Source organism: Phoenix dactylifera, chromosome 3, assembly GCF_051530095.1.
Source record: "Phoenix dactylifera cultivar Ajwa chromosome 3, Ajwa_hap1_PhDact_Kaust_v1.1, whole genome shotgun sequence".
Taxonomy (NCBI): domain Eukaryota; kingdom Viridiplantae; phylum Streptophyta; class Magnoliopsida; order Arecales; family Arecaceae; genus Phoenix; species Phoenix dactylifera.
The window spans coordinates 41,362,007-41,431,221 of record NC_143192.1 but is presented as its reverse complement, the minus strand read 5'-3'; the positions used below and the strand labels follow the sequence as shown (position 1 = coordinate 41,431,221).

General features: G+C 50.6%; 4 protein-coding genes and 1 long non-coding RNA gene across 9 annotated transcripts in view; 3 read left to right on the top strand and 2 right to left on the bottom strand.

Annotated features, from left to right (window-relative positions):
* Positions 1 to 5,395, top strand: part of LOC149768106 (uncharacterized) — a 5,779-nt gene extending 384 nt beyond the window's left edge. The window contains exons 1-3 of the mRNA XM_089929940.1: positions 1 to 2,359; positions 2,442 to 3,104; positions 5,369 to 5,395. The exon at positions 1 to 2,359 is cut by the window's left edge and continues 384 nt beyond it. Of these exons, the coding sequence (XP_089786066.1) occupies positions 1,766 to 2,359; positions 2,442 to 3,104; positions 5,369 to 5,395 (1,284 nt within the window). The 5' untranslated portion in view covers positions 1 to 1,765. The remainder of the gene's footprint in view (positions 2,360 to 2,441; positions 3,105 to 5,368) is intronic.
* Positions 5,396 to 21,652: 16,257 nt separating this feature from the next.
* LOC149768105 (uncharacterized) lies at positions 21,653 to 24,555 on the top strand. The gene is made up of 2 exons (XM_089929677.1): positions 21,653 to 23,472; positions 23,555 to 24,555. Exons 1-2 carry the CDS (start codon positions 22,879 to 22,881, stop codon positions 24,458 to 24,460), a joined length of 1,500 nt encoding a protein of 499 aa, XP_089785803.1. The 5' UTR covers positions 21,653 to 22,878; the 3' UTR covers positions 24,461 to 24,555.
* Positions 24,556 to 38,506: 13,951 nt separating this feature from the next.
* LOC149768104 (uncharacterized) lies at positions 38,507 to 39,627 on the bottom strand. Its single transcript, XR_016399898.1, has 2 exons — positions 38,921 to 39,627; positions 38,507 to 38,803 (listed from the first exon to the last, which is right to left on the bottom strand). It is a non-coding gene; the product is annotated as an uncharacterized LOC149768104 (long non-coding RNA).
* Positions 39,628 to 41,799: 2,172 nt separating this feature from the next.
* On the top strand, positions 41,800 to 45,740 carry LOC103702685 (BTB/POZ domain-containing protein At1g63850-like). Its single transcript, XM_008785219.6, has 3 exons — positions 41,800 to 42,873; positions 42,980 to 43,982; positions 45,258 to 45,740. The coding sequence occupies exons 1-2, from the start codon at positions 41,938 to 41,940 to the stop codon at positions 43,958 to 43,960; spliced, it is 1,917 nt and encodes a 638-aa protein (XP_008783441.3). The 5' UTR covers positions 41,800 to 41,937; the 3' UTR covers positions 43,961 to 43,982; positions 45,258 to 45,740.
* Positions 45,741 to 54,061: 8,321 nt separating this feature from the next.
* LOC120107063 (homeobox protein BEL1 homolog) lies at positions 54,062 to 58,796 on the bottom strand. Of its 5 annotated transcripts, none has more exons than XM_039120205.3 (6): positions 58,234 to 58,796; positions 57,923 to 58,140; positions 56,891 to 57,679; positions 55,786 to 56,168; positions 55,156 to 55,216; positions 54,062 to 54,948 (listed from the first exon to the last, which is right to left on the bottom strand). In XM_039120205.3, exons 3-6 carry the CDS (start codon positions 57,638 to 57,640, stop codon positions 54,319 to 54,321), a joined length of 1,824 nt encoding a protein of 607 aa, XP_038976133.3. In that variant the 5' UTR covers positions 57,641 to 57,679; positions 57,923 to 58,140; positions 58,234 to 58,796; the 3' UTR covers positions 54,062 to 54,318. The 5 variants fall into 5 exon arrangements, with proteins under 5 accessions (XP_038976133.3, XP_038976135.3, XP_038976136.3 ...); XM_039120207.3 differs by having other exon boundaries at positions 58,238 to 58,796; XM_039120208.3 differs by having other exon boundaries at positions 57,923 to 58,020; positions 58,234 to 58,793.
* Between the last annotated feature and the right edge of the window lie 10,419 nt (positions 58,797 to 69,215).

Below are 69,215 nucleotides of genomic sequence, written 5' to 3'. Positions count from 1 at the left end.
CGGCCGTTGCAGGGAGTAGTGGAGCAGGAGGCCGCGGCGTGCCTCTGGGGAATAGCCTGTCGTTATCAAGAGATCTCCGACTCGGGGTCGGAGCGCTGGATCAAGGGGCAGCTGACTCGGGGTCGGGCTGCGGAGCCGAGGATATCCGACTCGGGGTCGGATTGCTGGATCAAAGGGCAGCCGACTCGGGGTCAGGCTGCGGAGCCGAGGATATCCGACTCGGGGTCGGATTGCTGGATCAAAGGGCAGCCGACTCGGGGTCGGGCTGCGGAGCCGAGGATATCCGACTCGGGGTCGGATTGCTGGATCAAAGGGCAGCCGACTCGGGGTCGGGCTGCGGAGCCGAGGATGTCTGACTTGGGGTCGGAGCGCTGGATCAAAGGGCAGCCGTAGTCTTCCTGGGCGCGCGTGCCGGTCACGTGGGGCATGGCGGCTTATTTCCCCCGTAACAGTAGCCCCCCACTTCCGAGCCTGGAACCAGAAGGGGAACAGGTGAAGGGAGTGATGTTTCGGGATTGCCGCCGTTCCTCGGAGAGGCGCGCGCGCTTCGAGCTCCCCGCCCTTTTTATGGCGTATGGCGGTTATTGCTGACCCGGCAGTCTGAGGATTTCGGCGGACATCCTTCCTTAATGGTGTCGATTCGCCTTTGGGGCGCGAGCGACCCTTCGGCAGCCAGGCGTCCTCTGGCGTCATTGAGGCGTCACTTGCCTTTCCGCCTATTTAATCGGGGGCCTTTCCCCGTCCGTCTTCTTCTTTACAGATATTTTCAAGTTTCCCCTTTGCGCTGCTGTTGCTGCCGTCGGACTGTTCGCTCGTTTCTCCTTTGGCGCTCTCGGAGCCGCTCTTACCTCTTTTCCGGTGAGTTTTCCCCATTCTTCAGCTTAGGGCTCTCCATACTTTCCCCTCTTATACTAGTGTACTCCAGTCGCTCCGGTCTTTCCCCCCTTCCTGTCTCCGTCTTGACCGTAGGTTTATTGGCCATTAGGAATGGGCGAAGTGAGGGCAGACCAAATTAAGTCGGAGCTGGTCGCCACAGACTTAGACAGACTCGTGGCTCGGTACCACCTTCCCGAGGCCTGCAACGCCACGCTCCCGGGGCCTGAGGAGAGGATGTCCCATCCTCCTCCAGGGAAGATCGCCATCAATGAGGGCATTCTCCAGGCCGGGTTCCGCTTTCCCCCTTCGGACTTGGTCATGCAGGTGCTACGGGGTTTAAGAGTGGCACCGACGCAACTGGTGCCGAACTCGTGGCGGGCCCTGACGGTCTTCCAGGTTCTCTGCCGTATGCACGAGATCCCCGCCACCCTGAATGTTTTTTGGGAGTTCTACAGCCTGAGCGGCCACCCCCAGGACAAAGGGTGGTGGTGCTTCGCAGCGCGGCGAGGATGCGGCCTTGTCAAGGAGGCTCCTACCTCCATTCACAAATGGAAGGAGCGCTTCTTTTTTGTTGATGCAGATCCCTCTTGGGAAATCAGGGCGACCTGGGAGACCCCGATGAAGTCTCCGATCGGCCTATCGAGACTGTCAAGGGAGGAGTCCGATGGCTTGGCCGCCTTGAAGGGGTTGGTTGCCGAGGGCCAGCTCCCCCCGGTGGCCCGCCTTATTTCCGAGGATACTTTGGTGAATGTCGGTCTGAGCTCGGTTCCCACCGACCGTGAGTCCGCCACCGATTCTTTCTTGACTTTTTCCCTTCTTTCGTCCCGTTCTTTTCTTTGGTTTCTCCGTCTCCGACTATCCCGTCCTTTTTGCAGAGATCGACGACGTCATGCGGTCGGTGAAGACAAAGGCTGTTGGTAGGGCGTCCCTGCTGGAAGCAGCCCAGAGGAGGAAACGAGCTCTTCCGAGCGGGGCCCCGCCGGCGAAGAGGTCCCGTAAGGAGGTGCCTCCGACGCCGACCGACGAGTCCGGGCCCACCGATCAGGGAGACGTCGTGGGCACGGACCGGCAGCTGACGCTGTATCAGCCCTCCGGCGGTAAGATTGCCGCTACTCCGGAGGTATCATCCGAGCCTGCCCGAGACGGACGGGTCGGACGTGATCGGTCCCCGACCCGGCCTCCGACTCGGTCGGCTCCTGACGACTCGAGGAGGGACGCGCCGAGGCCCCGACCGAGCGAGACCCTATCAATTCCTGGGGTGACCCCCGCCCCGAGCGCGATCGGCCGGACTCTTCCCCAGGCGATGGATAGGGGTAAGGCTGCAGAACCACCGTCCGGCTCTGGGGAGAAATCGGGGTCTGCCTTCACTACCGATGGCGCCCGAAATCTCATCGAAACAGTGCTGCTGGAGAAGGACCGTCGGCGGGTCCGGGAGTTGGAGGTCTCTGACGTTGGGGCTGCCAGCTGTGTCTGTCTTATGTCGGTGAGTGTTCTTCTGGCCGCTTTTCACCATTTATTGGCTCTGTTGTTCTCCGCCTGACTCCCTTATTTTTCCTATTTCTTAGCTCGCCCAGTACATGATCCGTCTGGAGGAGTGCTACAAGGAACAGGCGGGGCTTCTGGCGAAGGCCGAGGACCGGCTGAAAGCAGTGGAAAAGGGAGGCCAGGCTGTGGCAGGCAGGACAACCGGGGACTTCGAGGCGAGGCTCCGGGAGGCCGAAGAGCGGGCACTCGGCTTTGCTGCCCTCGAGAGGCAGCTGTTGGAGGCTCAGGAGCTTGCCTCGGGTCTCGAGGGCGAGGTCAAGAAGGCGGATGAGCGGGCCGAGAAGCAGTCCCGGAAGGCTGCCGACTACCGGGAGAGGTGGGAGAAGGCCCAGCGGTCAGCCGACAACGCCCGCGACCGAATTCGGTCTCTTGAAGCTAAGCTGGGCGAATTGGAGTCGGCCTTGGAGAAGTCCCGTGCGAGCGATCAGGAGCTTCATTCGCGCCTGACGGAGGCTGAGGCTGCTCGCATTGCTGCCGAAGCGAAGCACAAGGAGGCTCGGGCTGAGCTGCTGAGGGTCTCCACCGAGGCGGAAGGCCGGATTGTGGCGAAGGTCTTGGAGGCGAAAGCCCAGATTATGGAGCGGGCAGAGGCGGCACTGGCCGAGAGGAGTGCGGAAATCAGGCGTCAGGCGGTAGAGGCTTATCGCCAGTCCGCCGAGTTCGCTCATGATATGTCGGAGGCAGTACAGACCTATCGTCAGTCCGACGAGTTTGTCCGTGACGCGTCGGACGCGGGGGCCGAAGCCTTTATCTTAGGCTTCGAGGAGGGCCTGGCAAGGGTGTCGGCTAAGTACCCCGAAGTTGACCTGAGCGAGATTTCCCTTCTCGACTCCTCTCCGGCGCCATTGCCTGCTGGTTCTCCTGCTGCTTCCCTACCTCCTGCGGACGAGCCCGACGTTCCCGACCCGGGAGTTCCTCCAAGCTGACCTCTTGTACCTTTCGTTGTCTTCTCTTTTTTTTGTATACCGGGGTTTTGCCAAATTGTATGGGCCTCGGCCTTGAAACAATGAAAATTAATGCAAGTTGAATGTTTCTTCATCTCGCCTTCGTCCTTCTTTTTCTTTTAACTCTCGGTAGCGTCTTGCTGACTCCTGGCTCCCGAAATTCTTCCGGCGCTAGGCCAGGCATCCGAGGGTTAGGCCTCAGAAAACTCTTCCGGCGCTAAGCCAGGCATCCGAGGGTTGGGCCTCGGAAAATTCTTCCGGCGCTAAGCCAGGCATCCGAGGGTTAGGCCTCGGGAAATTCTTCCGGCGCTAAGCCAGGCATCCGAGGGTTAGGCCTCAGGAAACTCTTCCGGCGCTAAGCCAGGCATCCGAGGGTTAGGCCTCGGGAAATTCTTCCGGCGCTAAGCCAGACATCCGAGGGTTAGGCCTCGGGAAATTCTTCCGGCGCTAAGCCAGGCATCCGAGGGTTAGGCCTCAGGAAACTCTCCCGGCGCTAAGCCAGGCATCCGAGGGTTAGGCCTCAGGAAATTCTTCCGGCGCTAAGCCAGGCATCCGAGGGTTAGGCCTCAGGAAACTCTTCCGGCGCTAAGCCAGGCATCCGAGGGTTAGGCCTCGGGAAATTCTTCCGGCGCTAAGCCAGACATCCGAGGGTTAGGCCTCGGGAAATTCTTCCGGCGCTAAGCCAGGCATCCGAGGGTTAGGCCTCAGGAAATTCTTCCGGCGCTAAGCCAGGCATCCGAGGGTTAGGCCTCAGGAAATTCTTCCGGCGCTAAGCCAGGCATCCGAGGGTTAGGCCTCAGGAAACTCTTCCGGCGCTAAGCCAGGCATTCGAGGGTTAGGCCTCAGGAAATTCTTCCGGCGCTAAGCCAGGCATCCGAGGGTTAGGCCTCAGGAAATTCTTCCGGCGCTAAGCCAGGCATCCGAGGGTTAGGCCTCAGGAAATCCTTCCGGCGCCAAGCCAGGCATCCGAGGGTTAGGCCTCAGGAAATTCCACTCGTTGGTCGACCAAGGCTGGCGCATGCCGAGGCAACTGGTCGGGGCTTCAGGCTAGTCTGCTCCCGGGATGGTCATCGGGTTAGCCTGGCATCCGAGGGCCGAGCCTCGGGACCTTCCACTCGTTGGTCGGCCAAGGCTGGCGCAAGCCGAGGCGACCGGTCGGGGCTTCCGGCTAGTCTGCTCCCGGGATGATCATCGGGCTAGCCAGGCATCCGAGGGCCGTCAAGCCTCAGGAAATTCCGCTCGTTGGTCGGCCAAGGCTGGCGCAAGCCGAGGCGACCGGTCGGGGCTTCAGGCTAGTCTGCTCTCGGGATGATCATCGGGTTAGCCTGGCATCCGAGGGCCGAGCCTCGGGGCATTCCGCTCGTTGGTCGGCCAAGGCTGGCGCAAGCCGAGGCGACCGGTCGGGGCTTCAGGCTAGTCTGCTCCCGGGATGATCATCGGGTTAGCCTGGCATCCGAGGGTTGTCAATCCTCAGGAAATTCCGCTCGTTGGTCGGCCAAGGCTGGCGCAAGCCGAGGCGACCGGTCGGGGCTTCAGGCTAGTCTGCTCCCGGGATGATCGTCGGGTTAGCCTGGCATCCGAGGGTTGTCAAGCCTCAGGAAATTCCGCTCGTTGGTCGGCCAAGGCTGGCGCAAGCCGAGGCGACCGGTCGGGGCTTCAGGCTAGTCTGCTCCCGGGATGATCGTCGGGTTAGCCTGGCATCCGAGGGCCGAGCCTCAGGGCATTCCACTCGTTGGTCGGCCAAGGCTGGCGCAAGCCGAGGCGACCGGTCGGGGCTTCCGGCTAGTCTGCTCCCGGGATGATCATCGGGCTAGCCAGGCATCCGAGGGCCGTGCCTCGGAAAATTCCGCTCGCTGGTCGTGCGCTTGTCGCTCGCTGCCCGACGGGGTTTCTCCGTGGCCAGCCGCGATCATGTTTCTCCTTTTCTCTAAGCGTTGCCTGGGGGAACACGAGAAGGGCATTAAACGCTAATTAATGCGTTACCTGGGAAATCGGATCACCAGCTGCAGCTTGCGAGGAGTGTTAGTTGAGCGGCCGCGATACGCGGGTTCTTCGAGGAGGATACGGCCTGGGCGCGAGCGGAGATATGTGGACCTAGGGGTACATGACACCCGGATTGTCCTGCACAAAGAATGCGGTTTAAGGAGAATGACGCTTAGGAAATCGCGGGGAGATACGCCTCGGGAGTCGGAACGGCTCCGGTTTCAATGCGCCTGCATTTATTGGAGCCACCCGCATCGGAACGACCAGGGGGCCGCAGTTTGGCTATAAATACAGGTGCAGGTACGATGGAGTTTGCCAAGCCGGAGCTGTTCAGGTTGCCATGGATCGCGGACCTCCTCCTTGGCATATGACTGAGAGACTCCTGTTGAAGGAAAGGGGAGACGCTCCCCTTGCGACTTCAGCCAACTAGCCGTTTCATCTGGGATCAACAAGGAGGGTCTTCCCGGCGGAGCTCCGCTCTAGGCGTTTCATCCGGGATCACATCTCCCCTCCTTGAAGTTCAGCCTCCCGATTGAGCTCTGCACCAGACGCTCAGTCTGGGACCGCGCCTCCATATGCTCTTCCCCCTCGTATTCCTTCTCTTTCCTACCACTGGGGAGGATGGGAATATCCTTTGGAGGCGGCGTTCCCCTGGGGGCAGCGGGAGCTTCTTCTGCGGCGGCTCCTCGTCTTTTTGGTGAGGTGCTGGATGGCGCCTCCGGTTAGAAGCACCCACTTCCGGTGGGATTGCAGCTGCTTTGGGTTGAGGGTTTGGGATCCTCGATCCTCAGCTCCACAGATTCTCCACCTCTTCTTTGCTTTCTTTACTCCCTAATTCCCCTCTGGAAATTCCTTGTAATCACACGAGCACGCCATTGTAACCAGAAATTATTAAAATGAAAAAGTGTTGCACCTTTTCAAATTGTCTTTCTGGCCTTGTTGTTCTACTGGTAATACATCCGCAGGTTAGCGGAATTCCAGCCCCTTGGGATTTTTCGGCCGTCTAGGGCTTCCAACTGGTAGGAGCCAGGTCGGTTTACCCAACGAACTTTATACGGGCCTTCCCAATTCGGCGCTAGCTTCCCTCCTTCCGTAGGTTGAGATGCCTTAGCTCGCCTCAGCACCAGATCTCCAATTCTGAAAAGCTTCGGTCGGACTTTGGAGTTGTAATATCGGGCCACCCTCCGCTGATACATTGCCATCCGAACCTGCGCCATTTCCCTTGCTTCTTCCAAGAGATCCAGGTTCCCTCGGAGTTGCTCCGAGTTGGCCTCGGGTCGGTGTGCGGCTACCCGAGGTGAGGGAAGTCCGAGCTCTACGGGGACAACGGCTTCCGTGCCATAGGTTAGGCTGAAAGGCGTCTCCCCGGTAGGAGTCCGATGCGTGGTCCGATACGCCCAAAGGACATTCTCGAGTTCCTCGACCCAAGCTTGCCCCGTCCGTCCGACCCGCGCTTTGATACCTTGGAGGATTGTCCGATTTGTGACCTCGGCCTCGCCGTTGGTTTGGGGATGCGACACGGACGTGAACCGATGTTCGATCCCGAACTCCTCGCAGAAGTCTCGGAAATGCTTGTTATCAAACTGTCGACCGTTATCCGAGATGAGGACCCGAGGTACCCCAAATCGGACGATGATGTTCTTCTTTACGAACTTCCGGACTTGCGCCTCCGTGATGGTGGCCAGTGGCTCTGCCTCCACCCACTTGGTGAAGTAGTCGATGGCGACAATCAAAAATTTCCGCTGGGCCGAAGCGATGGGGAATGGTCCGAGGATATCCATTCCCCACTGTGCAAAGGGCCAGGGGGCGGTGATTGGCGCCAAGGGAACAGAGGGGACTCTCTGGATGTTGGCGTGGCGCTGGCAGGCGTTGCATTTCCGTACGTGATCCTTTGAGTCTTCCAATAAGGTCGGCCAATAGTAGCCTTGCCTCATGATCTTATGTGCCAGGGACCTAGCCCCCAGGTGCGATCCGCAGATGCCTTCGTGGACTTCGCTGAGGGCGTAAGCCGCTTCCGAAGGGCGGAGGCACCTTAAGAGGGGGGCGGTGAACGAGGTCCGATACAGCCTCCCTTCATAGAGTACGTAGTGGGCGGACTTCATAACAAGTCGCCGAGCTTGATCTTCATCTTCGGGGAGGATCCCTTCGGCGAGGTAAGCTACAAGCGGGTCCATCCAAGATGGTTCCGGATCAATTGCCATTACCGCTTCAGCCTCGCCGATGCTCGGGGCATCTAGGGTCTTCAGGTATATCGCCCTTGACAAGTTGTGTGCCTCAGCGCCCACCAAGCGGGACAACCTGTCGGCCCTAGCATTTTCGCTCCTTGGGACCTGCTGAATGTCAATACTGCCGAGGTCGGAAATGAGTGCTTGCACCTTCCGGACGTAGCTCTGCATGGTCGGGCTCCGTGCCTCGAACTCCCCTCGAACCTGCCCGACCACCAGCTGGGAGTCGGTGAAGACCTTCAGACGCCGGATGCCGAGCTCCTTGGCGAGTTTGAGTCCCGTGACTAGGGCCTCGTACTCCGCCTCATTGTTGGTCACTGGAAATCCGAACCTCAAGGCATACTCGGCTATCACTCCATCGGGATTGGTAAGGACCAGCCCAGCCCCTCCACCTTCAGGGTTCGACGACCCGTCAATGTGGAGCGTCCAGATCGGGAGATCGAGGCTGGGTGTTTCTGGCGGCCTAGGTTCCGTCTCCTGCACAGTGCACTCAGCGAGAAAGTCCGCGAGCACCTGGGCCTTGATGGCGAGCCGGGGCTGGTAGCGGATGTCAAACTCACCAAGTTCTACTGCCCACTTCACCAGCCGTCCCGCATTCTCAGGATTGCTGAGGATCTGCCGCAGTGGTTGATCGGTCAAAAGGGTGACAGAATGAGCCTGGAAATAGGGGCGAAGCCTCCTGGTCGCAGTCAGCAGCGCGAAGGCGATCTTTTCAGCCTTCGTGTACCGCGTCTCGGCATCCCGGAGGACTCGGCTGGTATAGTACACGGGCTTCTGAAGTTTTGCCTCTTCCCGAACCAGTACTGCGCTGACTGCGGTTGGGGAGACCGCCAGGTAAAGGTAGAGCATCTCCCCCTCTTGCGGCTTGGACAGCAGGGGAGGAGACGCCATGTACTCCTTGAGCTGGTCGAACGCCACTTGACATTCAGCCGTCCAGAGGAAGTCTTTCGGGCGCTTCAACACCTTGAAGAACGGTTGGCAGCGTTCGGCCGATTTTGCCACAAATCGTCCGAGCGCGGCGACCCTCCCAGCGAGCTCCTGAACCTCCTTCACTTTGGTCGGAGGGGACATATCTTGGATGGCCTTGATTTTGTCCGGGTTGGCCTCGATCCCCCGCTGGTTGACAATGAAGCCGAGGAACCTCCCGGCCGAAGCACCAAAGGCGCACTTCGCTGGGTTTAGCTTCATACGAAACTTCCGCAAGGTGGCGAAGGTCTCCTCCAGATCCGCAATGTGCTGATCCGCATGGCGGCTCTTTACCAGCATATCGTCCACGTACACCTCCATGTTCCGGCCGATCTGCTCCTTGAAGATTTTATTGACGAGGCGCTGGTAAGTAGCGCCAGCGTTCTTCAGACCGAAGGGCATTACCTTGTAACAGTACAGCCCCCTGTCTGTTATGAAGGCCGTTTTCTCCTCGTCCTGTGGAGCCATCATTATTTGGTTGTAGTCGGAGAAGGCGTCCATGAAAGACAGCAGCTGATATCCGGAAGTCGCGTCGACCAGTTGGTCTATTCGCGGGAGCGGAAAGCTATCCTTGGGGCACGCCTTGTTCAGGTCGGTGTAGTCGACGCACATCCTCCACTTCCCGCTCGCCTTCCGGACAAGTACGACGTTTGCCAGCCACTCGGGGTAGCTCACTTCCCTTATGAAACCTGCCTCCAAGAGTTTGTCTACCTCCTGGTCGACCACCCGGATCCGATCCGGGGCACAGTGTCTCTTCTTTTGCTTTACTGGTCGGTGGGTCGGGTCGACGTTGAGGGCGTGAGAAATGACCTCCGGGTCGATCCCAGGTACATCGGCCGCCGACCAGGCAAACACATCAACATTGGCTCGGAGGAATTCCACTAACCGGAGCCGAGCTTCCAAGTCGAGGTTGGCACCGACCCGGACCGTGCGGTCCGGGCGGCCTTCTTCGAGGGGAACTTCGATTACGCCCTCGGCCGGCTCCCCGTGCCGCAAGGCCACTTCGTCTCTGGCGTCAAGGGACTCGACGCTTAGGGCCTCCATGGGCTTCTTCCCTTTGAGAGTTGCTAGGAAACACTGCCGTGCGGTTGGTTGGTCACCTCGGACCTCTCCAATCCCGGCCGCCGTGGGGAACCGCATGAGCAAATGGTAGGTAGAAACCACCGCGCGAAGGGCGTTCAGTCCGGATCGTCCGAGGATAGCGTTGTAGACCGAGGGGACACGGACGACCAAGAACCCGAGTCGCACCGTGGCTTCTGCGGGTGCAACGCCCGCAGTCACAGGCAGCTCAATGACACCTTCGGCCGAGATAGCGTCTCCAGTGAATCCTATGAGGGGGGTGGATGTTTTGTGCAACAATTGTCGGGACAAGCTCATCTTTTGGAAGGCCTCGTAATACAAAATATCAGCTGAGCTTCTACTATCCACAAGAACACGCCTTACATCATAGTTCGCCATAGTGAGAGAGATCACCATGGCGTCATCGTGGGGAGTCTGAACCCCCTTTACATCTTCATCGCAAAAAGTGATTACATTTCCGACCCGCTGCCTCTTCGCGACGGCCACTCCTGATGCTTCCGCCGAGCCCCCTGCGTTCCTCACGGGCCGAGAGCAGCCCCCAGTGATGGTGTGGATCACTCCCGCAACGGGTCGATTCTGCTCCCGAGGCTCCTGAGGGGCCGGGTCGACCGGACGCGGGCCTGCCGGGGGACGTCGGTCGTTTACATATCGACCGAGACGCCCTCGGCGAATGAGAGCCTCGATCTCGTCCCGAAGCTGGAAGCAGTCTTCGGTATCGTGGCCGTGGTCTCGGTGGTACTCACAGTACGCCCGAGAAGGCCTCCTCCCAGGGATCTTCTTCATCTGCCTCGGGACCGGGAGGTCCTCCCGCCCCTTGACCTCCATGAGGATCTGGGCCCGGGGGGCCAGGAGTGGGGTGTACCGGTTGAAGCGTCGGTGCGGAGAACGAGGGCGTGTGGCGCCGTGGTTCCTTGCTGGTGACGGGCTTCTGCGCCGGCGTTGAGGCGTCGGGCTCCTCCTCTGGGGTGCCTCTTTTCGCCTTTTCTTTCCGGGCTTTAGAGGGGCCTCGGCGGCCTCCTTGTTCCGGTGGGATGCTGCCTCTTCGGCGTCTGCATACTGGTTTGCCGAGATAACAGCTCCGGGAAGCTCCGCGGCAGGCGTTTGTCCAGGGAGAAGGTGAGTCTGCCCTTCCGGAAGCCACGCTTCAGGGCTGAGAGAGCCACTTCCTGGCTCAGGTTCCGGACCTCCAGTGTAGCCTTGTTGAAGCGGGTGAGATAATCCCGCAGGCTTTCTCCCTCGTTTTGCCGGACATCAAAGAGGGAGTCGGAGACCAGTCGCCGCCTGCTACTAACGGCGAAATGGCTGATGAAGAAGCGGGTGAACTGGTCGAAGGACTGGATGGAGTTAGCCTCCAGGCCGGCGAACCATGCCCTTGCCGGGCCACGGAGGGTCGCCGGGAAGGCCTTGCAGAGGAGCGGATCCGATGCTCCATGGAGGAGCATAAGAGTCCTGAAACTCTCCACGTGGTCCCGCGGGTCCGCCGCCCCGTCGTAGGGTTCGATCGCCGGCATTTTGAACCTCGGCGGGTTCGGGGTCCGCAGGATCCTCGAGGCAAGCGCCGGCTGGGAGGAGATCTCCAAGTCAGCGAAGGGATCTTTGGAGTGGCCCTTCAGGACCTGGAGTTGTCTGTGGAGATCGTCCACCCGCCGGTCCAGAGAGCGCGACCGGTGGGTGGGGGACAAGGAGCGGCGCGAAGGGGACCGACTGGAGTGCGGGCCCCTCGAGGACTGGGGTGTCTGAGAACGCGCCCGGGTCCGCCTCTCGTACCCCGCACAGCTCCGATGAGAAGGTCCTGGCAGAATGGACCGTACTCGAGAATCCTCCTCGCGCCGGCGCTCCTCTCCATGGGAGAGGAAGGAGCGCGGGTTGTGAGGAAGAGGCGAGTGCTCGGGGGGCAGCGGCTCCTGAGCCCGTTGCGGCACCCGAGAGATCACACCCTGCAGATTCTGCACTGCCTCCGCGAGGGTGCGAACCTGCTGGGCTAGCTGGTCGAACTGAGCAGCTTCGACCGTCTGAATGGGAGAAGGGGCGGTGGAGTGCTGGTGAGAGTGCGTTGGGGACGCAGCAGCCTCTCGGCCGGAGGCGCGAGAGGCTCCGCGACCGGAAGCATTGGAAGCTCCACGACCACCTCGCCGTGCCATTACGATCGTTCTAAGATTCGGTGCCCTTTCTCTAGCGCCAACTGTTGCTGGTGGTCCAAACCGTGAACGATTGGCACTGCGGTGTGAACGGGGTTCCGTCTGAGTTGTCTTGGTTGGCGTTGGCTGCGCTCCACCTTCCGCCAAGAAACCTGCAAACAAGCCTTGCACCACCACCAGGGTGGTGATGGCCCTCCGACGGTCAAGTCAGAGGAGATTGGAGGAGGAGGAGAGGTGATAATCGCAAGTAAGAGAGTGCTCTGGGAGATATTGCTCACCTCCCCCCTTTCTCCCCCCAGCCGCATATATACCTGGCTGGGGGGGTCTCTCAGGGGGGTTCGTTATCGTGGGGCACGATGGTGTGGCCACTGACATGGCCGTTACAGGGCGTCGTGGAGCAGCACCGGGTACGGCCACGTCAGGGCATAGTGGGGCTCCGCTTTGTACGGCTGATGCAGGAGATCGTGGAGCAGCATCGGATACGGCCGTTGCAGGGAGTAGTGGAGCAGGAGGCCGCGGCGTGCCTCTGGGGAATAGCCTGTCGTTATCAAGAGATCTCCGACTCGGGGTCGGAGCGCTGGATCAAGGGGCAGCTGACTCGGGGTCGGGCTGCGGAGCCGAGGATATCCGACTCGGGGTCGGATTGCTGGATCAAAGGGCAGCCGACTCGGGGTCAGGCTGCGGAGCCGAGGATATCCGACTCGGGGTCGGATTGCTGGATCAAAGGGCAGCCGACTCGGGGTCGGGCTGCGGAGCCGAGGATATCCGACTCGGGGTCGGATTGCTGGATCAAAGGGCAGCCGACTCGGGGTCGGGCTGCGGAGCCGAGGATGTCTGACTTGGGGTCGGAGCGCTGGATCAAAGGGCAGCCGTAGTCTTCCTGGGCGCGCGTGCCGGTCACGTGGGGCATGGCGGCTTATTTCCCCCGTAACAGTTTCAATAAAACTTAGAAAATTTCCGTTATTGCTTTGATAGATCTTTTCATTCTTTCCTCGAAATGCTAAATTATTTTTTGCAAGATTTTTTACGACAGCAATAATTCTAAATAGAACTTTTTTCCAATGATCCTTCTCTTGGTTTATTTGTTCTTGGAGATTTTTATCAATTGTATTATTTTTTAGCATTCTCACTTCTAACTCAATCCACCTATTCATGCTAATGATATGTTCATTAGTTGTTTCATGACTTTTAAGCTTGATACCTAGATTTTTCCAATCCCTACTTCCTTCATTGACTAATTGACTCGTGCTAGACTTTGAATCAAATAATTTACAGCAAAAACAATATACTCTATCCAAATCTTTCGAATACACTAACCATTTTCTATCATGTTTTTCACCATTAGGTAACTTACGAATATAATATATCGTAGAAAAGTGTCTATTGTTTTCATCCTTAGGAAAATGAAAATCATAATCCCTAATTGGACCTCTTTCCACTATTAGATCTCTAAATTTTGTATCAATTATTTTCCATTGACCAGGATCATATAAATTTGTAGGAATAGAACTAGTTTCACAATCTTTTTCCTTGTTTATCCTATCTCTATCTGATTCTCCATTGTGTTCTTCACTAGATATTGTTTCACTGGCAATCTCATTTTTTAACTCTATTTCGGGTGCCTGTTCTATTGCTAATTCTTGAGTTGAATTTGATGTAGTGTTATGTTTGTTTGTAACAACAAATCTATCTAGAGCTCCTTTTTGAGATTGAATGATGTTGCCCAGATAGACAACCCAAGAGGGGGGGGGGGGGGGTGAATTGGGTTTTAAAATTAATTTAGATATTTAAGACGTTATGGATGATTAATTAAAAACTATTGCAAGTTATTTAATTAATCCTAAGTGCTGTGAGTGATGTGAGAGTAAGAAGAAAAGAGCCAATCAATCACAAACACAAGGTTTTATAGTAGTTCGGAGCTAACCCTTGCTCCTACGTCCACTCTCCAAGTCTCACTTAGGAATTTCACTATAACCCCCTTGGATTACAGCCGGTTGTTTTGCAAGCTCACAACCAAACTTGTTGTTTTACGAGCTCACAACGAACTCGGTCGGTTTTCCCAGGCTCACCGACTAGAACCAACCCCGATTGTTTTTCCGGGCTCACAATCAAACCCTTACACACGTTGGTTTTTAACTTGGCTCACCAACCAACCTTAGTCCCCTTGATTCAATCCCCCGATTGAACCAAGTAAATACAAGTTATAGAAAGAAAGGAAAATAAGCTTCTCAAAAGCAGATGTAAAACAATATAATCAAAAGAGGAGTTTAGAAGCCCTCAAACGCTTTTAAGCTGAAGTAGAGAAATGGCTTCTTGAACTCCGATCTCCTCTCGAATGAGTAGTCGACTTGAATGCAGGAGGAGGAGGCTTTAATTGCTGGGAAGATGTAGTTGGTTGCAGTAAATGCTGATCTTCCCCTTTTTTTCGTTGAAGAGCACGTTGCAGAGCTTGAAAGCTTGAATGCTTGGAGTGGAATGGTTGTTCTCTGCCTTGCTACAGTCTTCTGTGGCTATTTAAGCCAACCCCCACGGAAACTAGCCGTTACACTGCTTTTTCTGTCCGTTCTGCACACTCTGCACAGCCTGACAATATGACCGTTGGTGGGTTGGAGTCGACTCGCGCGATCAGGAGTCGACTCGGCTGTAGCGGGAGTCGACTCAAGCTTTTCCGGAGTCGACTTGGCAACTGTTCCAAATTTGAATTAAAGTTGCCGTCACGACTGGGAGTCGACTCGTCTTGACCCGGAGTCGACTCGCCAACTTCTGGAGCTGACCTGGCAATTTTGGAGTCGGCTCATCCACAGAAGTCCGTGGATCCAATTTTGAATTTTGTCCACTCGAGTCGACTCGACTGTCCTTGGAGTCGACTCGAATCTCAGAGCCCGAACTTCCGATCCTCTGTCTTTTGGCTCATCCAGTCTTGGAGTCGACTCGAACTTCCTTGGAGTCGACTCGACTCTCAGTTACCGAAAGTTGGTCTTCTGCCTTTTGACGTGAAGCTTGTCTTGGAGTCGACTCGAGCTGTCTGGGAGTCGACTCGAATCTCAGAGGCAGTAACATGGTTTTCTGTCTGTCGATGGTCGCGGAGTCTCGGAGTCGACTCGTGCAATGCGGGAGTCGACTCGAATCTCAGAGTCCCAAAAATGCTCTCTGACTTTTTTCTTGTGTTCCGCTGAGAGTCGACTCATGCTTTCTTTGGAGTCGACCTGCCAACCATCGGAGTCGACTCGCGTTCCACTGGAGTCGACTCGAATCTCAGACCCGAAAAACTGCTCTCTGACTTTTCTTTGTGTACCTCTTGGAGTCGACTCTTACTACCCTGGAGTCGACTCGTTGAACATTGGAGTCGACTCGCGCACTTCAGGAGTCGACTCGTTGACAGGTTCTGAGATGAGGCTTTCTGTTCTTCTTTCTGTTCTCAGTCGGAGTCGACTCGTACTAGTCTGGAGTCGACTCGAGCTCGTGCCAGTGAACTTGATACGCTTGGAGTCGACTCGTGATACTCGGGAGTCGACTCGAGTCTCAGACTTTGGTTCAGCAGACTTCTTAACTTATCCAAAATACTATGAACCAAATCTAGAGACACTTGGACAGGATTTTCACTGAAACACTCAATTGAATTCATTAGTAATCACAAGATATACTCAAATGCTTTGAGCTCATCAAAATCAAATGGGGTTTTAATCAATCACTCCACAATCTCCCCCTTTTTGATGATGACAAAACTTTGAGTATATGTAAAAGGACTTGCTCAATAAATAATGAAATAAAATCCATAAATGAATTCAAATGTCTGATAATTTAATTTATCCAAGTTTGAAAGGAGTGAAATAACAAATTTCGGAGTTAAAGCTCCCCCTTTCATTTGGAATTATATAAGCCTTCATATTATGCAATCAATTGTTTGGCTTATATGTCATTAATGATTTAGTTTGATTAAAATTCAGATTCTCCCCCTCAACATATGCATTCAACTATGTTTTGATTCTCTGAATTTCCTTTTAATGCTTTGAAGTTTTTGAACTGAATTTTTTGTTTTTAGAGGGAAAATCTGTCAATTTGTTCTTGAGTAGGATTCAGCTAATCTCCGAATATCCCTTGAATAGATTCTGGAGATTACTCCATTAGGAGCCCCAAAAGAGAGATAATGAGCCTCGAGGTACCGAATCCACTTAGAATAAATTTGTGTGTGTTTTTAAGAGTTTATCTTTTTATTTATTTCCATTGATTTCTTTTACATATTTTTTTCATATTTCTCCCCTTTTACACATTTTATACATATTTCTCCCCCTTTTTGTCATCATACCAAAAAGGAGGAAATCAACCACAATCAATGGCACAACCAATCATCAAATGGCACATAATTGAAAATAAGATGTCTACTCATTGTATTGATATGAATTGAAGTAGATTTGAGCATACAATAAGTAAAGTAAAACAATACAAAACAAAACTCAAACACATCTATGTCCTCCTCGAGGATGAAGCTCCCCCTCTCGAGGATGCATCTCCTCCTCTGGAGGATGTGGCTCCTCCTCTCGAGGATGTGGCTCCTCCTCTCAATCGGCTCTGCTCCATGAGGAGGGTGACTGCATCTGTGACATGGCCAAGCTGTGTGATGATAGACGTGGTGGCTCTGCTATGTGTAGTGGAGAGCTCTGTCACCGACGCCTGAAGCCCAGTCACCGATGTCTGAAGTGCGTCCAGCTTGTCGATGAGTACATTCGACAAGCGCTCGGCCCCCTCGGTGGTGGTGTGCATGTCACGACCTATCTCCTCTCGCATCTGTCGAGTGGAGCTCGTGACCTCACTCATGCTGTGGAACTGGGCCTGGACCAAACTCCGGACATTGTAGATCTCTTTCCGTACATGAGCCGTCATGTCAGTCACGGCTGTCAAGGAAGGGACCAACTGAGAAGATACGGGTGCAAGAGTGGGAGCAAGCACCGCACCTCGGAGCTCTCGAAGCAGCTCATCCCTCACCTCTCTGACTATCTCCTGTCGCAGCTCCCGGAGCTGCTCAGGATCAATCCGGACCGCCATAGAGGGTGGTGCCGAGGAGGAAGGTCCGGCGGAGGTGGTAGGAGCAGGAGGAGTGGATGGAAGGTCTGGATGGTCTGGAAGGTCTGGGTAGTCTGAATCGGGCTCAGGACTGGGTGAAGGTCTGGTGGTCTGAGCGGTGAAGATAGACTTCCTAACCCATACCCCCTCTCTCTTCCGAAACCCCATCCTGTGCATGGTCCCCGTACACAAGCGATCTGTCCATCGCAATGCACGAGAGGGTTCCCTCTCAGGAATGGGAATCTCGTACTCCCTAAAGAGAAGAGTAAAAATCATGCCGTATGGGAGGTTGAGCCTAGGTCTATCTAGGGGCTCACACATATACCTATAGATGAGTTTGGGGAAGTTGACCGGGGTGTCCTGAAGAATGTAAGACATAATAGCTAGGTCCCTCTCATTTACAAAATCAAATCTTCCTGTCTTAGGGAAGATGGACCTGGACAGAATACTCAAAAGGATTCTCACTTCAATAGGAAGTGAGCTAGCAGATACCTCGTCTAGGGGGGACTGAGGTGGATGCCCTAAGACGACCGTAAGGGCCTCAACTCTATCCTCAGGGTGTGCGGGAGCCACCCCTACTAATGGAAGGTGGAGGATGTGGGCAATGAGATCCTCCGTGGCACGCACAGGGACACCTACTACTGTGCCCTCGATACCTCCATCTCCCCGATGGACGGTACTATAAAACTCTTGAACAAGGCCAGGGTAAGTGGGAAGGTCCAAAGTGAGGAAGTACTCTAGGCCCTGGGCTCTAAGCCTATCACCTATGGTGAACCCTTCCCGGGAGAGATAGTCAAAGTCGACATACCTCCCGGTGGTGACGGCCTTCCCGGCCAACGGCCTTGCGGGAACCGCCCTAGGCGGGGAACGAGCCGGAGGTGGTTCCCTCGCGGGATCGTGCCGCGCCTTGGAGCGCCGCTCGGGACCGGCCTCGGGACGGGACCTCTTCCTAACCACGGTCTTACGAGGCATCTTGACCTAAACGGGAAGAAACACCTAAAGGATGGAGAAAGGTCGACGGAGGAGACTCGGGACGGACAGGAGACGACCTAGAAACGGACGAAAATCCTAAGAACCGGTGAAAAATCGACCGAACAGAGGTTGGAGACGATCGGGGACGACCTAGGAGTCGACTCTAGGGCTTTTTGAACAGTGGCGGCTTGAAAGAAAAGTGTTTGCGAAACGACAAACCTAGGGTTAAAAAGTCGGATCCCGACTGCGAGTCGACTCCCCTGAGTCGCGAGTCGACTCGACCTCGAGTCGACTCCAGAATATGCGCGAGTCGACTCTCCTTATGCGCCTGTAGACTTCGAGTCGACTCCCGACAATGTGCGAGTCGACTCCCCCTCAGCTGCCATCTTTGCGAGTCGACTCCCGCAAATGCGCGAGTCGACTCCCCCTTAGGAGCCGGCTCTGAAACTTACTCGAGTCGTCTCTAACTTTGGCACGCACCTAAAACTCATGCTATAATCGTGCCAAATGAGGAAAAATCACCTAATTATGATCTGATTTGATGATCATTGAAAAGAAACTCTATTTTAACCACATTGTAATCATCAAAATCAATTATTCTAGTGAAAACCACCACTAGGATGGATCAATCACTCCTAATCCCCTCCTAAGCACACTAAACCTCTCTTCACTTAGGGGTTTTGTAAAAATATCTGCTAATTGATTATCAGTACAAACAAATTGGAGTGTCACATCACCATTCAATACATGATCTCTTATGAAGTGATGTCTTATCTCAATGTGTTTAGTTCTTGAATGTTGAATTGGATTTTTAGTTAGATTTATGGCACTTGTATTATCACAATTAATGGGAATTTTATCTTGTTTAATGCCATAATCTTCTAATTGTTGTTTAATCCACAAGATTTGAGCACAACAACTCCCGGCTGCCACATATTCAGCTTCAGCCGTGGATAATGCAACCGAGTTTTGTTTCTTGCTAAACCATGAGATAAGGTTTTCTCCTAGAAATTGACAAGACCCGCTGGTACTTTTTCTATCAAGCTTACATCCAGCGAAGTCTGAATCTGTGTATCCTATTAAGTTTAGGCTAGATTCTTTAGAGTACCATAGCCCTATGTTCTTAGTTCCTATTAAGTATTTAAAAATTCTCTTAACTGCAGCTAGGTGTGATTCTTTAGGATTAGCCTGATATCTAGCACACATGCACACACTAAACATAATATCAGGTCTACTTGCAGTAAGATACAGTAAAGATCCTATCATACCTCTATAAAGTTTTTGATCTACAGATTTACCTGATTCATCTTGATCTAATTTGCATGATGAGCTCATGGGGGTGCTGATTGACTTGTTTCCCTCCATACCAAACTTCTTGAGCATCTCCTTGATATATTTTGCTTGATTGATGAAGATTCCTCCTTCAGATTGTTTGATTTGTAGCCCTAGGAAGTAGTTCAGCTCTCCCATCATGCTTATCTCAAACTCACTCTGCATCAAATCAGCAAACTCTTCGCAGAGGCGATTGTTAGTAGCACCGAAAATGATATCATCAACATAAATCTGTACTAATAACATATCTTTGTTTTGCTTTTTCAGAAATAATGTTGTGTCTACATTTCCCCTAGAGAATTCATGTTCTAATAGGAATTTACTAAGTCTCTCATACCATGCTCTAGGTGCTTGTTTTAATCCATAAAGTGCTTTGTTCAGTTTATACACATGATTAGGGTATTGATGATTTTCAAAACCAGGAGGTTGTTCTACATACACTTCCTCATTAATATACCCATTTAAAAATGCACTTTTACATCCATTTGAAATAGTTTGAAATCCTTAGAGCATGCATATGCTAATAATAGTCTAATAGCCTCAAGTCTAGCTACGGGAGCAAAGGTTTCATCAAAATCTATGCCTTCTTCTTGATTATAACCCTTTGCCACTAGTCTAGCCTTATTCCTTATAACAATTCCATTTTCACCTAGCTTATTTTTATATATCCATTTTGTACCTATAATTGGATATTCAGAAGGCCTCTCTACTAGATCCCACACTTTGTTTCTAGTAAATTGGTTTAGTTCTTCTTGCATTGCATTTATCCAATTTACATCATTTTCAGCTTCTTCTATATGTTTGGGCTCAAAGTGTGAAACAAAAGCTAGATGGTTATTCAAATTTCTAAGTGAAGCTCTAGTCCTAACCGGTTGAGATGGATCATCTAGAATGAGTTCCTTAGGATGCCCGTGAGCATACCTCCAAGCTTTTGTTAGCCCATGATCCACAATAGGCTCTTGGCTTGATGATGCTTCTTCAATCAATTTTTGATTATCATCTTGTAATCCCATCTCATCTATCTTTTCTTCAAGTATTTCAACATCATCATCAAAATTAACCTTCTTACTAGATGAGATGTTACTAGAGTCATCAAAAACAACATGTATAGATTCTTCTATAACTAGGGTTCTTTTATTAAAGACTCTATAGGCTTTACTAGTTGTAGAATAACCTAAGAATATTCCTTCATCAGATTTAGGATCAAATTTTCCTAGATTATCTTTCCCATTATTATGTACAAAACACCTACATCCAAAGGCATGAAAGTAATTAACTTTTGGTTTTCTGTTTTTCCAAAGTTCATAAGGTGTTTTCTTTATAATGGGTCTTAATAAAACTCTATTTAATATGTGACAAGAGGTATTAATGGCTTCTCCCCAAAAGTATTTAGGGAGGTTACTTTCACATAACATAGTCCTAGCCATTTCCTCTAGTGTTCTATTCTTCCTTTCCACAACTCCATTTTGTTGTGGTGTCCTAGGTGCAGAAAAATTATGGGTTATCCCCTTTTTACTACAAAATTCGTTAAATAATTGATTTTCGAATTCGGTACTGTTGCTGGTGGTCCAAACCGTGAACGATTGGCACTGCGGTGTGAACGGGGTTCCGTCTGAGTTGTCTTGGTTGGCGTTGGCTGCGCTCCACCTTCCGCCAAGAAACCTGCAAACAAGCCTTGCACCACTACCAGGGTGGTGATGGCCCTCCGACGGTCAAGTCAGAGGAGATTGGAGGAGGAGGAGAGGTGATAATCGCAAGTAAGAGAGTGCTCTGGGAGATATTGCTCACCTCCCCCCTTTCTCCCCCCAGCCGCATATATACCTGGCTGGGGGGTCTCTCAGGGGGGTTCGTTATCGTGGGGCACGATGGTGTGGCCACTGACATGGCCGTTACAGGGCGTCGTGGAGCAGCACCGGGTACGGCCACGTCAGGGCATAGTGGGGCTCCGCTTTGTACGGCTGATGCAGGAGATCGTGGAGCAGCATCGGATACGGCCGTTGCAGGGAGTAGTGGAGCAGGAGGCCGCGGCGTGCCTCTGGGGAATAGCCTGTCGTTATCAAGAGATCTCCGACTCGGGGTCGGAGCGCTGGATCAAGGGGCAGCTGACTCGGGGTCGGGCTGCGGAGCCGAGGATATCCGACACGGGGTCGGATTGCTGGATCAAAGGGCAGCCGACTCGGGGTCAGGCTGCGGAGCCGAGGATATCCGACTCGGGGTCGGATTGCTGGATCAAAGGGCAGCCGACTCGGGGTCGGGCTGCGGAGCCGAGGATATCCGACTCGGGGTCGGATTACTGGATCAAAGGGCAGCCGACTCGGGGTCGGGCTGCGGAGCCGAGGATGTCTGACTTGGGGTCGGAGCGCTGGATCAAAGGGCAGCCGTAGTCTTCCTGGGCGCGCGTGCCGGTCACGTGGGGCATGGCGGCTTATTTCCCCCGTAACAGTAGCCCCCCACTTCCGAGCCTGGAACCAGAAGGGGAACAGGTGAAGGGAGTGATGTTTCGGGATTGCCGCCGTTCCTCAGAGAGGCGCGCGCGCTTCGAGCTCCCCGCCCTTTTTATGGCGTATGGCGGTTATTGCTGACCCGGCAGTCTGAGGATTTCGGCGGACATCCTTCCTTAATGGTGTCGATTCGCCTTTGGGGCGCGAGCGACCCTTCGGCAGCCAGGCGTCCTCTGGCGTCATTGAGGCGTCACTTGCCTTTCCGCCTATTTAATCGGGGGCCTTTCCCCGTCCGTCTTCTTCTTTACAGATATTTTCAAGTTTCCCCTTTGCGCTGCTGTTGCTGCCGTCGGACTGTTCGCTCGTTTCTCCTTTGGCGCTCTCGAAGCCGCTCTTACCTCTTTTCCGGTGAGTTTTCCCCATTCTTCAGCTTAGGGCTCTCCATACTTTCCCCTCTTATACTAGTGTACTCCAGTCGCTCCGGTCTTTCCCCCCTTCCTGTCCCCGTCCTGACCGTAGGTTTATTGGCCATTAGGAATGGGCGAAGTGAGGGCAGACCAAATTAAGTCGGAGCTGGTCGCCACAGACTTAGACAGACTCGTGGCTCGGTACCACCTTCCCGAGGCCTGCAACGCCACGCTCCCGGGGCCTGAGGAGAGGATGTCCCATCCTCCTCCAGGGAAGATCGCCATCAATGAGGGCATTCTCCAGGCCGGGTTCCGCTTTCCCCCTTCGGACTTGGTCATGCAGGTGCTACAGGGTTTAAGAGTGGCACCGACGCAACTGGTGCCGAACTCGTGGCGGGCCCTGACGGTCTTCCAGGTTCTCTGTCGTATGCACGAGATCCCCGCCACCCTGAATGTTTTTTGGGAGTTCTACAGCCTGAGCGGCCACCCCCAGGACAAAGGGTGGTGGTGCTTCGCAGCGCGGCGAGGATGCGGCCTTGTCAAGGAGGCTCCTACCTCCATTCACAAATGGAAGGAGCGCTTCTTTTTTGTTGATGCAGATCCCTCTTGGGAAATCAGGACGACCTGGGAGACCCCGATGAAGTCTCCGATCGGCCTATCGAGACTGTCAAGGGAGGAGTCCGATGGCTTGGCCGCCTTGAAGGGGTTGGTTGCCGAGGGCCAGCTCCCCCCGGTGGCCCGCCTTATTTCCGAGGATACTTTGGTGAATGTCGGTCTGAGCTCGGTTCCCACCGACCGTGAGTCCGCCACCGATTCTTTCTTGACTTTTTCCCTTCTTTCGTCCCGTTCTTTTCTTTGGTTTCTCCGTCTCCGACTATCCCGTCCTTTTTGCAGAGATCGACGACGTCATGCGGTCGGTGAAGACAAAGGCTGTTGGTAGGGCGTCCCTGCTGGAAGCAGCCCAGAGGAGGAAACGAGCTCTTCCGAGCGGGGCCCCGCCGGCGAAGAGGTCCCGTAAGGAGGTGCCTCCGACGCCGACCGACGAGTCCGGGCCCACCGATCAGGGAGACGTCGTGGGCACGGACCGGCAGCTGACGCTGTATCAGCCCTCCGGCGGTAAGATTGCCGCTACTCCGGAGGTATCATCCGAGCCTGCCCGAGACGGACGGGTCGGACGTGATCGGTCCCCGACCCGGCCTCCGACTCGGTCGGCTCCTGACGACTCGAGGAGGGACGCGCCGAGGCCCCGACCGAGCGAGACCCTATCGATTCCTGGGGTGACCCCCGCCCCGAGCGCGATCGGCCGGACTCTTCCCCAGGCGATGGATAGGGGTAAGGCTGCAGAACCACCGTCCGGCTCTGGGGAGAAATCGGGGTCTGCCTTCACTACCGATGGCGCCCGAAATCTCATCGAAACAGTGCTGCTGGAGAAGGACCGTCGGCGGGTCCGGGAGTTGGAGGTCTCTGACGTTGGGGCTGCCAGCTGTGTCTGTCTTATGTCGGTGAGTGTTCTTCTGGCCGCTTTTCACCATTTATTGGCTCTGTTGTTCTCCGCCTGACTCCCTTATTTTTCCTATTTCTTAGCTCGCCCAGTACATGATCCGTCTGGAGGAGTGCTACAAGGAACAGGCGGGGCTTCTGGCGAAGGCCGAGGACCGGCTGAAAGCAGTGGAAAAGGGAGGCCAGGCTGTGGCAGGCAGGACAACCGGGGACTTCGAGGCGAGGCTCCGGGAGGCCGAAGAGCGGGCACTCGGCTTTGCTGCCCTCGAGAGGCAGCTGTTGGAGGCTCAGGAGCTTGCCTCGGGTCTCGAGGGCGAGGTCAAGAAGGCGGATGAGCGGGCCGAGAAGCAGTCCCGAAAGGCTGCCGACTACCGGGAGAGGTGGGAGAAGGCCCAGCGGTCAGCCGACAACGCCCGCGACCGAATTCGGTCTCTTGAAGCTAAGCTGGGCGAATTGGAGTCGGCCTTGGAGAAGTCCCGTGCGAGCGATCAGGAGCTTCATTCGCGCCTGACGGAGGCTGAGGCTGCTCGCATTGCTGCCGAAGCGAAGCACAAGGAGGCTCGGGCTGAGCTGCTGAGGGTCTCCACCGAGGCGGAAGGCCGGATTGTGGCGAAGGTCTTGAAGGCGAAAGCCCAGATTATGGAGCGGGCAGAGGCGGCACTGGCCGAGAGGAGTGCGGAAATCGGGCGTCAGGCGGTAGAGGCTTATCGCCAGTCCGCCGAGTTCGCTCATGATATGTCGGAGGCAGTACAGACCTATCGTCAGTCCGACGAGTTTGTCCGTGACGCGTCGGACGCGGGGGCCGAAGCCTTTATCTTAGGCTTCGAGGAGGGCCTGGCAAGGGTGTCGGCTAAGTACCCCGAAGTTGACCTGAGCGAGATTTCCCTTCTCGACTCCTCTCCGGCGCCATTGCCTGCTGGTTCTCCTGCTGCTTCCCTACCTCCTGCGGACGAGCCCGACGTTCCCGACCCGGGAGTTCCTCCAAGCTGACCTCTTGTACCTTTCGTTGTCTTCTCTTTTTTTTGTATACCGGGGTTTTGCCAAATTGTATGGGCCTCGGCCTTGAAACAATGAAAATTAATGCAAGTTGAATTTTTCTTCATCTCGCCTTCGTCCTTCTTTTTCTTTTAACTCTCGGTAGCGTCTTGCTGACTCCTGGCTCCCGAAATTCTTCCGGCGCTAGGCCAGGCATCCGAGGGTTAGGCCTCAGGAAACTCTTCCGGCGCTAAGCCAGGCATCCGAGGGTTGGGCCTCGGGAAATTCTTCCGGCGCTAAGCCAGGCATCCGAGGGTTAGGCCTCGGGAAATTCTTCCGGCGCTAAGCCAGGCATCCGAGGGTTAGGCCTCAGGAAACTCTTCCGGCGCTAAGCCAGGCATCCGAGGGTTAGGCCTCGGGAAATTCTTCCGGCGCTAAGCCAGACATCCGAGGGTTAGGCCTCGGAAAATTCTTCCGGCGCTAAGCCAGGCATCCGAGGGTTAGGCCTCAGGAAACTCTCCCGGCGCTAAGCCAGGCATCCGAGGGTTAGGCCTCAGGAAATTCTTCCGGCGCTAAGCCAGGCATCCGAGGGTTAGGCCTCAGGAAACTCTTCCGGCGCTTAGCCAGGCATCCGAGGGTTAGGCCTCGGAAAATTCTTCCGGCGCTAAGCCAGACATCCGAGGGTTAGGCCTCGGGAAATTCTTCCGGCGCTAAGCCAGGCATCCGAGGGTTAGGCCTCAGGAAACTCTCCCGGCGCTAAGCCAGGCATCCGAGGGTTAGGCCTCAGGAAATTCTTCCGGCGCTAAGCCAGGCATCCGAGGGTTAGGCCTCAGGAAATTCTTCCGGCGCTAAGCCAGGCATCCGAGGGTTAGGCCTCAGGAAACTCTTCCGGCGCTAAGCCAGGCATCCGAGGGTTAGGCCTCAGGAAATTCTTCCGGCGCTAAGCCAGGCATCCGAGGGTTAGGCCTCAGGAAATTCTTCCGGCGCTAAGCCAGGCATCCGAGGGTTAGGCCTCAGGAAATCCTTCCGGCGCCAAGCCAGGCATCCGAGGGTTAGGCCTCAGGAAATTCCACTCGTTGGTCGACCAAGGCTGGCGCATGCCGAGGCAACTGGTCGGGGCTTCAGGCTAGTCTGCTCCCGGGATGGTCATCGGGTTAGCCTGGCATCCGAGGGCCGAGCCTCGGGACCTTCCACTCGTTGGTCGGCCAAGGCTGGCGCAAGCCGAGGCGACCGGTCGGGGCTTCCGGCTAGTCTGCTCCCGGGATGATCATCGGGCTAGCCAGGCATCCGAGGGCCGTCAAGCCTCAGGAAATTCCGCTCGTTGGTCGGCCAAGGCTGGCGCAAGCCGAGGCGACCGGTCGGGGCTTCAGGCTAGTCTGCTCCCGGGATGATCATCGGGTTAGCCTGGCATCCGAGGGCCGAGCCTCGGGGCATTCCGCTCGTTGGTCGGCCAAGGCTGGCGCAAGCCGAGGCGACCGGTCGGGGCTTCAGGCTAGTCTGCTCCCGGGATGATCATCGGGTTAGCCTGGCATCCGAGGGTTGTCAATCCTCAGGAAATTCCGCTCGTTGGTCGGCCAAGGCTGGCGCAAGCCGAGGCGACCGGTCGGGGCTTCAGGCTAGTCTGCTCCCGGGATGATCGTCGGGTTAGCCTGGCATCCGAGGGTTGTCAAGCCTCAGGAAATTCCGCTCGTTGGTCGGCCAAGGCTGGCGCAAGCCGAGGCGACCGGTCGGGGCTTCAGGCTAGTCTGCTCCCGGGATGATCGTCGGGTTAGCCTGGCATCCGAGGGCCGAGCCTCAGGGCATTCCACTCGTTGGTCGGCCAAGGCTGGCGCAAGCCGAGGCGACCGGTCGGGGCTTCCGGCTAGTCTGCTCCCGGGATGATCATCGGGCTAGCCAGGCATCCGAGGGTCGTGCCTCGGGAAATTCCGCTCGCTGGTCGTGCGCTTGTCGCTCGCTGCCCGACGGGGTTTCTCCGTGGCCAGCCGCGATCATGTTTCTCCTTTTCTCTAAGCGTTGCCTGGGGGAACACGAGAAGGGCATTAAACGCTAATTAATGCGTTACCTGGGAAATCGGATCACCAGCTGCAGCTTGCGAGGAGTGTTAGTTGAGCGGCCGCGATACGCGGGTTCTTCGAGGAGGATACGGCCTGGGCGCGAGCGGAGATATGTGGACCTAGGGGTACATGACACCCGGATTGTCTTGCACAAAGAATGCGGTTTAAGGAGAATGACGCTTAGGAAATCGCGGGGAGATACGCCTCGGGAGTCGGAACGGCTCCGGTTTCAATGCGCCTGCATTTATTGGAGCCACCCGCATCGGAACGACCAGGGGGCCGCAGTTTGGCTATAAATACAGGTGCAGGTACGATGGAGTTTGCCAAGCCGGAGCTGTTCAGGTTGCCATGGATCGCGGACCTCCTCCTTGGCATATGACTGAGAGACTCCTGTTGAAGGAAAGGGGGGACGCTCCCCTTGCGACTTCAGCCAACTAGCCGTTTCATCTGGGATCAACAAGGAGGGTCTTCCCGGCGGAGCTCCGCTCTAGGCGTTTCATCCGGGATCACATCTCCCCTCCTTGAAGTTCAGCCTCCCGATTGAGCTCTGCACCAGACGCTCAGTCCGGGACCGCGCCTCCATATGCTCTTCCCCCTCGTATTCCTTCTCTTTCCTACCACTGGGGAGGATGGGAATATCCTTTGGAGGCGGCGTTCCCCTGGGGGCAGCGGGAGCTTCTTCTGCGGCGGCTCCTCGTCTTTTTGGTGAGGTGCTGGATGGCGCCTCCGGTTAGAAGCACCCACTTCCGGTGGGATTGCAGCTGCTTTGGGTTGAGGGTTTGGGATCCTCGGTCCTCAGCTCCACAGATTCTCCACCTCTTCTTTGCTTTCTTTACTCCCTAATTCCCCTCTGGGAATTCCTTGTAATCACACGAGCACGCCATTGTAACCAGAAATTATTAAAATGAAAAAGTGTTGCACCTTTTCAAATTGTCTTTCTGGCCTTGTTGTTCTACTGGTAATACATCCGCAGGTTAGCGGAATTCCAGCCCCTTGGGATTTTTCGGCCGTCTAGGGCTTCCAACTGGTAGGAGCCAGGTCGGTTTACCCAACGAACTTTATACGGGCCTTCCCAATTCGGCGCTAGCTTCCCTCCTTCCGTAGGTTGAGATGCCTTAGCTCGCCTCAGCACCAGATCTCCAATTCTGAAAAGCTTCGGTCGGACTTTGGAGTTGTAATATCGGGCCACCCTCCGCTGATACATTGCCATCCGAACCTGCGCCATTTCCCTTGCTTCTTCCAAGAGATCCAGGTTCCCTCGGAGTTGCTCCGAGTTGGCCTCGGGTCGGTGTGCGGCTACCCGAGGTGAGGGAAGTCCGAGCTCTACGGGGACAACGGCTTCCGTGCCATAGGTTAGGCTGAAAGGCGTCTCCCCGGTAGGAGTCCGATGCGTGGTCCGATACGCCCAAAGGACATTCTCGAGTTCCTCGACCCAAGCTTGCCCCGTCCGTCCGACCCGCGCTTTGATACCTTGGAGGATTGTCCGATTTGTGACCTCGGCCTCGCCGTTGGTTTGGGGATGCGACACGGACGTGAACCGATGTTCGATCCCGAACTCCTCGCAGAAGTCTCGGAAATGCTTGTTATCAAACTGTCGACCGTTATCCGAGATGAGGACCCGAGGTACCCCAAATCGGACGATGATGTTCTTCTTTACGAACTTCCGGACTTGCGCCTCCGTGATGGTGGCCAGTGGCTCTGCCTCCACCCACTTGGTGAAGTAGTCGATGGCGACAATCAAAAATTTCCGCTGGGCCGAAGCGATGGGGAATGGTCCGAGGATATCCATTCCCCACTGTGCAAAGGGCCAGGGGGCGGTGATTGGCGCCAAGGGAACAGAGGGGACTCTCTGGATGTTGGCGTGGCGCTGGCAGGCGTCGCATTTCCGTACGTGATCCTTTGAGTCTTCCAATAAGGTCGGCCAATAGTAGCCTTGCCTCATGATCTTATGTGCCAGGGACCTAGCCCCCAGGTGCGATCCGCAGATGCCTTCGTGGACTTCGCTGAGGGCGTAAGCCGCTTCCGAAGGGCGGAGGCACCTTAAGAGGGGGGCGGTGAACGAGGTCCGATACAGCCTCCCTTCGTAGAGTACGTAGTGGGCGGACTTCATAACAAGTCGCCGAGCTTGATCTTCATCTTCGGGGAGGATCCCTTCGGCGAGGTAAGCTACAAGCGGGTCCATCCAAGATGGTTCCGGATCAATTGCCATTACCGCTTCAGCCTCGCCGATGCTCGGGGCATCTAGGGTCTTCAGGTATATCGCCCTTGACAAGTTGTGTGCCTCAGCGCCCACCAAGCGGGACAACCTGTCGGCCCTAGCATTTTCGCTCCTTGGGACCTGCTGAATGTCAATACTGCCGAGGTCGGGAATGAGTGCTTGCACCTTCCGGACGTAGCTCTGCATGGTCGGGCTCCGTGCCTCGAACTCCCCTCGAACCTGCCCGACCACCAGCTGGGAGTCGGTGAAGACCTTCAGACGCCGGATGCCGAGCTCCTTGGCGAGTTTGAGTCCCGTGACTAGGGCCTCGTACTCCGCCTCATTGTTGGTCACTGGAAATCCGAACCTCAAGGCATACTCGGCTATCACTCCATCGGAATTGGTAAGGACCAGCCCAGCCCCTCCACCTTCAGGGTTCGACAACCCGTCAATGTGGAGCGTCCAGATCGGGAGATCGAGGCTGGGTGTTTCTGGCGGCCTAGGTTCCGTCTCCTGCACAGTGCACTCAGCGAGAAAGTCCGCGAGCACCTGGGCCTTGATGGCGGGCCGGGGCTGGTAGCGGATGTCAAACTCACCAAGTTCTACTGCCCACTTCACCAGCCGTCCCGCATTCTCAGAATTGCTGAGGATCTGCCGCAGTGGTTGATCGGTCAAAAGGGTGACAGAATGAGCCTGGAAATAGGGGCGAAGCCTCCTGGTCGCAGTCAGCAGCGCGAAGGCGATCTTTTCAGCCTTCGTGTACCGCGTCTCGGCATCCCGGAGGACTCGGCTGGTGTAGTACACGGGCTTCTGAAGTTTTGCCTCTTCCCGAACCAGTACTGCGCTGACTGCGGTTGGGGAGACCGCCAGGTAAAGGTAGAGCATCTCCCCCTCTTGCGGCTTGGACAGCTGGGGAGGAGACGCCATGTACTCCTTGAGCTGGTCGAACGCCACTTGACATTCAGCCGTCCAGAGGAAGTCTTTCGGGCGCTTCAACACCTTGAAGAACGGTTGGCAGCGTTCGGCCGATTTTGCCACAAATCGTCCGAGCGCGGCGACCCTCCCAGCGAGCTCCTGAACCTCCTTCACTTTGGTCGGAGGGGACATATCTTGGATGGCCTTGATTTTGTTCGGGTTGGCCTCGATCCCCCGCTGGTTGACAATGAAGCCGAGGAACCTCCCGGCCGAAGCACCAAAGGCGCACTTCGCTGGGTTTAGCTTCATACGAAACTTCCGCAAGGTGGCGAAGGTCTCCTCCAGATCCGCAATGTGCTGATCCGCATGGCGGCTCTTTACCAGCATATCGTCCACGTACACCTCCATGTTCCGGCCGATCTGCTCCTTGAAGATTTTATTGACGAGGCGCTGGTAAGTAGCGCCAGCGTTCTTCAGACCGAAGGGCATTACCTTATAACAGTACAGCCCCCTGTCTGTTATGAAGGCCGTTTTCTCCTCGTCCTGTGGAGCCATCATTATTTGGTTGTAGCCGGAGAAGGCGTCCATGAAAGACAGCAGCTGATATCCGGAAGTCGCGTCGACCAGTTGGTCTATTCGCGGGAGCGGAAAGCTATCCTTGGGGCACGCCTTGTTCAGGTCGGTGTAGTCGACGCACATCCTCCACTTCCCGCTCGCCTTCCGGACAAGTACGACGTTTGCCAGCCACTCGGGGTAGCTCACTTCCCTTATGAAACCTGCCTCCAAGAGTTTGTCTACCTCCTGGTCGACCACCCGGATCCGATCCGGGGCACAGTGTCTCTTCTTTTGCTTTACTGGTCGGTGGGTCGGGTCGACGTTGAGGGCGTGAGAAATGACCTCCGGGTCGATCCCAGGTACATCGGCCGCCGACCAGGCAAACACATCAACATTGGCTCGGAGGAATTCCACTAACCGGAGCCGAGCTTCCAAGTCGAGGTTGGCACCGACCCGGACCGTGCGGTCCGGGCGGCCTTCTTCGAGGGGAACTTCGATTACGCCCTCGGCCGGCTCCCCGTGCCGCAAGGCCACTTCGTCTCTGGCGTCAAGGGACTCGACGCTTAGGGCCTCCATGGGCTTCTTCCCTTTGAGAGTTGCTAGGAAACACTGCCGTGCGGTTGGTTGGTCACCTCGGACCTCTCCAATCCCGGCCGCCGTGGGGAACCGCATGAGCAAATGGTAGGTAGAAACCACCGCGCGAAGGGCGTTCAGTCCGGGTCGTCCGAGGATAGCGTTGTAGGCCGAGGGGACACGGACGACCAAGAACCCGAGTCGCACCGTGGCTTCTGCGGGTGCAACGCCCGCAGTCACAGGCAGCTCAATGACACCTTCGGCCGAGATAGCGTCTCCAGTGAATCCTATGAGGGGGGTGGATGTTTTGTGCAACAATTGTCGGGACAAGCTCATCTTTTGGAAGGCCTCGTAATACAAAATATCAGCTGAGCTTCCACTATCCACAAGAACACGCCTTACATCATAGTTCGCCATAGTGAGAGAGATCACCATGGCGTCATCGTGGGGAGTCTGAACCCCCTTTACATCTTCATCGCAAAAAGTGATTACATTTCCGACCCGCTGCCTCTTCGCGACGGCCACTCCTGATGCTTCCGCCGAGCCCCCTGCGTTCCTCACGGGCCGAGAGCAGCCCCCAGTGATGGTGTGGATCACTCCCGCAACGGGTCGATTCTGCTCCCGAGGCTCCTGAGGGGCCGGGTCGACCGGACGCGGGCCTGCCGGGGGACGTCGGTCGTTTACATATCGACCGAGACTTCCTCGGCGAATGAGAGCCTCGATCTCGTCCCGAAGCTGGAAGCAGTCTTCGGTATCGTGGCCGTGGTCTCGGTGGTACTCACAGTACGCCCGAGAAGGCCTCCTCCCAGGGATCTTCTTCATCTGCCTCGGGACCGGGAGGTCCTCCCGCCCCTTGACCTCCATGAGGATCTGGGCCCGGGGGGCCAGGAGTGGGGTGTACCGGTTGAAGCGTCGGTGCGGAGAACGAGGGCGTGTGGCGCCGTGGTTCCTTGCTGGTGACGGGCTTCTGCGCCGGCGTTGAGGCGTCGGGCTCCTCCTCTGGGGTGCCTCTTTTCGCCTTTTCTTCCCGGGCTTTAGAGGGGCCTCGGCGGCCTCCTTGTTCCGGTGGGATGCTGCCTCCTCGGCGTCTGCATACTGGTTTGCCCGAGATAACAGCTCCGGGAAGCTCCGCGGCAGGCGTTTGTCCAGGGAGAAGGTGAGTCTGCCCTTCCGGAAGCCACGCTTCAGGGCTGAGAGAGCCACTTCCTGGCTCAGGTTCCGGACCTCCAGTGTAGCCTTGTTGAAGCGGGTGAGATAATCCCGCAGGCTTTCTCCCTCGTTTTGCCGGACATCAAAGAGGGAGTCGGAGACCAGTCGCCGCCTGCTACTAACGGCGAAATGGCTGATGAAGAAGCGGGTGAACTGGTCGAAGGACTGGATGGAGTTAGCCTCCAGGCCGGCGAACCATGCCCTTGCCGGGCCACGGAGGGTCGCCGGGAAGGCCTTGCAGAGGAGCGGATCCGATGCTCCATGGAGGAGCATAAGAGTCCTGAAACTCTCCACGTGGTCCCGCGGGTCCGCCGCCCCGTCGTAGGGTTCGATCGCCGGCATTTTGAACCCCGGCGGGTTCGGGGTCCGCAGGATCCTCGAGGCAAGCGCCGGCTGGGAGGAGATCTCCAAGTCAGCGAAGGGATCTTTGGAGTGGCCCTTCAGGACCTGGAGTTGTCTGTGGAGATCGTCCACCCGCCGGTCCAGAGAGCGCGACCGGTGGGTGGGGGACAAGGAGCGGCGCGAAGGGGACCGACTGGAGTGCGGGCCCCTCGAGGACTGGGGTGTCTGAGAACGCGCCCGGGTCCGCCTCTCGTACCCCGCACAGCTCCGATGAGAAGGTCCTGGCAGAATGGACCGTACTCGAGAATCCTCCTCGCGCCGGCGCTCCTCTCCATGGGAGAGGAAGGAGCGCGGGTTGTGAGGAAGAGGCGAGTGCTCGGGGGGCAGCGGCTCCTGAGCCCGTTGCGGCACCCGAGAGATTACACCCTGCAGATTCTGCACTGCCTCCGCGAGGGTGCGAACCTGCTGGGCTAGCTGGTCGAACTGAGCAGCTTCGACCGTCTGAATGGGAGAAGGGGCGGTGGAGTGCTGCTGAGAGTGCGTTGGGGACGCAGCAGCCTCTCGGCCGGAGGCGCGAGAGGCTCCGCGACCGGAAGCATTGGAAGCTCCACGACCACCTCGCCGTGCCATTACGATCGTTCTAAGATTCGGTGCCCTTCCTCTAGCGCCAACTGTTGCTGGTGGTCCAAACCGTGAACGATTGGCACTGCGGTGTGAACGGGGTTCCGTCTGAGTTGTCTTGGTTGGCGTTGGCTGCGCTCCACCTTCCGCCAAGAAACCTGCAAACAAGCCTTGCACCACCACCAGGGTGGTGATGGCCCTCCGACGGTCAAGTCAGAGGAGATTGGAGGAGGAGGAGAGGTGATAATCGCAAGTAAGAGAGTGCTCTGGGAGATATTGCTCACCTCCCCCCTTTCTCCCCCCAGCCGCATATATACCTGGCTGGGGGGTCTCTCAGGGGGGTTCGTTATCGTGGGGCACGATGGTGTGGCCACTGACATGGCCGTTACAGGGCGTCGTGGAGCAGCACCGGGTACGGCCACGTCAGGGCATAGTGGGGCTCCGCTTTGTACGGCTGATGCAGGAGATCGTGGAGCAGCATCGGATACGGCCGTTGCAGGGAGTAGTGGAGCAGGAGGCCGCGACGTGCCTCTGGGGAATAGCCTGTCGTTATCAAGAGATCTCCGACTCGGGGTCGGAGCGCTGGATCAAGGGGCAGCTGACTCGGGGTCGGGCTGCGGAGCCGAGGATATCCGACTCGGGGTCGGATTGCTGGATCAAAGGGCAGCCGACTCGGGGTCAGGCTGCGGAGCCGAGGATATCCGACTCGGGGTCGGATTGCTGGATCAAAGGGCAGCCGACTCGGGGTCGGGCTGCGGAGCCGAGGATATCCGACTCGGGGTCGGATTGCTGGATCAAAGGGCAGCCGACTCGGGGTCGGGCTGCGGAGCCGAGGATGTCTGACTTGGGGTCGGAGCGCTGGATCAAAGGGCAGCCGTAGTCTTCCTGGGCGCGCGTGCCGGTCACGTGGGGCATGGCGGCTTATTTCCCCCGTAACAGGTACCATGGTCACTTCTAATGGCTATGACTGAAGACTCTCTAGCATTTGTTACTTCCTTATGGAACTTCTTAAACATAGAAAATGCTTGATCCTTATGCGCTAGAAACATGACCCATGTGTACCTAGAGTAATCATCTACTATAACTAGACCATATTTATTTCCACCTAGGCTTGTTGTTCTAGTTGGACCAAATAGGTCCATGTGTAGTAATTCTAGAGGCCTAGAGGTAGAGACACATTTTATGGATTTAAAAGAGTTCCTAGATTGTTTGCCAAATTGACATGCTTCACATATTTTGTTCTTTTCAAATTTTAATTTTGGCAAACCTATCACGGAGTCTCTTTTAACTAGTTTAGTTATTGTGTCCATGCTTGCATGACCTAACTTACGGTGCCATAACCAACTAGCATCATTATCTTTAGTTTCATTTACAACTAGACATTGGTTATGTTTTGCAAGATCTTCTAGGTCTACAACATATACATTTCCACGTCTAATTCCTTTAAAAACTAAACTATTATCATTAGGATTTGTTATAATGCATAGTGATGGTTTAAACATAACATCATATCCTTTATCACATAATTGACTAATGCTTAACAAGTTATGCTTAAGACCATCAACATATCTAACATTATCTATAAAAGTAGAAGGGGTGATTTGAACTTTACCAATACCAATGATGTGACCTTGGTTGTTGTCTCCAAACGTCACAGCACCTTCCTTCTTAGCTTCAAGGGTGAAAAATTGATCTTTATCACCCGTCATGTGCCTTGAGCAGCCACTATCCAAATACCAGCAGTTTTTGTTGACTTTGGCTGCAAGACACTCCTACACAAGCAAATCATGTCATCTTAGGTACCCAAGTTTTCTTGGGTCCTTCATGGTTAGTCAAGTTGGTTCCTTTTGGAACCCATACCCTTTTAACTTTTCTTTTAGTTATACTTTTCCTAAAATTACACACATTTGCTTTATGACCTACTGTGCCACAGCAAAAACAAGTTATTTTCTTAGTTTTAGTTTCTCCAGCTTTAACAAAGAAGTTACTAAGAAGTTTTTGTTTATTTCTTGGTTTATACCCTAAACCCGCTTTATTAAATACGGCTCGTTGACTATTTAGTATCATGTTTAATTTTTCAGAGCTATATGTAAATTTTTCAACTAAGGGTTTGTATTTGTTAAGTTCTTTAGTTAGTGTTTGATTTTCAGCTTTTAGATCATTAAGTTCTTTTGTAAGATCCTTATCTAAGGTTTGTTTATATTTTTTAAGTTCTGAAAATTCCTTAGTTAGTTTTTCATTATCTTTAGTTAAGGTGTTAGTCTTTTGAGTTAAAAGTTGGTTGCTTGTTTTAAGTTCTATATTTTCTTTGGTGATTAAATCCTTATCCTTAACTAATTTATCGTATTTATGTAGGTGTGATTGATTAGCTATTTTTAGTTCTTTATTCTTAAGATTTATAGCCTTATATTCTACCATTAATTCATTAAAAGCATCATAAAGTTCATCAAAAGAAAAATCAAGATGCGTATCGGAAGTTACCTCGTTTTCGTTGGCCATGAAGCAGAAATTGGCCTTCTCTTCTTGTTCATCATCTGATGAGGAGGATGATGAGTCGGAGTCGGATAGTGTAGTGACAAGAGCCTTCTTCTTCTTGTACTTACTCCCCTTCTTCAGTAAGGGGCACTCTGCTCTTATGTGACCCGGTTTCTTGCACTCGTAACATCCTATCCCCTCATTTTCCCTTTCCTTACCCTTATCCTTTCGATAGGAATTTGAGGGGCCTCTCCTTTGATGATACGCCTTCTTGTGGTTGATGAATTTCTTGAACTTACGCACAAGAAGCGCCTCACCATCATCTTCCTCATGTTCTTCTTCTTCACTGCTGCTACTGCAAGATAAGTCTTTGTTAGATGAAGTAGATTTTAAAGCTATTACCTTTTTCTTATGGGAGGACTCTTCCTCGTTGTGTTGTTTCATGGTGAGCTCGTGCGTCATAAGGGATCCAAGAAGCTCCTCAAGTGGTAGCTTGTTCAAGTCCTTGGCTTCTTGGATTGCCGTCACTTTAGCTTCCCACGACCTTGGTAGACACCGAAGGATTTTCCTGACAAGCTCACTGTTAGTATAGTTCTTGCCAAGGCTTTTTAGGCCATTGACAATATCAGTAAACCTAGTGAACATGCATGTGATTGTTTCATTTGAATCCATTTTAAATAGTTCATATTTATGAACCAAGATGTTTATTTTGGATTCCTTGACTTGATTCGTGCCCTCATGGGTCACTTCAAGTCTGTCCCAAATTTCTTTTGCAGAATTACAAGTTGAAACCCTATTGAATTCATTACGGTCTAAGGCACAATATAACACATTCATAGCTTTAGAGTTTAATTGTGCCTTCCTCATGTCATGTTCATCCCAATCCTTTTCTAATTTGGGTACCTTAACACCCTCTACATATGTGGATGGGATGTATGGGCCATTCACTACAATGGTCCACATCTCATAGTCTTGGGCTTGGATGAATATTCTCATCCTAGCCTTCCAGTATGAGTAGTCGGATCCATTAAAGAAAGGGGGTCTTTGGGTGGACTGACCCTCAATGTGAGAAGATCCAAATGGAGTTGTCATTTTGATCTTTTAACTCTTGAGTGGAAGAGTTTTTGGCTCTGATACCACTTGTTGCCCAGATAGACAACCCAAGAGGGGGGGTGAATTGGGTTTTAAAATTAATTTAGATATTTAAGACGTTATGGATGATTAATTAAAAACTATTGCAAGTTATTTAATTAATCCTAAGTGCTGTGAGTGATGTGAGAGTAAGAAGAAAAGAGCCAATCAATCACAAACACAAGGTTTTATAGTGGTTCGGAGCTAACCCTTGCTCCTACGTCCACTCCCCAAGTCTCACTTAGGAATTTCACTATAACCCCCTTGGATTACAGCCGGTTGTTTTGCAAGCTCACAACCAAACTTGTTGTTTTACGAGCTCACAACGAACTCGGTCGGTTTTTCCAGGCTCACCGACTAGAACCAACCCCGATTGTTTTCCCGGGCTCACAATCAAACCCTTACACACGTTGGTTTTTAACTTGGCTCACCAACCAACCTTAGTCCCCTTGATTCAATCCCCCGATTGAACCAAGTAAATACAAGTTATAGAAAGAAAGGAAAATAAGCTTCTCAAAAGCAGATGTAAAACAATATAATCAAAAGAGGAGTTTAGAAGCCCTCAAACGCTTTTAAGCTGAAGTAGAGAAATGGCTTCTTGAACTCCGATCTCCTCTCGAATGAGTAGTCGACTTGAATGCAGGAGGAGGAGGCTTTAATTGCTGGGAAGATGTAGTTGGTTGCAGTAAATGCTGATCTTCCCCTTTTTTTCGTTGAAGAGCACGTTGCAGAGCTTGAAAGCTTGAATGCTTGGAGTGGAATGGTTGTTCTCTGCCTTGCTACAGTCTTCTGTGGCTATTTAAGCCAACCCCCACGGAAACTAGCCGTTACACTGCTTTTTCTGTCCGTTCTGCACACTCTGCGCAGCCTGACAATATGACCGTTGGTGGGTTGGAGTCGACTCGCGCGATCAGGAGTCGACTCGGCTGTAGCGGGAGTCGACTCAAGCTTTTCCGGAGTCGACTCGGCAACTGTTCCAAATTTGAATTAAAGTTGCCGTCACGACTGGGAGTCGACTCGTCTTGACCCGGAGTCGACTCGCCAACTTCTGGAGCTGACCTGGCAATTTTGGAGTCAGCTCATCCACAGAAGTCCGTGGATCCAATTTTGAATTTTGTCCACTCGAGTCGACTCGACTGTCCTTGGAGTCGACTCGAATCTCAGAGCCCGAACTCCCGATCCTCTGTCTTTTGGCTCATCCAGTCTTGGAGTCGACTCGAACTTCCTTGGAGTCGACTCGGCTCTCAGTTTCCGAAAGTTGGTCTTCTGCCTTTTGACGTGAAGCTTGTCTTGGAGTCGACTCGAGCTGTCTGGGAGTCGACTCGAATCTCAGAGGCAGTAACATGGTTTTCTGTCTGTCGATGGTCGCGGAGTCTCGGAGTCGACTCGTGCAATGCGGGAGTCGACTTGAATCTCAGAGTCCCAAAAATGCTCTCTGACTTTTTCCTTGTGTTCCGCTGAGAGTCGACTCATGCTTTCTTTGGAGTCGACCTGCCAACCATCGGAGTCGACTCGCGTTCCACTGGAGTCGACTCGAATCTCAGACCCGAAAAACTGCTCTCTGACTTTTCTTTGTGTACCTCTTGGAGTCGACTCTTACTACCCTGGAGTCGACTCGTTGAACATTGGAGTCGACTCGCGCACTTCAGGAGTCGACTCGTTGACAGGTTCTGAGATGAGGCTTTCTGTTCTTCTTTCTGTTCTCAGTCGGAGTCGACTCGTACTAGTCTGGAGTCGACTCGAGCTCGTGCCAGTGAACTTGATACGCTTGGAGTCGACTCGTGATACTCGGGAGTCGACTCGAGTCTCAGACTTTGGTTCAGCAGACTTCTTAACTTATCCAAAATACTATGAACCAAATCTAGAGACACTTGGACAGGATTTTCACTGAAACACTCAATTGAATTCATTAGTAATCACAAGATATACTCAAATGCTTTAAGCTCATCAAAATCAAATGGGGTTTTAATCAATCACTCCACAAATGAGTTTATCGATTTTTCTTTTTTTTTTGAGTTTTTCATACCCACAGTCATATTTTCTATTAGACATTTTAATCTATAAATAATATTATCAAACTAAGCAATTAAAAAACCACCACAAACAAATCAAAATATAAAAAAGTTAAAAATGATAAAACTTAATTGTGTCAAGAAAAACAAACTCGGGTCCCGACAAGTAGTGCCGAACTTAATTGTGTCGAGAAGAGGTGGAATAGTTCCGAACTCGACAGCGAGAAAAGGCCGAATAGTGCCGAACCGCTGAAGTAGTGAAGTCACAACCAATCTACAATTGAACCAAAAAATAACAAATTTTAAATTAATTACTTAACTAAATATAATTTAATTAAACCAAAAAATAATTAATAAACTAAGTAACTACATACTACAGTTACTTACTCACCTCAGTGGGATTGGGGAATCGGGATCAGTGGACTGTAGACAGTGCCACAGTGGGAACTGGGAACAGCCGAACCTCGGGAGGTGGCCCGGTGGGACCGTGGGACTGGGAGCCTGGGAGGAGGTCGGGTGTCGGGTCCGTCGGCCGTCGGGACTTGGGATTTGGGAATCGGAAACCCCGAGGAGGCCGTCGGCCGGAGCGGCGGAGGAGCTGAGGTCTGAGGAGAGGACGGGGCCACCGCCGGCGCCGGTCACAGCCTCACGGGAGGCCGAGGACGGCGAGTCGGCGACGTCGGCAAGAAGAGGATGGGACTGAGGCCTCACCGCCTCGGCCCTCGGTCGCCGCGGAGTCGGATGTCGGAGGAGCCGAGGACGGCGACTCGGAGTCGGCGAGGACGCTGGACGTCGAGGAGAGGACGGAAGTCACGGGACTCTGCACGGACGCACAGTGGACCGGACGTCGGCGAGGAGAGCTAGAGAGGGTTTTGCAAGCCGAATAGCCGATCTGCCCTGCCGAGTGCCGAGACCGAGTGCCGAGAACCGAAGAAGGTTCCGGCATTAAAAAGGCAGAGAAGGGGAGAGTCGGACTGTCGGAGAGAAGGGGGGAGCCGGAGAGGAAAAAGCCGTTGCCCGCTTGCCCGTTGCTTGTCGAGTGTCGACGACTCGACCGCTCGACCACCGACCACGCCATCGCCCGTCGCCCGTCGCCAGTCGCCGCAGTCGGCCTCATCCTTTCACCATTTTACATCGCGTCGCCGCCGCCCAAACCCGCTGCCCACTCCGCCAGTGATAGCCCATAGGCATAGCCAGTCCCCTCCTAGTCTCCCAGATAGGCGATAGCCCTGAGCTGGAATAAAAAAAAAAACAAGTGGGTGGTGGGGGCCTTCCCTGGGCCGGGGGCCTTAGGCGACCGCCTCGGTCGCCTAAGGCTCGAGCCGGCACTGAACAGAACTATCAATCTATATATGACTCAGCTAATAAATGAATCCCGAATTTGGACTAGAATGCAATCCGTTTGAACCAGAAGCATAAATCCTGATGTATTTTGCTTGCTAAACGGGCAACACTACCTAATACATGTAACAAATTTAACAAATATGCCAAGTCATGTGCGAGATGATGCCATTAGCATGTCGAATCCTTAGACAATAGGGGCTCGTTTGGTTCGCGGGAAAAGAAAAGAAAAAAATGTAGTTAACCGAAAAGTAAATAGATGCCGCTTATTTGGTTGGAGTTTTCAAAGAAAAGAAACAGAAAAGTTATCTGTTTAAAGACGCAAGGTGACCTTGTTTTCTCAGGATAAGAAGAGGTAGAGGAAATGCTAAAAGACAATCAAATTGAGTCTAATATAGCTTGTTTCATATGGTTAATTGGACCGCAACATGGTTAACTAATTGACTTCTATTAATTTACTAGTTTCACTTCTTATTAACTTGTTAAATAAAATATTGTATAAGGCCTTGTTGGGTTTCAAAATAAATAGGAGAACTTCCCATATTTTACTGAATAACATTTTGGCACAGACGAACATGCCTATTTTCCACTTATACTAGGCGATACCCTTTCATTTATGTCCAAATAAGCATATCCATCGAATTAGCCAAAACTTACTTCGCCCAATTATCCTTTTAATTACTCTTTGACCATTACCCGCTTCCTAATTATATAAACAATGCAAGGGCAATTTTATTCTTATGATAGAATCTAAATTATTAAAAAGATTTTTTTATTTTTTAAAAAAGCTAATGCCTAAAAAAGTAATTTTTACATATTTGATTGATCATAGAAAAATGATACATTATAGGATTACTTATGTTTGGTTGAGCATTTATTTTCTTAAAAAAATTATATAAAATATATGCTATATTTTAAATAAAGAAAAAAATTTATTCTATTTTATATAAAAGCTTAAGAGGATTTTGAGAAAAAAAAATATCATAATTCTTTTTTTTTTTTTTTGCTAATACGGGTGAATCATACTTGACGGGTACGGATACACCCAATAAAGTCAAAGAATTTATCTTAATTCTTAGCTGGTAAAAAATAATTTCAATTTTCGATAAGTTTTTTTTTCATAAAATATTGTTTTAATTAAAAAACCTTTTTTTCTTTTTTTGAAAATTTTAACTAAACATGAGGTATTTAGTCGACCTTTTTTTTTTCGTGCGAGTCAAAGGACTTCTAAGTGAATCTAATTTCTACAGCTTTAATGCCATGTTCTGATATCTTTGTTCACTGTTTTCTTGCATCAACCTGACCATCAAAGGTCCTAATCTACGGTCCAGCAAAAAAAGTCCTAATCTTCAACGCCTTCACGTCTTCTCACCGCCCGCTCTTGTTGGATAGCGTCGTCGGACGATGAAAGCTGAGAGAGGAGAGACGACGAAAGCTCGTCTTAAGCTCATTCGCTCCCAGGCAAACATCTTAAACAACACAACCGACAACCAAATGCATACGAAATATATATGGCAGTAATAGGACCGGACAAGTATATCAAACATGCCATGTCAAGGAAGTCGAAATCATCGGCAGGGAGTCCTTGAGATTTGACCCCGCCACACCCCTTATGCTTCGAACCCCACCCTCTCCCCACCGTCCGTTTTTGATCATTTCCAGGCCCATCTCGTGCTCACCGTCGAACTCCACCGGCGTTCTGGCAAGCTGACAAGATCCAGAATAAACTACACAGCATAAAAGAGAGAGAAAGAGCAATGTACCCCAAACAAAGGAAAAAAAGGCTCGTCTCGCTACAGCTGCAACCTCCTTGCATTCATTGCTTCCTCCTTCGTAGACGCTCACTGTTCGAGTCACCTCACGATCCCAGCCTCAGCAGCTGTCTTCATCGAAACAATCGCCATACTCCAATCCATCAGTACAAGAGTAAATTAATGGAATCGTGCAGCTTTTAGTTTTAGTGTTGCGGCTCCCCCAAGGCAAGCCCCATTTGCCTTCGCTCTCGTCAAAAGACGACAACCGCGGCGGGGGGAGGAGTTAACAAAGTCCCCGCGCGCCCCGCCTTGGATGGCAGCGTCCGCCCACCTCAAAACCCAGTCTCATCCCCACCCCTCGAGATCCAAGCGTCGCAAGCGCCGCGAGACCACCATCTCCACCTCTCCCTCCCCACACGTCGTCTCGTCCGACGGCGGCGCCTGGTGCTGCGCCGCCTCCTCCAAGCCCCACCACCACCGCCCTCCCTCCCCTGCCTCCTCCGCCTCCCCTCCCGACCCCCGCCGCCCTCCTCCACCTTCGCCGCCGCCGCCGGAGCCGGAGCCCGCTCTCGCCGAGGAGCCCTCCCCTTTGACTTCCCTCCATTCGCCGTCGCCGGCCCGGGTCTCCCCAGGCTGGGCCTCACCGGGCGCCGCCATGGACGCTGCCCCAGGCGCCGCCGCGTTCCCGGCCTATTCCCTGTATCCCTCGAGCTACAACAAGTTCAACTCTGCCCTCAACGCGGGGCTCCTCAACCCCATGTCCCCCCCGCCCCGCTCAAGCCCCACCCTCTTTGACATGATGACCAACGAGCAGGACTACCAACCCCGCGCCCTGCCGCCTCCCCCTCCCCCTCCCCCTCCGCCCGCGGGCCGCGCCGCGCCCGTCCAGGTCCAGGACCAGCGGATCCTGCTCCAGGAGCGGATCGCAGATGTTCTGGGCAGCTGTAGCCCTGGGAATCAGTTCAATGACCCGGACTCCAGCGACGTCCGGCTCACCCTAAGCTCCAAGGATGGCCTCAGCGTCTCCCTCAATGTCCATCGCCACATCCTGGTTGCCCACAGCCAATTCTTCGCTGCCAAGCTCTCCGACCGTTGGTCCCGCCAGCAGCGCTCGCTCCCCCACCTCGTCGAGATCTCCGACTGCGACGACGTCGAGGTCTACATCGAGACTCTCTGCCTCATGTACTGCAAGGACCTCCGCCGCCGCCTCATGAAGGAGGACGTCTCCAAGGTCCTCGGCATCCTAAAGGTCCCGCCTTTAATCCTCTAATCCTAGCCCCCTTCTTAGAATCAGGGCATTGCGCAATGGCTCTCTAATCATAAAAATGTCTCCTTCTTCTGTTCGCTGTGAGTAGGTCTCGGCGGCAATCGTGTTCGACGCCGGGGTTTTGTCTTGCCTGGAGTACCTGGAGGCCGCTCCCTGGGCCGAGGACGAGGAGGAGAAGGTGGCCTCGCTCCTCTCCCAGCTCCAACTCGGGAGCTCGGGCGCAGGGGAGGTCCTCAAAAGAGTCTCCATGGAAATAGGGCCCTCGTCGGCGAGCGAAGCCAACAGCAACGGTGGCCAGGAGATCCTGGTCCGGCTTCTCCAGGTGGTCTTGGAGGGCAAGGACGAGAAGGCACGGCGGGAGATGAAGGGCCTCGTATCCAAAATGCTCCGGGAGAACAGCGCCTCCTACGGCAGGCGCGGCGGCTGCGCCTCCGGCGGGGACCTCAGCAAGGAGTCCCTCTACTCCGCCTGCGACGGTTGTCTCCGCCTCCTTCGCCACCACTTCCTCCGCGCTGCCGCCGCCGACCTGTCGGAGGCCGCCCAAATAGCACGCCAGGCCGACAACCTCCACTGGATCCTTGACATCCTCATCGACCGCCAGATCGCCGACGAGTTCCTCCGGACCTGGGCGGCCCAGGCGGAACTCTCGGTGGTGCATTCCAAAGTCCCGGCAATCCACCGTTACGAGGTGAGCCGGGTCACCGCCCGGCTCTTTGTTGGGGTGGGCAAGGGCCAGATTTTGGTCTCCAAGGAGGCGAGGTGCTTGCTCTTAAGGATTTGGCTTGAGCCTTTCTACGAGGACTTTGGGTGGATGAGGAGAGCCTGCAAGGGGCTCGACCGCCACTTGATTGAGGACGGGCTGGCCAATACCATTCTGACGTTGCCACTGGCAATGCAGCAGGAGATCTTCCTGGCCTGGTTCGAGCGGTTCCTGAATTCTGGCGATGAGTGCCCTAACATCCAGAGGGGGTTCGAGGTGTGGTGGCGGAGGGCTTTCTGGCGGCGGAATGGGGAGCCCGAGCAGCCGCCGCAGCTCAGGATCGCCGCCGTCTGTGAGAATTCCTCCTGACCAGCAGCCTCATTGCCACCTGGTTTGCTCTTAGTTTATTCTCTTCTTACTCATTTTTTTTTTTAATTCTCTTCCGATTCTATTTCTGTTTGGATTTTGTATGATAAGATCTCTTCAGCAGTCCATCTTCTTCTTCCTTCCTAAACCACCTCCTGTGTAGGCTATGGTGTTTAGCTTGATTTGGGCCTGGTTTTGAGTGGAAGTTTAGAAGGGATGTGAGTTTGGACTGCCCCCTTAATTCTGGTGAAAAATTCTCATTAAACTTTTCTCTATCAGTTGGCACTTTATAGAATTAGAGTCAACATGACTAGAATGGCAGTTATTCCTTTCGGAAAAAAAAATAGAATGGTGGTCGGTTGAATTAGGTAATAGAGTAGGATTGGACTAGCAAGTGTTCAAATCTAGATAACAATTAGGATTCCTTCCATTATACTCGTCTAAAAATGTGAAATATTCAATCCAAATTGTTCGCATGTGGATTTGTGAGGTCACCTTATCATTGTGAATTAAGAAGAATGCTTTCTTATACTATCGAATGGTTTTCCAAATTTCTTTATACAGCATGGCTTGCTTTCCAGTTGGATGGCCTCATGCATGGAGAGCAAATTGAGTGACCATCTTTGTTATAATTGCTGGCTGCATGTGCATTGCGAATGTGATTGCCTTTGGATTCAGACTTGCCCTACGCTCTGTTTTTCGAGGCTATGTAAATTTCGATTAGTGATCAGCTGCTAATCTGACCGAAGCTGCATTTTTTAGTATAGCAGTGGAATTTTTAATCATGAGGCCTTTTTTTATTTCAGTATCGTGGATCTTAGCAATAAATATATATGAGAACCACACGTGTCCTACACTTCGTCCAACTATGCCTTAATGGCGAGAAATAAGATGAGTGCATCTTCCAAAAACAAGAGCCTGAGCTGGCACCTTCATCTAATGTGGATTCTCGTCCCTGGCCATGTTTACCATTAATGCATGAAACAATAGAACAGCCATCATCACATTGCTTTATTTATCTAATATAAATGCATTCAATCCAAAGTCATGCTGCCCATACGTCCGCTTTAAAATCTAGGCGGTGGACATAACTCTTGGAATCCCACCTGTCGGTGGTTTTGACATGATGCCAATAAATTTGGAGCGAACATTGTGTCATGCTTCTTTCAATTGCCAGGTGGGGTACATGTGTTGGATTCATGGACAGTTATTATGTAGGCATGTAGCTTTTGTTTTCCCTCACCATTACATCAACTAGTTTCGTAAGAGTTAAAATGTCTTAAACCCTTTCTTTGGACAGGACTCCTAGGGGGATTGCTATAGGCCTTATCCGTGCAATTAAAGCTCGCTTGGAAGGCCCAGCAAGTGTTAAAATGTCGGTTTTTTTTTTTTAATAAAACAGGTTGCATATGAAGCCAAAAAACAGAATATCATGGAGCACTTGAGGCAACTTTTCATCTCTACCCCACAAAGTACTGTCAGCATGGCTGGCCACATAGACGGCCATCCAATCTACAGCCCCATTAGCTTCTCTAAATACATGGATGGCTCGAAATGTCTGTTTTTATTATAAACCAAAAGGCGCACAATAAGTTTGCAGGGCTTTTCTTAAAAAACATGTAGACTCTGCTTTCATTGTGCTGGATTTTGTTTCTAGGTGTGGTGAGATATAATCAAGTATGCTGCAAGATCAAGGGATGCTTCATTCTTGGTGAAAGATTGACGAGCTCAAGTGTATGAATTCTCTAGGGGATTTCTTACTTAAAAGTTAATTTCTGGCTTACCAAATAAGTTTGTTGAAGGAACTGATCTAAGCATCTCTCTCTCTCTCTCTCTCTTATATACAAATGCCAAGTGTGTATCGATTTGGGTGCAATTAATCCCCTAAAGAAATCTCATTTGTTTTTTTGAGGGGGAATAGGAGCCTCATTTATCACGTTCCATGTCAAAAGGGCAATAGATGCCCGGGTTCATACCAGTACCAGACTCAGCACGCTGTTTTTGATTTGAACTGTACTAAGTACTAACCTTCCGCAAACTGATCGAACTGAACTGCTCTCACTGGGCTGGGCAAGTGCGAAGGCCAGAACAAGCATGCAGTACCTTACCCAGATTGCAAATATGCACACTCCATGGGGTTTCCCACTCTAGAAGGGGCCAATATGACAAAAGAAATGCATAACTAGGGAACTAAAACGATGATATTTTTTAGCTCTTGAGCACAAAGCAGCCTCTGAAATCAAATCATATTTGCACATTTCCCACTATAGGTCAATTTGCATTTCTCATGAGTCATGCGTGCACTTGAAACTACTGAGAAGATCATGGATTGTAATCCAAGTGCATGGTATGCTGGTTCGGCAATGGGGATTGTTATCTGCATGAAGGATGTAAAATATAGGATTTATTGCTTTCTTCTACATGGATTTGCTCAAATGACTTTAGCGTTCTCTGCTTCCAAATGATCAACCCAAGAGCAGAAAAACATGATTTTAGAAGTATTGACCTCTGTGGTCTTTTAGCTTAAATCTAGTCAGTAAATCCAAATTGTACAACCAGGGCTGAAAATGGGCTACGGCAGGCCCATGGCCTATCAGGTTGATGCAGTTTTGGGTCAGAATTTGGCCTAGACCTAAAACCGTTCGGGTTGGGCTTGAGCTCAAAAAAAAAAATCCTGAAAAATTATAAAATGGGATGGGCGGATGCTTGGCCCAGATTGGGCCCGCCAAAAACACCAGAGAGCGGCTTCTAGCTCGAAGGTCCGGACCCCGGCCCGAACCTTGAGTAAATTGATCAAAACTCTTCATGGGCAAACGGGCCAATTCGTGAAGGGCCTAGCCTTTTGGCCCAAATGAGCTTTTCCAGGTCAGGCGATATTGGGCTGTGACAAGAAATTCCGGGCCTAAGGCCAGCCTGAAGCCCCAATATTTTGGGGCCGGGCTCGGGCTAGGATTTGAAAACAAATTTCCAGCCTAAGGCCAACCCAAGCCCAAAATTTTGCGGGGCGGGCTTGGGCAGGCGTCTGATCACTTCCGGCGATCAACCCCTTGAGCATTTCTTTCAATGAGCACATACATAGTCTCCCATCCCGATGAAGGCCTGGTCATGGAGGGGTCTCATGGAGGGGTCTGCTTGGAGTTAGCAAGGATTTACTCTTTAAGGGGGGGCAGTGAATTGACGGCAATCACTTGATTTCAGGAAGAGTTTCTCATCACTGGGGCTGCAAGACAGCTCTAATTTGCACATCCAAAATAGTGGGCAGAGAGCCGAGAGCTCCTCTGGCTGTTGCAGCAGCTGGAGATTTTTACTTTATTCTTCTATTTTTATGGCAGAATAATGAGAATATAACCCATTTCATGGAGCAGGAGAAGAATAACCCATGTCAAGCATTGGGACAACACGTCGCAAGTTCCACTGATTTACTCGCTTTTGAGTGTGCAGGCGGATGAATGCTAGTGTTCGGAGGCTTTGAGATCTATGCGGGGGATGATCCAATGTTGGATTGAAAGGTGAATCCTTTTTTCACATGAAAGATACGTACATAATTATAGTATGTCAAATTTGAACTTAGTCCCTTCAGGGCCGGCCCGAGCCTTAGGCGACCGAGGCGGTCGCCTAAGGCCCCGGGCCAATGGAAGGCCCCCGGGAGGTGGAGAGAGAGAGAGAGAGAGAGAGAGAGGGTCTGACCGTGACCAAAAGGAAGCAAAGGCCCCATATCGAGTCTTCCCCCTTGATGGAAGGGAGGTGGAGAGTTTCTTGGCCTGCAGAGGGGAAATTTAGGAAGTTGGGGACGGTAGTTTTGTTTTGGATGGAGAGAGAGAGAGAGAGAGAAAGGAGGGATTTGGTTGGCTTGATACACGCCTGAAGCCACTCTTATCTTTCATCCCTTCTCTTGTTTGGTTTTGGTCTTGGTTTTCCTTCCCTCACATTACTCCTGATCCAGCTGGGCCATCAGGAAGAAAGGGGGATTGGAAATGGACTTCTTGGAGGGTGGAGATTCTTTTAATTTTCTCCTCTCGGTTTCTTCTCCCCTCTTGGGTGGTAGAGAGAGAAGGAGGGAGGGGGTTGAATGGCTGCTGTGCTGTGATGTTGCGGTTGCTGCTTGGGTACTCACTCGAAGGGGAGATGGAGGGATGGGACTTTTATTAATTAGATGGAGTCAATTTCCTATAATACCCCTACTTTCTCTTAAGGAGAAGTTCCTTTCTGGACAAATTCTTTTCTTTTTTTTTCTAAAGAAAAAGGGGTAGGGGGAGGAAGGGACAAGCCCACCCCCGCGTAGCAGCCCCACTGGGCCCCCGCCCCGCCAGGAGAATGTTCGATGCGGGCAGAAATGGCCGTGTGTTGGGCACCCCGACCGGTTTTACTCATACCCTCCCCACCCATAGGCCCGGCTCAGCTACTCCTCTGAGCTCTGGCTCGAGTCCCACGTGTGAGTACGTCACACCCGGCACCACCCCGGCTACTAGCGGTTCAAGAGTGGTCCTACACCACAAGTCCAAGCAGCGACCAAAGTAGTGAGCTCCGGTCCACAATTTAATCGTCGCCGCAGCGATTCGAACTTGGAACTTTGTGGATAGAATTGCTGCCCAGTACCACTAGGCTACCACCTTGGTGGCTACAAATTCTTTTCTTTACCTTGACCATGAAGTGCCATGGGATGACCTTTTCCTATTCTGCTCTTGCTTGACATGATAAACAATATTGTCAAGCATTATCTCAGTTATTTAATCAGTTTTATGACCTTTTTTTAGGATAATTACTTTTCTGCACTTCCATTCAAAAATAATATTAAATTAAAAAGATTTCTTGCCTATCTTTGTTAGATTCATGTATCTTTGTTGAAATAGTGTACTTGATAGCTATCCATTTTCATATCATTTTTTTAAATATTTTATATTTATTAAAAAAAATTATTATTAAAAAAAAGGCCCCATTCATTGGATTCGCCTTAGGCCCCCAAATGTATTGGGCCGCCCCTGAGTCCCTTCATCCGGGGTGCCGAGACAGGCTCCAAATTTATACTTCCATTAAACTCTTCATAGGAAGTCAACATTACTAGAAACAAACAAGTTCCATGCACGAGATTTTCAGCTCTCCGCGTTGTATAGCCATGCATCTCTCTCTCTCTCTCTCTCTCTCTCTCTCTCTCTCGTTATTTTGTCACGATGGACCTCCGGCAAAAGTGGCGGAACTTTGTTTGTCTCAATTTAAATGGTTGAGAATATATTTATTAAGAAATGAGCAACTATTATAGGGGCAATCATAATGATGGTATAATAAAAGAGTAACAACATTATTATCTGAATAAGTGTTTGATAAATAAAAAATTACTCTGGCTTGTGTGGCACAAACCTTTTTTGGAAGGACAAACGGTTAAAAAATCAAATCTTGAAAATATTATTTAATTTAAGAAAACAATGTAAATGCTAGATAACAACAACCATTATTTTCAATACCTAATAGCATTTACAGTGAAAGTGTGCCTGTAATTTTTTGGTAATTTATTTATATCTGCTATTCATATTTCTATTATTAATGTGTACGGTATAACTGATCTTAGGATGCTATTGGCTGAATCCAGACTTTGATGGACTTGGGTCTAATAGAGATGAGGTTTGGGTTGGATTACATAAATCTGACCGCTTTGCTTTCTAAGCAAGCATTATTGTTTGAAAAGCCCAATTCTTTTCCTTTTTTTTTTCTTTTTTTGATGTAAGAGGGAGGCAAAAGGAGCCACCCGGCTTTTATTAAAAATTAATCGTATTTACAACAAAATGAGAGGTAGAGATGAGTTGCATTGTCAAGAGAGGATAGGCATAGATGCAAGAAAAAGAAACTAAATGGTTCCAACCAAGTGTCTGATAATCAAGACAGAGAATGTTGATGCTTGTAAAAAGGAGCAGTAGAGGAAAGAACCTCATCCAGACCAACAAGGAGGAGCATTCATTGCCTGAAAGTTCCAAGCGTGTCATAAAGATTTTCAAGAAAAAACACAAGAATCCAGAATGGCCCCAAGCTCCAAATTTTACAGAAGTTTGAGAAAGTTTTTGAAATAAGAAAATAGCCAATTTTCCCCCACGAACAAGAGCTGTAGCTGAAGAAAATAGAAAAAAAAAAAAAAAAGCTCAATTCATTTCATGCCTGCAAAATAATTTTCACTTTAAAGCATTAAAAATATGAGCAGTATGCTGAGTGTAATACATACGCACGCACGCACGCACAATGATTCGACCTGGGTCTAGATTGGATTGCTTCATGAAAATCAAACCTATAATCTAATATGATGGGATAAACTTTTAAAAAACATGAATTTCGAGCTAAAAAACAACATGGATCTATTTTTAAATCCATACCTACCCAACCCATATACTTAGATCGGGTCTAGATAGAGTTAGGCTGTGGTGCTATGTGAGTCTTAATGATAATCCTAGCATATATTCGAGACAGTTATAATGGTTGTTATAATATTACAATGGCTATTATTTTAACTCATGCTCCATTTTTCATGGCCTAAATATTCTATTCATAGAACTCTGTTCACCTCCTCCTTTTCAACTAGATGACACTGCCTGGTTTGTCCACCACCGTTGGAGGCGGTGGTGGCGGTGGCCTGGCCTTCTTGCCACCCTTAAGTCCTCCAGAAGTTCGCATGGATCCAGCCACTCGGGCTTGGACATCAGTAACGACTGTAAAACTTCTTCTATGCTACAAAAATGATCAATAGATACCAACAAAAAGGAATGGCTGTCCGATGCGAATGACCCTACAACGTGCCCTTTTTTTTCACTCTCTCTGGGCTTTAATTCTCGCCTTAACCGTGCCCACCCCCCAGGTGCATGCATGCGTAAATTTAAGAATATGTACAGGTACTCAACTATTTATAGTTATACCTGACAATAAACTACTATATATTGGATATACCACTGTACAAATGCAACCCGAACAGCATGACTACTGTTGTTGGAGACTCGAAGAGATGATGCTGTATTGTAAATAGATTTATATGTCGCTTGTTCCTGCTACTTTACATATGGATGGAATAAACATAACAACACTTTTGTTCTATCCTAAATTTAGCAATATTTGCTATTTGATGGAGTAAGTTATCGTGTTCCGTCTCATCAAATTTGCGAATGGCTTTTTGGATTTATTGAATGGAGCGGCTTCCAACTTGCAAAATACCAAATGTTGCTTGTGAAGACCTGTCATTGATTTTATCAAGCAAATATGAAATGGTTTTTTTTTTTTTTTTGGAACACGGAATGACATATTTCTAATGGTAGATGGCCATGAGAAAGGCTTCGGAGTTTGTTATAAGATCATGGTGATTTGTCATGCTTAGCTTAATGTGAGGCATTATGATTATTTGAAATGAATTTCGCAAGAGAATGTTATTGGGATAAAATTGTTTATGTGAGATTTCAAGTACTGTTTAAAGAGGTACATTTACAACTTTTGAAATAAAAAATATATTTTTTAAAAATAAATATTTGGTAATATTATATGAGTAGTGCTTTGTAAGAAGAGAATGAAAAAAAAATGTTTTTAGAAGAAGCTAAAAAGTCTAGTTTCTAATTTCTTCTTTTTTTTTATAAAGCAAAAGCAACAACAAACCCATCATTTAACTAGTCTTACTAGGGCAAGTTTCTGGAACTAGTTCTGCCGGGTCAAGTAATAGGCATACATTAGGCTTAATAGAGATTGTTGAAAGTAAATTTGAACTAGTCCTATTAGGTCAAGACCTAGGACTAGGTCATAATAGTAGCCCAAACCTATGGTTGAACAGCTGGCTTGTGAAAACAGCTTTAAGTTCTTTCAAACAAACCGACTCTTAAAAAAAATAAAGGAGAGACCAAGCCAATGTTCAAGACTGTAGAGAGACCTTATCATATTCTCTCTTCATCTTTTCTCCTCCATTTGGCCTCTCTCACACCATCCGCCCACCCTTAATGAATCTCAAAGGACGATTGGTAAGAGACAGAAAGACCCAACCCTTCTTCCTTATTGGACGATTGGAGCTTGGTGGCAAGCCAGACTACCAGAGGTTAGAAGCATTATAGGGCAAACCAACAAAGGCTCCCAACCTCCTCTACTCTCTCTTCCTCTCTCTCACAACCTTGATAATGTGACGACTGGAGCTACATATTTTACGTTAACACCCTTGAAAAATTTACATTAGATTTTTTATTGAAAGAGCTATAATTTTATATAATATTTTCAACGGTATTAATGCATACGTCATGTTATACTTAAAGTAGTTGTTTATTATCACTATTAGTCAAAAATATAATGGAAGTGATACAAGCAAAAACAAAATGATTTAAGAGATATCTATACATATAGTAATTTTTGAAGAGTAAATATACAATAAGCTATTTTGGTAAGGACAAACATACAAAAAAACATATTTATTTAGTGTTTTTTAAACTTTTCCCTTTTCAAAAAGAATATTTTGCATCATCTTGATTCACAGTTTCTAATTTTCCTTCAATATCATATAAGAATTATCAAAGAATTCTAAGACTTTCATCAAGAGAACTAATAGAATCAAACTCCTCTACACTCTCAACCCCTTATGCCTTGGGGTAGCAAACATAAAATTACTTTAGTTTTTAATTATCATCAAAAGATTCAATGATAATAGCATAAAAACAATATTGGAAGCCAGAGGGCTCCTAATAAGGCTATATCTCTAGCCTCCAAGAAAGCTATTCAAAAAACCAATCTTCATGAAAAGCATATACATACTAGGGGTCAAACTTGTTAATTCATCTTCTAATTGCATTTCCCATTCATTTTAGATGTCTGATTGAACATTTTCTTTCAATCAAAGAGAAAAAATTGTCATTTTGTGACTTCTATGTATTAGTGGTTTTGCACCTGTACCATAACGCTATTTCATATTTTAATAATGGAGTCATCTTTTTGGTAATAAATGTGTTAACTCAACCAACCCTCGTTAACGTATCTAGAACAAGCATTGTAAAATTAATATAGGAAAGCTATATACTAATTAATAATAACACCAACAGCAGCATGAGTGTTTTAGTAGCAGCAATTGGAACCATAAAAAATAATATTAAAATCCAACCCAAAAGCTTAAATTAATAGATGGATCATGGATGGGCACATAAGTATATAAGCATGATTAATATTCCCTATCTGCTGTAAGATTATTACCACTCTATCAACATCTTCTCTCACATGCAGAGCTAGAGAAATTGAAGTGAGAATGCTGGAAGAATAGCATCTAAAAAGGAATGTAGTTTTTGAACCATGTTAAAGTCCAATCCAATCATTTAAGCTAATAGGTGGATGGGCCCATGAATATAAGCACCACTAAAATCCTTTCTCTATCCAATGCAAGATTATGAAAGTTATCTCAAAATATGGAATAGCATTAGTAGTAGAAGTAATAAAAACAAAAAGAAATAATTCTTCAAATGTTGCCTTGGGCGTATGTATGTGGGTGTGTGCACACGCACGTATAAAATATTTTACTGGTGCATAGAATCCAAATATGGTTTCACATTCTTACGGAACAATTCCAGTCTTTGAACTAACACTTGCATATCATCAAATAGTATTTTAACATGAATCACACAAGCACTTATCACATTTATTTTGAGGATTTTTTATTCTAATCCACTATTATTAGCTATTAATTTCCTTATCTAAATGGCCTAAAATGAGATGAGGTTTAAGACTGGCCACGCAAAAAGATCTGCAAGATCTTCTTTTTACATCCTTTTAACGTTTTCTCATTCATGTCTTTTTCTACTAGAGGGCTGGTGTCCTCTTGTCGGTGTAACATTTTAGCAACTAATAATTCATTGGACTATCCTAACACCATACACGAACATTATTAGTCTTGTCAATAAGATTTGTAAAATCTAATAGAGGGTTCATATAAAAATTTAGCATCTTTAAAAAACAATTCATTGCCCTAGCCTGTCCTTCCCCTTCCATGATTTGAGGGGACGAGGAAGGATTCGGGGGAGGGGGGAGGGGGGAAAGGAGAAAGGAGGTGGATTTACCCGACAAGCTGAGGAAGTTATTCCATGTACTGCAGCACTGGAAGAACTGTCTGCATCTAAGGACTCCACAAAATCGTATATGTATTTTCCTGCACCAAATAATGACAGCGTTTCTGCTCTATTAATGCCATAACATTGTCTATTTGTCCATATGCCACCTTCTACTGAGGGCCAAAACTTACGTTATAGTACACATCTACCTATTTTATCCAACCTGCCCAAAATAATATACCAACGAACCCAGTATACCATATCCCCACTTCCGTTACCATGTCCCTGTCCTTAACCTCCACAAGGAGACCTCCCCCCTCACCTTTTTTTCTACCCAGCCAAGTCATGCAGCAGCTGAGCTCCCATCAGGTTTCTGTAGGGAAGGTTCTGAGCCTCCCCGTCTAATATAGAGAACTGACCCGGTTGGCAGTCCTCCATCTGCGCTCTGGAGAAGAAGAGAGAGTGCTGAGAGGCCGGCGAGAACGACAGGCTCATGGCCCCTTCATTGTGCTGCTGCAAACCCAGAGTTAGCGAGACACCGTCTCCAAAGTTCTGGTTGCTGCACTCACCATAGGAAGTGAAGTCCAAGTCCATCACACCAAAGTTCTCGGCCCTGGGGACCGGGTGGTGTTGCCGAGGGTCGTGGAAGGAACTCTTGCCGTCTGTGGGATCCCTTCCGTTGGTACAGTGGTGGCTGCTGTTGACGATGGAGGAGAGGGAGTCTGAGCAGTTGAGGAGCTCCCCAGGTGTGGGCTTTTGGTCCTCCGCATGCAGCTGCAGGGAGCTAGAATTAGGGTTAGGGTTTCGTTTTGACTGTAGCTCTCCAGGCCGGCAGTTGTTGTGACCGTTGTTCTCCTCTTGGGAGGTCTGTTTGTCCTGCTCCTTTATTTCTTCCGAGTACATTTCTTCCACCATTGGTTTCCATAGCCTAACCCTTGCGTTTATGAACCAGTTAGAAACCTGTAGCGGAAACCAAGCAGCCGTTTCACATATTTATTTCAGAAATTCTTCGACAGTATTGGATCTTGGATGAATGGGGAACCAGAAGACACGCGGCTATCACACATGTATCAACATATGGAATAACAAATAAAGAAAAGATGGTGGGATTCAAGGTTGGAGGATAGATTAATCAGCAAAAAGGACGGGCGAGAGATGTTGACGTACCTGGCTTCTGGAGAGTCCAGTTTGCCGAGCTAATATATGCTTATCAACGTCGCTGGGGTACCTGTAGTCAAGTGTAATTTATAAGCCCAAGGTCGATATTAGTTAGAAGCTGAGGCAACTGATAGCTAGGTTTTTGTTTCTCCTCGCCGACGACGTCTTTATTTTTTGCTTTCGATATAAAACAAGGAATGTGGAGGAGAAATTTTAATCCATAAAGTAATGTTTGATGAATCATCAATCAATAAATAGAAATATGACCTGACACCTGCTGTAATAAGCTAAAAGATAGAAGCTAGGGAATGCATGCATTGAGATAAATATCTTATATCAAAACTGTGATAATTCACTATGAAGCTTATATCGACAACTATATTGCCCTAAAACATCAGCACTTGATTCTTTTTTTTCTAAAAAAAAGGGAGCATCTGTACTGGGACTCTTCCATGGTTCATGTAGTCGATAGCTTAATATCATTATGCTCTTGGGAGAAGATATGTGATTTCCCATGTCTTTCCAGAACGTGTGAATTTTTTGAAGTAGTAAAGTGATTAACGAACACAAGCAGTGGACACCTACGTACGTTCCTCTTTTGTATTACTTGTGCGTGTATCAGAGAAGAGAGAGATTTACGGGTGAAGAAAATGCTCGAAGAGCCATGCTCGAAGGATCGACACGGAGCACTCCGGGAGGCCCCGCTGGGGCCGCCATGGACAGCTCTCCATCGTTCCGGCCTGTTGAAATGCTTTCTGCTGTCGGAGGCACTGATCGATCAGCTTGAGCCTTGGGGTCTCACCTCTGATCGTCCCTGGTGCGACCGGGTCCTTCTCTCCCATAGCCTTCTTTATCGCCCGGATCTGACCCACTATCCCATCCTTGAGACATCGGAAGTGCTTCGACATGGCCTTTGATGCCAGCATCGAGTAAACCGAAGCTGCCCCTTCCCCGGCCACCGCCTCAAATGACGAGACAACAGCCCTCATTTGCTCACAGTATTTCTTGTACCTCCTATCCACCTGATGCAGTGAAAACAAAAGGAGAAAAAAAAGGAACAATACTGCTTTGATGTTAATATTAGTGTGTCAAACAAGAAGAGGAAGAAATAACAGTGTGGAGCTTCTTCTAGAGTCTGTATGGGAACCATGGAATTAGGCCCTATGACGTACTGCAACTTTTTGTTTTGTACAATGGAGCTTTGTCATCAAATGTTTCGCACTCGAATGCTTTTGGAGTACACCCCGGATTTTGTCAGTAAATTATCGCAAATTGTAACATGAAACTGGTAAATAAATGAATTCGATGGTAAAAAATAATAGATCTGGTGGGTTCCATTCAATGGAGAGGTTGGAGGTGCCGGTAGGGCTACTTAGACGACTAAGAGAAAAGAAAAGAGGTTTCCAAAAGTAAATGGAATGCCCCGAAATATCAATCTGTCCCTGCCCTGACGCAGTACAGCATTAATGGTATCTCGCCAGTCCCACATAATTGAACCCGGATTCAATTAGTTTCCGAACGAATCGACTCCTACCCCGGGTAATGCGTCTGGCCACTCCCTATCTCTCTCGGACTCACCAAGGTATGGTCTTCTGTTTTCCTCTAATCAATCATGTATCCACTTATCTTACTGCCTTTACTCCTAGGAGTAATAACAATATAGAGGAGGGTGTGCTGTTCAGTATTGTAGTTTCTAGTGTTATTAACCAAGGTGGAAGAGCTAAGCGAAGACTAAGTAGCTCACCTCTTCTAGCATTGACAAAAGCTTAGCCTTCCTCTTTTGCAGCTCAAGAACGTCAGAAGAGTAGAGGGATTGATTACGTGAAGAGTTGGAAGAAGACCCTCCTTCCTCCCATTGGTTTGCTTTATAGGACTTTTGCTTCGAGGAGTTGCCTGCCCCACCTAGACTACAGAACTCGTTGAGTAGTTCTTGTGCTGGAATCAAGAACTTGGAGCTCTTTAGCTGTCGTGGTTGCTGATAGGATTGCTGGAAAAACCTCCTGTCTTGAAGTAAGGCTGCGGATTTTGGGAACAATTCGTCTGTTGAATTGGTGGGGAGGTGCTGCTGAAGGATGGGCTGTTCCATGCCGGCTATAGACTCGGAGGGCTCGGGGTTGCACAGGGACAGGGACAGCCCCCGGATCGGCTGCTGGTTCGCAACATTCGGGAATAGACACCTCAGCGAGGGATCTTCAACCAGCATCCGATTCGGATGCTGCCACGAATTCACCGTCGTCGTTGTCCCCGCAGTCTCGGCCGAGACCATAAGATTCTCGTTGGATGATTGGCAGAACCCTCCACCGATGCCGGAGGAGCTGCCGCCAACCTTGGGGATGAAGCCTCTCCCCAGCATCTCCATCCCGGCCCGGAGGCTGTACAGCTCCTGGTTGGACTCGAAGCTCTGGATATTGGAGTTGCCGGTGGAGGAGAAATCGATGTAGCCGAAAGCTGGAGAGATTTGAGTCCCTGGCTTCTCTTGTGGGTGATGCGCCATCTTGTTCTCCAGTAATTAAAAGAAACTCTCCCTTATAACCTACAACAATAATTGATATCAAATCACAACGTCAAACATTGACACCCAAGACTAAACCGACTAAAAAGAGAAGAGAAAAATCAAATCCTTCAAAACAAGCAATCAAAAGATCAACGAAAAAAAAAGAAAACAAACGGATCACTTCTCATATGCCATATTTTTCCAAGTATCAGATATAAATGATGCAAGATGATCTAGTTTCTACAGTCCAAGAGACGACTCGAGGTAGGCCAACCCCGTTACCGGTTTTGGAAGAGCAGATGGCCCGTGCCGTCTCTGAAGAAGATGGTATCAAAAACCTGGAACCCAGGGGCTTGCCAAGACGATGAGTAAAAGACCTTCTGAAGGGCACACCACTAGAAGAGTTAGTGCTTCCAAGGGCAGGCTAAAAGTAAACAAACAGTCTCTTCCCCCATCAAAACTGTTGCCGTCCATGAACAACTCCTTAAGAAGATTGGAAGCTAAAAGGAAACAAAAGAGATAAAAGAAAAGGATATCATGAGCAAGTATAACAGGGCAGTTTATAGGATCCTCGTCCTTTCATTTGGACATACCTACCAGCCGCCGCATGGCCTTTATTTTCCCTTCACCTTTCTTTCGCTCGCTCTCTCTCTCACAAAGACATGTAGTTCTTGCTGGCCTACAAGTTGAGTCTGTAAGATGGACCCCCTTCTCTCCTTCTTTTTGCTTGGCCTTGGCTCTCTCTCTCTCTCTATCTCTCTCTCAGAGTAAATAGCTGCAGCACTCTAATTATTGTTTCCTTTCCTCGGAGGAAGAAAGAGTAGCCAGATCTCGGACTGGCACGGATGCCAAATGCTCCAAAGTGGGGGTTTTTCCCTACTCCTCCCTGCTTCCACCCACTACTTTTTCAGATGGCCTTCTGTTTGGTCCTGCATCCTCAGTTCAGAAGAAAACAGATATGGATCTGGGTCTTTGAGGATCGGCGTCACCTCTTCCTCTGAAAAGTGAAAGAAAGCTAGGGAAAGAAAGTAAAAATAAGATGAGAAGATATAGATAGAGAGAGAAGAGAGAGGGTGTAAGAGTAAATAAAACAGTGGAATAGATGCGCCTGGAAAATATTCCGAAAAAAAGGGGCTGGCGCCACCCAAGGGGCAGTGGTCCTCCATTTCCAACAAATTCCCATTAAAACGCCTATTAAAATGGGGACCAGACAACTTGGGACCGCATCACTTTTTCTCCCTTATACTATTCAAATTATTTTACTCCATGGTGGTACTCTCACGCTTTCTACACCTCCTACCAATCCACTTTTTTTTTAATTTTTTTTCTTCCATAAAATAGTTTTACTACCTTAATCCAAGGTGCTAATCCTATCATTGGCACTGCTCGCTTTCGTCCGACGGACGTCATCGTATTCGTAGCATCTTAATCGTCGTCCTTGTTTGGACTAAATGCAGCCTTAGTAACGGCATTAGCAATAAGAGGTTAGCAGTGGATCAAGGAAAGGGGAGAGGTATATATGAGCTTGTGTTCGTTGAAGTGCCGCGGATTCCACCTTTTGTTAATGGGGTCGCCATGTCTCTTCTGAGTGTAGGCTTATGAGTGGTGGGCATTTGTGGGAGCTACACTCCATGCGTGCTGCGTACCACGCACGTCTCTTTTCTATCTTATGCCGGACCCACACCCACCATCAGCTTGGCCTCATATATAGTACTTCAATTATTTTGGTTGGCGTCGTGTAAGCTTGCAAGAGGTTAGGCTCAGAAAAGTAGCGACAATAATTGGGGAGATGTGCCCAATATAAATCATGATTAGATAATATTTTTTAGGTGGGACAGGGGACTCCGGTTGCAACTTTTGCATGCCTCATGAATAATTGATCTTCTTTTAGAACATCATGCAGCTTATAGAGATCCCAAAGCACTTCATTTTTTTTTTTTTTCACCCTTCTATGTAGATCAACTATTCAAAGTCATGAAAGAAGATGAATCATTTTTTTGCATGAAAAATATAACCCAAATATCTTGAAGGATGAAATATATATATATATATATATATATATATATATGTGTGTGTGTGTGTGTGTGTGTGTGTGTGTATGCGCGCACGCACTTACATGATTAAAATAGCTAGCAGAATAGGTCATTGATTGACAAAGGATGAAAGTGAATGAGTTTTTGTTGCCCAAGAAAAAATTAATCAGGAAATGTGGATTGGTTGAACAGGAGAAGATCAAGTTTAGGTGTTGGACGTCAGGAGCCTTTTTAAGTTGGCTGAATTTCACATGTGCCTCTATAATACTGCTAGCTTTACTGTTTGTTACTTATATAGCATTTTCTACATGCTATAGAGAGAGAGAGAGAAAAAAAGATGCCTCTATAGAAAAGTAAATTGAAACGTGCTAGTCTTCCTCTTCCATTAAAGTCCTAATTACGTCCTTTAATCTCTATCCTTCATGAAGAATTGCTTGTGACATCTTGACATAAAGATGAGAAGTTTTCGATAGAAAAGGAGTGATTCCAAGAGATTGGGATAATATAACATGACATACGACGTGCTAACTGGTGCCAATTGGTTGGTATAGGAGGTAACTCAGGAGGAGGAGGATCTCAAATTAATGAGGAGCATAAGAAAATAGTACTAAAAAGCTTGTGCCAAAATTAGAGCTAGGAGAGTACATACCAAACAGGGGGGCAAGGGGACATCATGCTAGCTGCGATGGCATCTTCTGTATTAGTTGGGGAGGCTGGAACAACGCCAGCCACACAAGTGACCGTTGGAATAGCCTAACCAGGTGGATGCAGTGTCGGTGGAGCCGACACGCCAACCGTCGGACCCATTCCCTCCCCCAGATTCTCCAATCTCTCCAACCCGCCCAGCCCGGAAGTAGATCCGCTGTTGGTACCTAAGAACAGACAGCCAAATCTTCCACATAATTGCCTGTCCTGTCGTGTAGTAAATGTGGGACCTACCTTAGAACACGTGAGCATTGCATGGCTGTGTGGCACCTGACTGGATACAGCTGTCCAATAGAGCCCAGAGAGACCTGTGGGGCCCATGAATTGACGTTACCGATCCTGATCGGCTCCGTCTTCGGGCGGTATTCCATCCGGCTTTCGGGACGCGTGGCGCCCTGCGATTTAACTCGCGCCAACAACTCCAAACAGCGTTCACCCGCGGACAAACCGGCGAGCCCAAAGCCAAACCCTGTGTCGCTGGCATGGAACCTGATGAATGGTTCAGATTCCTGAGAAATTGTGAATCACGTCGATTCCCTCCTTGCAAGGTCGATCGACAAGGAATGGAGTCAAGGTCATCTCCAGTTTCAGACGTTAATTAGCCTTTCAATCGAAGTACAAGGAAGCCCGTGATGGAAGGCAAAACGTTTTTAGCTCTCACCCAAACCAGAGACGACCTTGACTAAGGAATGAGCAGTATCTACACGCTGCGGTGATTACGATACCACCGTAAATAGCTAACATATCATTCATTTTGGATACGAATCGCCCTTCTTCGTCACTGCAATGCATGAGAGCCACCCATCTCTAAGATAGATAGCACGGCAGCTGTCGACGATGGCACCGCACTCTGCAGTGCAAAAGTTGTGGTCCGAAGTATATTTAATAATTCCACATAGTACGATCAACATGCGCTTTATTCTTGTTTGACTGCATATACGTACGTCTTAGGATTGTAAACATACATCGATGCTACCATGTAAATCAAATTCGATATTTGTGTTAATTTGTGATGCTTCATGTTCCATATCTTCACATTTTCCAGGCCAAGTGCATGGGGTGGTCGCCACTATCGTCGCGAGGGCATCTAATTGATGCGCGTACCATGCACATTCATGTTGGCCCATGTAGCGAAGCTAAGTCTGACATGAGATATTATTAGAGGTATTCTGCTATTCTGGGTAAATGAACCTAGGGTGAAGAATGTTAGGTCACATAATATTTGTTCTAGGATGAATTTCACTAAAATCTATCCATTTTGATGTGTTTCGAATTGTTGCTTCCATTTGTTGATCTGGTTAGATCGAGTCAAGCTAATCCATCCACTTGTTCTAGATTTCAGAGGTTGAGGCTCAACTTTTGCGACTGCTAATTATAATGTTTGAAAATCTGCCGGTTCCATGTTCTAAATGTGGCAGGATTGGTCATCAAATGAAGGGGTGCGATTCCATTTTACCGGCGAGGGGGGGGGGTGTGGAGGGATGCTCAAGTACAGGGAAGGAAATGGCTGGGGAGAGCCGTTCGGAGGTTCCGGCGATGGCGGTTGGGGAAGGAGATGATGCGGGAGAGCAGGGTGTCTTTGGCCCCTGGATGGTCACGAATCGCCTCCGCTTCCAGCGGCCGGCTAATGCATCCAGGTGGGGGAAGGAGACAGCCAAGCAGAAGGGGAGGTTGGATCCGGGGTCGTCTCCCGGGCGTGCTACCTCGAAGCCCACCGGAAACACGCCGGCTTCTACCTCTACCTCTCCAATTGATCTCAAGGGATGGCAGAAGCCTTCCAAGGTCACCCGGCGGCGGACGCTTGAGAAGGACATCGCGGTTGCCGGAGTGGGGGCGACTGGGGAGGGACCGACTCAACTCGGTCATCGCTCTGAGTCGTGGACCGAGTCGGGGAACAAGCTGGGCTCGAGTGGGGCCAGTTCTTCAACGGGCCAGGCTGAAGGGCCCAAGCGGGAGACGGTATCTCGGGCTGGAGGACCGGGCCCAAGCCCTTTGAAGCGGTCGAGAGCTCCTGTGGGAGGCCGGGCCCAGGTTGGTGGGGGGCAGCAGCGGCCATCATCGGTGCTATCGAGGAGGACGGAGGGCTTCCGACGGTGGAGGAGCCGGAGTTCACCTCCGCCTCAGTCAGCGGCGCGCAACCGACCCCCCAGGGTGAACCAGGAGCTTCGGGGAGCGGGGGGAGTGCTGCGTGCTGGAGGTGGGGCGACGCTCGGGCGGAAGCCGACGCGGACAACCACGGTAGCGGCGGTGGAGTCGGCGGAGCTGGGGCCGGTGGTGATGACTGGTGCATCCTCGGAGCAGACAGCAGGGGATCGAGGGATGGAGGTCGATCCTGGTGATGGCTTGGTGGGAGTGATTGCAGGGGGTATCGGGGAAGACCCTGTTGACAGACCGTGCCATTTGGCACGGGCCAACAGTGATCCGAACCTTGTGGCCAATCTTTTTCAGGGGGGGAGTTCAAGTATGATGGCAGTTCCTTGGGTGCTGGAGGCTTGTTGGGAGTTGGCAAGGAGTCTGGCCTTGTGGCTACGGCTCAGGCAGACAACAAGGGGAAGCACAAGCAGGTTGTGGTCCAATTGTTGGCCTCTATCAAGGGGGTGAGTCCCAAGGGATCTGTGAGGAAAGAGCAGTTGGATGATGAGGCAGCATGTAGTAGTGGCTTCGGGGAAGTAGGCCACGTCAATCTGTCGGGTGATTTATGAAGATTCTCTTATGGAATTGTCGTGGAGCGGGGAAGCCGTCCTTTACCCCGGCATTTCGTAGGTTGGTGCACCAATACAGTCCTGATATTTGTGTCCTCCTTGAGACCCGGTTATCCGGAAGGAGTCTTGAGAAGGCAAGGAGGGCAGTGCCGAGAGGATGGGGATTCTATGCAGTAGAATCTCAGGGGCTATCTGGCGGTATCATTGCCACTTGGGCTCAGGGGTGTTGTCAAATGGATATATTCAATGTCTGTAATCAAGAGGTAATCATGGTTATCTCGGAAGGGGATAGAAGTCCGTGGATTTTGGCAGCGGTGTATGCAAACACAGAGTATAGGGTGAGGCGGAATTTGTGGGTGGAGGCCACTCAGTTGATTAGTCAGGGATATCCAATGTTATTGGCAGGTGACTTTAATTGCACAGTGGACCCTCAAGAGAAGAGGGGTGGGAAGCCTTTTTCTTGTGACAGGAAGGTTCAGGAGTTTCAGGACTTCCTCATGATGAATGGTTTGGTTGACTTGGGTTTTTTTGGCCCAAAGTTCACATGGTATAATAATCAGCAGGGACAGGCCAGAGTATGGGAGCGGCTAGATAGAGCCTGTGCTATTGCGGGGTGGATCCAGTGTTTTCCGGATTACCAGGTCAGTCATTTGCCGAGGATTGCATCGGACCACTGCCCACTATTGGTGAGCACTGATGCACCTGTACTAGTTCGCCCTCCCTTCAGGTTCGAGAAGATCTGGCTCAGTTATCCTAGATCCTGGGAGATGGTGCGGGAGGCTTGGAGGGTACCTGTTAGGGGAGATGCTATGTACCGAGTATCTCGTAGACTGGAGATGGCGAGGAGACGGCTTCGGAGGTGGAACCTTGAGGAGGTGGGGAACATTTTTAGGAGGGTGGAGAATCTAGAGGGGGCGATTACCAGGTTATAGTTTCAGGAGGCCCAGGGAGGGGGCTTATCGGAGGAGGAGGTGGGGGAGCTTAGATCTCACTTGGCATTGCATAATTCTTTACTTAGACAGCAGGAGGTATTTTGGAGACAGAAGTCTAGGATACAGTGGATACTGGAGGGAGATCGGAACACCAGATATTTTCATCAGGCGACAGTTATCAGAAGGCACCAGAATAGAGTCAGAGCCATCAGGGGTGAGGATGGGCAGGTGACGGAGGATCCCGTTCAGATTAGTCGGATTGTGGAGAGCTTTTTCAGAGCTCGGTGGACCGAGCAGTTAGGGGGCAGGAGCTCAGAGGACATACCGGCGCCTTTAGCTGGGGTGTCGGAGGAGGAGACTGCAGCATTGATCCGGCCGGTATTGGAGAGGGAGGTTAGGGAGGCGGTCTGGTCCCTTGAGGGGGATAAGGCTCCGGGGCCAGACGGTTTTCCTCCGTTATTTTTTCAGAGGTACTGGATGATAGTCGGACATGATGTGACGGCGGCCATACAGCAGTTCTTTGGTATATATGCGATGCCCACTGAGTGGCAGCGGACCTTTATCACACTGATACCGAAACGGCAGGACGCCACGGAGCCGGGCCATTTTCGCCCGATTAGCCTGTGCACGACCTTGTACAAGGCGACGGCGAAGATACTTGCCGTTAGGTTGAGGGAGATTCTCCCAAGGTTGATCAGTCCAGAGCAGAGTGCTTTCTTGAGAGGGCGGAGTATCTCAGATAATGTGATGATTGCCCAGGAGTTTATGTTTGATATGCATAGAGCCCCGATGAGGAGGAGCTTGATGGGGATCAAGCTCGATATGGAGAGGGCCTACGACAGGATGAGTTGGGATTTTCTGCAGCAATGCATGCAGGGGTTTGGCTTTCCCGAGATATGGATTAGCTGGGTTATGGGATGTGTGAGGGCTCCCTCATTCGCCATCTTGGTGAATGGCTCGCCATCCCGATTTTTTGAGTCGGCCGGAGGGCTGCGACAGGGTTGCCCCCTCTCACCACTACTGTTTATTATGTGTGCGGATGCGCTGTCTAGAGCGCTCAGACAGGCGATGGTCACTCAGGAGATGGAGGTTTACAGGCCGGCGGAGGGAGCTCCTCCATTGTCTCACCTTCTTTTTGCTGATGATTGTTTATTACTTGCCCGGGCTACGAGGCGGACCGCGGAGGTTCTTCGAAGGATCCTATGCCACTATTGCGAGGTATCAGGACAGAGAGTTAATTTGGGGAAGTCTACTGTATGCTTTAGTCCGAGGATCAGGCCGGCAGTGAGGAACTCTATCTTGGAGATTTTGGAGGTGGGTGAGCAGGAGGGTATGCTGAGGTATTTGGGGGTTCCGATTTTTGGCCGGCGGTTGCGGAGCAGGGACTGCTTATCACTCGAGCTCAGTATCAGACACAGACTGGAGGGATGGCAGATGCATACTCTTTCCATGATGGGGAGGATCACATTGGTTCGGTCAGTTCTTTCTTCACTTCCCATCTATTTATTGTCCAATTCCTTTATTCCGGTGTCTCTTGTGAGGACCTTGGAGCAGACTTTTAGAAACTTTATCTGGGGTGGGAGTAGGGGCAGAGGTGGTGTTCACCTGGTGGCATGGGAGGTGGTGTGTCAGCCGATCAGGTTCGGTGGGTTGGGGGTGTTGTCTCTGATGGCTAGGAGGGAGGCTTTAGTGGCTCGACATGCAGCGAGGTTTGTGCTAGAGCCTGACAGCATGTGGTCCTCGTTGATGAGGGCCTCTGGAGCTCTGATACCTGGAGTGCGTGGAGGCCGATTACATTCTCCGGTGTGGAGGGAGATGTGTGCTAGGGCTGCGTTGGTGCTGCCGGAGATGAGATGGGCCATTGGTGATGGGCGGTCTATAGATGTTTTGGAGGACAGGTGGGTGACTGAGCAGCCGATCAGCCGTATTCCGACCTTGGTGGACTCGGCGAGGATCGCTGGATTTAGGGTTAGTGATCTGATGCACCCAGAGGGGGGCTGCTGGAGGGAGGGATTGATTCGGGAGGTGTTTGGGGAACAGCTGGCTGTGATGATCATGGACCTTCCGATTCCTTTGCAGGAGGTGCCAGATAGATTAGTCTGTGGCCGACGGGCTGAGCGCAGATGCGAGCCAGGGATCTCCACACTTTGACCAGCAGGGTGTCAGACCGGCAGATTGAGGGCAGATGGATATGGCGGCTACGGTGTCATCCGCAGGTAGCGCTCTTCTTCTGGAAGGTGGCATGGGGATGCCTACCAACCAGGGGTATGCTAGCCAGACGGGGCATGCGGATTTCTCAGTGCTGTGAGCGGTGTTCAGGTATCGAGGAGACCATTGACCATGTTTTGCTGCAGTGCCCCAGGGCTAGAGAGATATGGCGCATGTCTCCTGTTATGTTACCCCATTCGGTGGAGTCGGCTCAGGACCTGATGCATGTGTTGAGAGCCTCTACGCGGAGCCCTTGTTCTGTTGAGGCGGGTATTATGATGGCACACTTGACTTATCATATATGGTTGGATAGGAACGCTGGTCTATTTGAGGGCAGGAGGTGGTCCTCGAGGATGGTGGTGGATCGAGCTATGCTACATGCAGGGGAGATGGTCGCGACTACTGCGTGGTTCACTTCTGGAATGGCTAGGGACATCTGGGGTATTCTTCCCGCTGCTACAGCGCCCAGGTTTCTTGGGTACCCCCACCCCTTGGTCATTTCAAGGTGAATTTTGATGGTAGTCGGTCGGTGGATGGTGTCTCTGGAGGTGTGGAATTTGTGATCAGAGACGGGAGGGGCAGACTGATAGCCGCCGGTGGCCGCCGCATCCCAGGGCTTACTATTGTTGGAGCAGAGCTGAGGGCTGCTTGGGAGGGCTTATCCTACGCGAGGAGGGTCCTCGGCGCCGCCCGGGTGCATCTAGAGGGTGATTCTTCGGTGGTGATCGATTGGATCCAGGGGGTGGACAGGTTCGGTGACGGTCATCCACTCATCCGTGAGACTAGAAGGCTGGTTCAGGAGATGGGTGATTCTCATGCTACACATGTGTATCGGGAGGCGAACAGAGCTGCTGACTGGGTCGCCTCTTACGTAGCCAGGCATTCCGGAGAGTTTCTTTGGACATCAGCAGCTGATAGTCCCACTCCGTTGTTCTCTTTACTTTCTTTTGATATGGCTGGGTGTACTCAAGTTAGAGTTATATGAACTGCCGTTTTTACCAAAAAAAAAATATATATATATAATGTTTTAGCCATTAGAAAAATCTTTGCCGAGTAGAATCGTAATTCTCATTTGTCTTTGGACTTCTTTCTCCTCGCGTTAATAGGATATTGTATATCCTAAACTTACACTAAATTATGTTCATTGCCATATGATCACCAGAATTATGCTAAAGAGACTGATGCTTATCCACTTCAATTGCAGGACTTTGTGTTTACCAATGCTATTTACTCTAGAGACATGTAGAACATCTTATTTATCAAAAACGAAAACTAAAATTCATTGCCATGATTCTGTTTTCATCTGCCATTGAGGGGTAAGATATCATAAAATGAACTACTCCTTGCCAGGAATCAGTTCAGATTTTGCTGAAAGCTGACAATCTTTTGTTTTCTCATCTGGATAATCAAACCTCATGAGGAGTTTGTTTATCTAAATGCCCCACGGATGGCCCCTGGCTCGAAGGCCTGCAATGCCTGGATCCTTCGGCTGAATCACAATTGGAACTTACCAAATAACAACGTAAAGAGAAGTTACTGAACTACTTTCTGTTAGTCCTAAGAATCATTTTTCTTATTATATTACAAGAGTATGGTCTGATTAAAGATAGAAGGTTCAATATTCCTGCTAATCCAAAGAGAATATTTTCAAACAAATATGCAAAAATGGTGCAAATTGTGCAGTGCGTGGACTCTCTGTGGTCCATTTTATGTCACTCAGATGAACCAGTTTCAGGTTAGATTGTCAACTTGGTTGTCACAGAATATAATATGGGAATTTTGCAAGTCGAGCTCAAGTTGAAACATTTGATCACTTGTTTCACGTAGGCTGGAGAATTGGGCTAGCTTCCACCGTTCCACCCTTGTTTCTTGTATACATAAATCAGGCCACGACACGTAATATATTAATCGGGCAGCGTCGTGCAGATCGCAGTCTTCAGGTTAACAATTCCTGAATTCTCTGAATCCGACATTCCAAACTCCTATAATCCTGCTTTGGTTGACAGCTTGTGGTATCATCCGCATTCGACCCAAGCAAATCTGTAGTGCGAGGAGATTTTAGTAGAAAAAAAGGAAAGATTGGTGCGCGATAAAGTTAGCTAAAGACAAGATGGAAGAGAAAAATGATTGAAAGCGAGAGAAGAGAGAGAGAGAGAGAGAGAGAGAGAGAGAGAATTATTAGGAGTGCTGGTGAAATTTCATTAGCTGCGCAAGGTGTCAAAGTTTTTGATTCTACCGTACCATGTAAATTGAGTGCTTCTAATAGTTGTTTAAAGGAGGCCTCCTTCGTAGATGATTTTTAGATTCATCTTTTGCGGATACTGTTGCGGGATTTTCACCCCGGCAACATCGGCTACGTCCCTCCCAAGATATTGTCCGCTCTCGGCCCCGCGGGCGCGGAGCTCGCACGGGGTGCGCACCCACATGCAGGCGCAGAGCTCGTATAAGGAGCTTGGGCGTCCCTCACGGTTTTGTCCAACAAAAAGGCCCTCGTGAGGAAAGGTTTTAGGCATCCTCATTACAAGGCACAGACCTTTCCGCTGATTAGCCGATGTGGGACTAAAGTTTGGAACCCCATTCCACAACACAGCCCCCCAGCGAGAAGGTCTGTGCGTAGCCGGGGCCCTCCTTCTAGCGCCATCTGTTGCAGGATTTTTACCCCGGCAACAGCTCGCACACCGGCCGAGCAGGGAAAGCGGCTGCATCCCTCCCGAGGTATTGTCCGCTCTGGGCCCTGCGGGCACGGAGCTCGCACGGGGTGCGCACGTACCCACCTGCAGGTGTGGAGCTCGTACAGGGGGCTTGGACATCCCTCACGGTTTTGTCCCACAAAAGGGCTCTCATGAGGAAAGGTTTTAGGCCTCCTCATTATAAGGCACAGACCTTTTGATGACCCAAAGATTGATTTAAAGATTGATTTTGATGATCACAAAACCTTGAAGTATAAATACTAACGTTTGTGTTGCAAGGAGAAAGATAGTTATTTTGCAAGGAA

Excerpts from the sequence above, each read along its gene's own strand:
- LOC149768105 (XM_089929677.1), top strand. The coding sequence starts at position 22,879 with ATGCGGTCGGTGAAGACAAAGGCTGTTGGTAGGGCGTCCCTGCTGGAA. Across the intron at positions 23,473-23,554 it reads GCTGTGTCTGTCTTATGTCG|CTCGCCCAGTACATGATCCG; the intron begins GTGAGTGTTCTT and ends CCTATTTCTTAG.
- LOC103702685 (XM_008785219.6), top strand. The coding sequence starts at position 41,938 with ATGGCAGCGTCCGCCCACCTCAAAACCCAGTCTCATCCCCACCCCTCG. Across the intron at positions 42,874-42,979 it reads AGGTCCTCGGCATCCTAAAG|GTCTCGGCGGCAATCGTGTT; the intron begins GTCCCGCCTTTA and ends CGCTGTGAGTAG.
- LOC120107063 (XM_039120205.3), bottom strand. The coding sequence starts at position 57,640 with ATGGCGCATCACCCACAAGAGAAGCCAGGGACTCAAATCTCTCCAGCT. Across the intron at positions 56,169-56,890 it reads TTTTGTCAATGCTAGAAGAG|GTGGATAGGAGGTACAAGAA; the intron begins GTGAGCTACTTA and ends TCACTGCATCAG. Across the intron at positions 55,217-55,785 it reads TTCGAGCATTTTCTTCACCC|GTACCCCAGCGACGTTGATA; the intron begins GTAAATCTCTCT and ends ACTTGACTACAG.